General features: G+C 32.0%; 4 protein-coding genes and 2 long non-coding RNA genes across 13 annotated transcripts; 3 read left to right on the forward strand and 3 right to left on the reverse strand.

The window, feature by feature from the left end:
• Positions 1 to 11,669: 11,669 nt before the first annotated feature.
• On the forward strand, positions 11,670 to 15,067 carry LOC121116724 (uncharacterized). Its single transcript, XR_005863926.2, has 2 exons — positions 11,670 to 11,886; positions 11,962 to 15,067. It is a non-coding gene; the product is annotated as an uncharacterized lncRNA (long non-coding RNA).
• A 1,180-nt stretch (positions 15,068 to 16,247) lies between these two features.
• LOC121116693 (tropomyosin) lies at positions 16,248 to 17,831 on the forward strand. Its single transcript, XM_040710987.2, has 3 exons — positions 16,248 to 16,494; positions 16,556 to 16,949; positions 17,431 to 17,831. Exons 1-3 carry the CDS (start codon positions 16,369 to 16,371, stop codon positions 17,769 to 17,771), a joined length of 861 nt encoding a protein of 286 aa, XP_040566921.1. The 5' UTR covers positions 16,248 to 16,368; the 3' UTR covers positions 17,772 to 17,831.
• Positions 17,782 to 19,529, reverse strand: LOC121116694 (uncharacterized). The gene is made up of 2 exons (XR_011779757.1): positions 19,294 to 19,529; positions 17,782 to 19,234 (listed from the first exon to the last, which is right to left on the reverse strand). It is a non-coding gene; the product is annotated as an uncharacterized lncRNA (long non-coding RNA).
• Positions 19,530 to 29,314: 9,785 nt separating this feature from the next.
• LOC121116692 (uncharacterized) lies at positions 29,315 to 36,788 on the reverse strand. 8 transcript variants are annotated; one of them, XM_071887786.1, is made up of 8 exons: positions 34,899 to 36,788; positions 31,117 to 31,163; positions 30,999 to 31,028; positions 30,691 to 30,877; positions 30,367 to 30,628; positions 30,048 to 30,255; positions 29,774 to 29,967; positions 29,315 to 29,715 (listed from the first exon to the last, which is right to left on the reverse strand). In XM_071887786.1, exons 4-8 carry the CDS (start codon positions 30,869 to 30,871, stop codon positions 29,505 to 29,507), a joined length of 1,056 nt encoding a protein of 351 aa, XP_071743887.1. In that variant the 5' UTR covers positions 30,872 to 30,877; positions 30,999 to 31,028; positions 31,117 to 31,163; positions 34,899 to 36,788; the 3' UTR covers positions 29,315 to 29,504. The 8 variants fall into 8 exon arrangements, with proteins under 8 accessions (XP_071743887.1, XP_071743884.1, XP_071743886.1 ...); XM_071887783.1 differs by adding an exon at positions 32,350 to 32,430 and having other exon boundaries at positions 30,999 to 31,163; positions 34,899 to 36,786; XM_071887785.1 differs by lacking the exon at positions 30,999 to 31,028.
• Positions 36,789 to 40,293: 3,505 nt separating this feature from the next.
• On the forward strand, positions 40,294 to 41,678 carry LOC121116691 (ribosome production factor 1). The gene is made up of 3 exons (XM_040710981.2): positions 40,294 to 40,643; positions 40,709 to 41,212; positions 41,264 to 41,678. Exons 1-3 carry the CDS (start codon positions 40,380 to 40,382, stop codon positions 41,618 to 41,620), a joined length of 1,125 nt encoding a protein of 374 aa, XP_040566915.1. The 5' UTR covers positions 40,294 to 40,379; the 3' UTR covers positions 41,621 to 41,678.
• A 934-nt stretch (positions 41,679 to 42,612) lies between these two features.
• CAHbeta (carbonic anhydrase beta) lies at positions 42,613 to 44,377 on the reverse strand. The gene is made up of 7 exons (XM_040710979.2): positions 43,991 to 44,377; positions 43,816 to 43,921; positions 43,624 to 43,739; positions 43,361 to 43,500; positions 43,178 to 43,295; positions 42,973 to 43,113; positions 42,613 to 42,901 (listed from the first exon to the last, which is right to left on the reverse strand). The coding sequence occupies exons 1-7, from the start codon at positions 44,063 to 44,065 to the stop codon at positions 42,842 to 42,844; spliced, it is 756 nt and encodes a 251-aa protein (XP_040566913.1). The 5' UTR covers positions 44,066 to 44,377; the 3' UTR covers positions 42,613 to 42,841.
• Positions 44,378 to 72,089: the final 27,712 nt, after the last annotated feature.

Raw genomic sequence — 72,089 nt, forward strand, 5'->3', positions numbered from 1 at the left:
ACATCGGTTCATTCATCGTCGAGATGAGGGTCAAATGGCAAAGAATATCTGATTTGATTTGTACCCAGCACAGCAACAAGACAAGAAATAATGAACTGTGGACTAATTGAGAAAAACCAAGAACGACTGCTACCTGGTCTACGCGGTCGATGAGATTCTTCCATTCAACCAAACTAAGTTCCCAGATTCGATGATGATGCTGGGAATCGTAGGCATCAGACAGAAAGTGGATGCCACCGTTGTGGTTCCCAAAAAGGCTGAAAATCGAGGCCAAGGACAAACCAGGACGACACCTCAAGGAGGTGGTCCTGCTCTGGGTGAAGTCTACTACCCAGATGGAAACTTTGTGTTCCAGCATGACTCTGCCCCAGGCACAAGGTCAGGACCACGCAGCAATTTTTCCTATTGTTTCGTCTCGGAGAATTCCAAAAGACTTCTGAGATTTAAGAAGAAACTACCCTGTCATTTTTTTGTTGATAACAAAATCCACAGTAAATGTCTTCTTTTCACTGTTTAAGATGATCCTATTACCATTATATTTGAGGTAATTTATTATCCTCTTGTAGTGTTCCACATGAACATTTATTTGATTTTGAGTTATCAGAAGCCTTTCAACATACCTTTTACATCTCCCTCCAGCTTAGTGGACAGATTTAGAGACTGTAGACTTGTTCAGTGCTCACTTTCATCTTCCTGCCCAACTCTGACATGTTCATGGTTGGTTTGACTTCAAGTTCATATTTTGTTGCATCCTCTGAGGTCAATTTTATTAGTCTACCAATGCTAGGCCGATCCTTGAGGCTTCTTCCATGCCTCTACAGTCTTTCTGATCTAGTACACTGAATGACAATTAACTTTCAGGCTGTCCAAGTTATTAGGGCCGGCACCGACCAAATTTGGGAAACTCTAACCTTTTGGCTTCAATTTATATTAAAAATGAATGTATAACAATGTGAATACTACTTTTTTGTTAACTAAGAAGTCCAATTTCAGCTGATATAAATGGAAATATTTGATTGGAATATTACTATACCTCTTAAATAGTTATCATATAGGTGGTCAAAGACTTTCGAACGGCAGATATATTCTTTGAATTCTAGCGGGTCTTTTATTTCTTTTTATCTCATTTGGCTATTCTATTATAATGATCGAAGAAGATTCTTTCAATAATGGGCTTAATAATCCCAACAATGTTAAAATCAAAAAACATAATAATCAATCTTCCCTATAAAAAAAGACATAAATAACAGACAATATAAAATAAATATTCTGTGAAAATATTCGCAACTTGTCTTATTTAATTCTGATGGTCACCCTTATAGTTAAGTAATCAACAAATGGTGTTTTTTTTTCCCCTTTCGATAAGAAAAACATTTTTACTATATTTTCAAAGTTATTAATAAGTAGTAAAAAGTTTGAAGCTCACTGCTTTATAAAAAAATATTTGTGGTTTATTTTTGTCTAGATTCTTTGGAATAAAAAACAATATCACTACTAAGAATAATATGTATATATGATGAACCTTTATGTCTAAAAGCTTGAAAAAAGTAATCAGATTATTACCTACTCTAGAGTCAATTACGAAATAAATATATTCTTTTCCTAAGCCAATTACCAAGAAAACAATTCAGATAAATAAATCCATAGATTCCAATCAATGGATACTATCTTACTGATTCAATATATACAAATCATTTCATAGAAAGTATTCAGTAATTGATTGGATTGCAGATATTATGTTCAATACCAACTTACCGGAGGAAGCATTGTGAGACTCGTGCCATAACAAAATCAAAATTTGGAAATGGGGAAAATATAAAAAAATAAAATCTTTGTAATTTTGGCAATTCATGTTCATTTTTCCCTTGCTCCTTTCATATACCATTAACTTTTTTTTTGGTCTTGAAAGCAATATCAAGGCTTTGAAGGGTTAAAATCAAAGCACTTTAGAACTACATACATCACTTGCAGTTATCTATTTCACAATGGATAGCAAGTGATTTCCAGCTATCATTGTTTTAATTACACCAAAAACGCATATGTGCATTAGTTTGAATCTCACATATGACATATACCAAGTGGTACATTAAAATTTGAACACTTTGAATTTTAAACATCAACAAGATATAATTTATTAGTTACCCATAGAATTTCAACAAAATTAATACTATAAATATATGTGTGTCTGTGTTCTCTTACTCATTAATGTAATCGTCCTTAGCTAGTTGAAGAGTTAAAGAAAACACCCCAGGACTATGCCCTCAAGTCCATGAGGGTCCATGCAAGACATCTGGGGATTTCACACCAGACTAACCAGAGAGTAATCAAAAAGTAGATGGAAAGAAAACTTGTGATAGTAGAGAGGCCACTTTTGACAACAGCAACGAAAAAAACCCATCTCCTCCGTTGTGAGACACTTTTTGAAACTTTTGGCCACTTACAGACATGGGGTAAAGCCCCTCGACTACAACTTTTGGGTGCATGTCGAGAGGAAGGCCTCCAGTGTACATCATCCAAATACTTAGGCCCTCAAAGTCACTGTCTCCCAGTACTGGGACATCATGGTAGAGAATTACATCCGAAGAAGGTGCCAAACATTCATCTGCCGCATGGAAGCCATCATTGCCGCTAAGGATGACTACATTAACGATAAAGAAAGCTCAAACACACTTCTATTTATAGTATTAATTTTGTTGAAATTCCACTGTTAATTAATAAATAATATCTTATCGAAGTTTAAAATTCAAAGTGATTAGATTTTAATGGACCACTTGGTATATGTCATATGTGAGATTCAAACTCAAATACATATGCTTTTTTGGCGTAACTAAAACAAAAATAGCTGGAAATCCCTTGTTATCCATGTTTAAATACAAAGACTAAAACATTTGCATGTTTTGTATGCAGTTCTATAGTTCCTGGATCTTTATTGCATCATGCAACCTTTCCTCCAAAAAGAAACAGAAAAAGGGACCAAATCATCTGCTAGTTTGCCAAATAAGTCAATCATACCAACTGCCTTGTATCTCAAAAGAACTAACAGACAATCATTGTCATATTAATTACCAATAATTTTTTAAATGAATTACATATACTCGTATGTATTAATATCAAGATCCTACATAGTATTTTATTCGACCCTGTATTATAATATTGATTCGTAATATTTTATTAAAAGCGAAGCTATACATTTGTATATTATAGTCAAAATTTCTTCATAGAAATAAAACAGGATAACCGACGAGGGAACAATAAGAAGTTGTATTCCTATCCTTTTGTGAACAGAGCTGAAGTATTGCACTTCGTTTATTTATCAAAGGGAATAAATTATGAAATAGCCATGACTTTGACAGCTGACAACAAAATTCATTGGATGTTTTTGTGTTAGCGAGGGAACGCCGAAGTATTTCAAGGAATACTAAAACTACTGGAAAGGAAAGAAAAATATTGCACTCACACAAAGAGGTTACCCTCTCTTTTTCTGTAACTACAAAAATAAGAAATGACCAAGGTTAGACCATCATGTAATCGGGCTTGCTAGAATATTCAATTTAATGTATTGTACCGACTGCTGGACAAGATAGGCAGATTTGAACAAAACATGCAACCACTCATAGTCTATGACGTCACAATTGTTAGAATTTTCAATTCTATGTATCATACCGCCTGCTGGGCAAAAAAAAACAGATTTTGAGAAAATACACAGTCACTCATACATTATGATGTATATTTTAAAAGCATGGTGTAAGTCAAACATCAGTCGTACATGTGCTATGGTATAATCTTGCATTTTTATTAACCTTAGAAATGGCAAGCATGATTTATGAACATTGATTGATAAATTTATACGGCTCATAGTAATGTCTCATGATCTTAAATTAATCAATTCCTTAAATTATAATTATCTTTTTAACTTAATAATTTATTTTTATCGCAGAGAAAATAAAACTTAATTTATATTACTTCTGACATTCATTTAGCATTTTTTTTTTTTTACATTATTTTAAAAATAGTTTTTATCCAGTATAAAATAAAAATACAATAATGGAAGTACAATCATCTGTTAGGTCGAATCAATTTTAGCAATGCTTCTGTTGTTGTAATGATAATGACAAATATTTTTTCTTCAGAAAGCAACGCAAAATTCTTAATCAAAACGTTGAAAAGTCTTTCGAATTTTTTAGGAATATAGGTAGAGAAGCAATGACCAGATTTGCAATTTTAGATATTATTTCACTGGATATTGGATAACATACTAGGTAAATACTTAATTGCTGTTACTTATCAAAAACCATCATAATACCCTTAACTCAAAGTAAAGTAATTCTAAAATATTACACATTTAATGTAAAGAGATTTGTCGACGTAAAAAGAATCCCTGATCATTGCTAAAAGACATGAACATATCTCACTTCCCCATAAGTTTCTTTTATGTATGAGCAAAATTCATTTCTAGTTGAAGTTATTAGTATAACTTTTGATAACTAACGTTAGTTGAACTTTTAATTTTATTATTTTACTTGATTTAAGGTCATTTCATACTGATATAGTTTGAAAAATGTGCAGACATAGCAAGTTTTTGGATAATTATTGTAATATATATCCAACAGTATAAATACTATTCCTTGGTGGTGTTGAAGATCCTCAAAATTAATTTATTTAACGTAGAGATTTCCATATAATGGTCTCAATTTGCATACCATATTGATGAGGGAATAGATTTTAGAGATTATTATTTTTTTACCTTTGTATAGATCGACTTGAATTGTCTCAAATAAGGAAAATATATACGTTTATGTAGTATCCTTTGGATATTTGTAGAATAAATTGTTTTTCACTGAAGCAACACTAAGTATTTTCACTAAAAAATTTTATGTTTGGAATGGGCATCAGAAGAAATTCACTTATAGACTGCATTTTTTTTTTCTTCTTCTATTTTTTTTTTTTTTTTTTTTGCAATAACTATGTAGAATCATTTTTGATATTTTAGAGGCAGATATCTCCTATTGATGTATGTTCCATGCTAACTATTTCTTGGTAATTAGACCATTCCTGCTACCGTAAATCATACAACCGTTTTAGAAGTTTGACTTTTCTATACGTAGAATTTTCAGTTGGAGTATTAAAAATAATTTTGATATACCTATATCAGGCAATATAAAATACTATGCCTTGCTGTTGTTGAAGATCATCAAACAAAGCTTCATACTTAGTACATTAATTTAATTCCTATTCTTAGTATAGACATCACAGATTGATAAGACAAGAAAAAATCACTTATATTTTATTCTTTTTTGCATTAGTTAGAATCAACTCTAGGTCATTCCTTTTATTTTAAATGATAAAACCGTTTGTGAACTAACATTTCACCATATCAAAGCAACGGGAAGGAGCCAGAAGAATATATTTTACCTTTAGGATGTTAAAAGAGATGGAACATTTGCTCCATTATGAATGACAACTTGGAAGATTGAACCTAATCTATTTCTACTGAGTTGAAGAAATTAAGAAGATGTTTAAAAATGTTGTCAAATGTTTCTTTCCCTGTCCGTGGAGCTCAGAAAAGCTGCAATGCTGATGGCTTCCGTGAAAGGAGTTATTTTTAGTGTCTACATTTATGCAGTACAATACGAAGTTCTTATTTAGTTCAATGTTTTTACAGATGATCCTGAACGATATGTCTTATTTCACCTCCAGGCAAACTGCAATGTATAGCCCTTCCGTATCTGAAGGTATGAATTAGACAAGTACAACTTTTTGAGTTTTAAGTAATTTGAAACTTCAGGGCAATGATTATCAATATAGCTTGGCATAAAAATTTTGTGCGGACAGAACGGTATCTTCTATAAACATTGCATACTCCAGATCTTCTTGTCTTTCAATCTTTAACTACAATCTTTAGGTGCTAGTTGATGCCCGTGTTGTCCTTGGATGTGGTGATGAGAGGTAGTTTGTTAGATTCGGGCATTTTAATGGGATGCCATCACCTTTCAACTGCCTGTGGATTTATATAATTTATAAGTAAAATTGATTACTAAAATTACAAGCTAAGAAATTGGAATACTAAAGAAAATAATTTTGAATTTCAAGGGGATGCATCTGAGCTATGCTAAAATTTCGTTGTCTGGACAAGAATTAGAAAATACTTCCTAAAATATTATTAAGAAAATGAAGGAAAAAAAGAGCGGTCTCGGAGATTCAGAAACAACATTAATAGTATTAGGGAGCATTGATTACCTTAGTCGGAGGGATTTTCCTTTATTGCTTATCTACTGATTCAGTAATAAAATCATTTCCTTTAAAATGGAGACTGTATAGTCTTAAATTCACTGTTGGTATCCAGTCAATCGTATCTATTGGAATGGTACGTTTTCCTTCATTATAATTTATAAAATAAAGAAAGAATGTATCAGCCTCTTCGTGTGGCAAAAAATTGACACGATCTTAAGACGCACATCAAGTTGTTTTAGTATTTTTTGGTTATGTGTACAGTGATGAAAATCTGGTGTATTTTTAAGCTGGCCAATTTTTTTTTTTTTTTTTTTTGAATGAATTTCTTTTCTTTAGCATTTGTCATTATTATTATAAATCATAGCGTAGCTATATATTTGTTATTCCATTCTACCTTAGTTATTTAAGAAAAAAACACCAAATCTTTAAAATAACAATATGGTCACCCTAAATCTCACAACCTCTAGGACATGTGTTACTTCTATTACCTACTCCTCTTTCTGTTTTTACCCTTTAAGAGTCAAGATACACAAATATAAATATGAGTAAAAAATCAGTAGAAATAATGGCGCAGGATAAGGTTCTTATCATCATCCATCGGAACGTTTGACACACACTCAAAATTTAACACAAAATTCAAATCCTCTTTTCATGAATTTTATAAACTAACAGATTCTGTCGATTCAAAACTGGCTATTCCGATGGAAAATCCGGAAATTAAGAACCTGGGGGTAGTGCCACAATTATCGACTCGTAATTGCCATAAAAAAGAATTTCAGATTTTCTTGTATACCCAATATGGGGTCCTCTGAGGAGATAAGTGACATTTGTAGAAAGTTCACTGTGATCCATACCTCGGCCTATCTTTTGGATGAAGCAGTAAGAAAGGAAGGAACAAAGATATTTGCACATATGATTGAAGAAATGGGAGAATTTCCTTTATCCTTGATGGAACATTCCTTTCTTGTGAAGGGCATGTTTTTTACTAGGTGCAATACTGGAGTAGAATGAAAATGTTTTTTAAAGATGCTGGAAAGATATTTTTAGTCTCTTCCTTAAAATAACCCCTTAAAACATCAATTCTAAAGGAGGAATCATAAGGCTCGGATCCAAGCCATATTAAGTTTGGTCCTTCATCAATAAAGACGATGTTGGACAATGATGACAATGATCGAGCATTGTCTTATGTTATATGAAGGGATTCTGGTATCGAAAGAGAACTATATGGTAGACAACGGCTAACATGCCTTCGAACCCTAACCTTTCCTTAGGGCCATCACTCCTCCAGAGAAATTTTTGGAGCCTCCAAGAAGAGGACACGGAATAACACAACTTAGATTCTTACTCATTTAGGAATATTGTTGATTTAGAACTTTAGATAAAGCAATTCAAAACGGAGTTTGACCTCCCGCGTGATAACTTTTTCCATCTACCCACTCTGAGTAGGACTAATATATGTTTAAGTAATTGGGCAATTCTATCTAAGTAAATTTTATACTTATTGAATATGATTATGAATCACAATTTTCCTCTAAAGTACTTTCATGTTCTAATGTGGTGGGCAATCTTCCTTTATGTTCTCAGGATAAACAATCAATAGATAAAAAGGTTACGAAAATGTTGTGTTCTGGAGGTATTGAGACAGCTACAGAGAGTGATTCGTCTTCTTCGTTCATTTCTGGAATATGCGCTGTTCCTAAGAAGGATAACTCTCGATTATACTTGAATGTGACTCCAATATTCATTGCCCCTTTGGAGATCTCCTAGTTCAAATGCTCGAGGGGAGGCTCTTGAGGAGGTGGTTCAGGAATTTAACCTAAGCTTTCAAAATATTGGAATCTCACCTAATTTTCAAACTGAACGTGGCTCAACTCATATTGACATCACTATTACCAACAATATCTTCAACCAAAGTATGCTGGTTAATAATTGGGAGGTGGACATTGAGAATTCCCCTAGTGATCACTCATACCTAAAATACTCCAAAGGTAACTATGAACCAGCCGTGGAGAAATATAGTAGCCTTATTAAAGCCGACAGGCAAAGATTTGACTATTAAATATCTGGAAAATTAAAGGATCTGCCTAACCCCCTAACTAGCAGCCTTGAGATTTCTTCCACAGCTTGGATCGATTTTGATTGCTCCTCTCAAGCCGTCACAGAGGTCTAGACAGGTACCTTGGTGGAACAAAAGACTCGAGTCTCTTAGAACCCGTGTACACAACATCTTACGGCGTTTTCGCAGAGGCAAAGGTGGTCAATGCCTCCGGGATGCTTTAACGAAGAAAACCAGGGAGCAAACTAATCTCTACAAAAATTCGAAACGTCTTAGCTGGCATGAATATTGTAGTCGATATGATAGTATTGGTGGTAGTTTTTAGGGTGGTTCCATCGGTATAGACTAAAACAACTGCCACATTAAGACTTCTCTGTGAATTCAATAGAACGATGGCCGACACCCTTGAAGCTTGTCACTTCCCTGGGGGTGAGTTGGATCCTGATCCTGACCTTGTTTGGGATGCCTTTTGAGTGAGTTCGCATGAAGAGAGTGATGATTTGGATGGTTTTATAACGTTGGAAAAGCTAGAAACGTCTGTGCTCTCCTTTTATAGGTTTAAGGTAGCTGGTACTAATGGAATTTCCCCTTGTGTACTGAAACACCTTCCAATAAAAATACTGGAATAAATTCACCTTATCTTTGTATGCTCTGTACGATTGAATGAGATTCCTTTTGTTTGGCAAGAGATCTTCTTTCCCAAACTAGGAAAAAAATCGTACGCTGATCCAAAGTATTTTTGCCGTATAACTTTGTCATGTTTTGTTCTTAAAACACTTAAACGGATTCTTCAATGGCAATTTTAAGAACAACTGCCTCTATATCTATATTCACAGCGCGCTTTTATAGTTGGTTGATCTACAGACTCAGTAATTGCCGAAGTTAACAGCCTTCTTGAAGAGGCTGTTTATGGCAAGGAATATACTGTTGCTGTCAGTCTTGATTGTAGTGGAGCCTTTGATAACATTTACTCCAAGCTCAAGGTGTGGATACATACTTTACATGCTTTTGGTACGACAATATCCTTAAAGGGAGAATTGTAAGCACCACTCTTCGAGGAACTACGAAGAAAGTCCCCCCCCCGACCAGGGTAGTCCAAAGGGAGGAGTGTTGTCCACTCTTACCCGGAATATTACTATGAATGATCTTTTAGTCAAGTTTTAGGATACCAAGGTCATGGTTGTCGGCTATGCAGATGATGTCCTACACATCGTTGTTGGACTTGATCTTCTATGTATGTTTCACACTATGAATCAAGATCTCGTATCTGTTAATCAATGGGGCATGCAAAGGGTTTAACTTTTAACACCCCCAAAACAGTGGCCACAGTCTTTATATCCATAAAACAAAACATTCACTTTCAACATGGACATGCCTTTCAATGGGAGGTCAACAAATACAATATTCTCAAGAGATGAAATATTTCGGGGTTATATTGGACTCAAAGCTTAGAATCCACACTCGTCACAGAACAAAATCGTCGAAAGCTAAGAAGCTTTTCCATGCAATCAAGAGACTTATTTCACAAACATGGGGTCTTGGCCCACGCCAAGGACACTGGGCTTACTTTATTGTGGTCAACCCTGCCTTATCATATGGAGCTCTTATTTGGGTACACAATATATCGCCAGGGCAACAAACTCTTCTTGATAAAATCCAGAGACTAGGATTACTTGGTGTCAGTCATCCTATGCGTTCGACGCCCACATGGGGATTGGAGCTATTCTTTGGAATTTTCCACCTCTTCTTAGTGGCACAGCGTCTTGCAACGATGGCTCACCTGCACATTGTCAATACCTACGACGAGAGCAGTAATAAATGGCGTCATCTCAAAACGAAAACTGTATCATCTAGTTTTGCTCAGGGCACGATTATTTCCAATCTGCTTCCTAAGCTCCAGAAGGACGAAATAAATCGAACGAAAATATGGAAATGCAACTTTCCTGATAATTAGATTGAAGACCAAACTCATAGGTTCTCAGATGGATCGAGGAGCGACCGAAGCGTTGGTTCGGCATTTGTAATCACTAAAGGTGATCAAGTATTGAGGGAAGCCTCCATAACCCTCACTCCTCAAAACACTGTTTACTAAGCCGATATGCCTGGATAAAAGAGACTCTTTCTTGGATTATAAACAATCTTGAGAAATGGGGGATCTACAGGATTTTGTATCTCGTCAGACTTTCAAGCACCAATTGGAGTATTACAGTCGATAGAGACAAAGAGTTATGTTGTCCGAGATACAAAAATTTTTGAGGTCGTTAGCTACTGAGGTACTCTCCCTTTGCTGGGTAAGAGGTAACAGTAATGTCACTGGAAATGAGGTGGCTGATATGCTAGCCAAAGCTGGAGCTCTGAATTAACCTCCTACGCGAATTTTTGGAATCCCACAATCATCTAATAGGGAAAAGGTATCTGCCCATTACATAGACAAAAGGCAGACACTTTGGTCGAACCTTGATTATTGCCGGCAAAGCCATGCGATGCTCCCAAGAGTTAGACTTGGAAGGTGGAAGCATCTGTTGGAGTTTTGAAAGGCAAAGTGAACTTCTGGGTATTGTCTCTTACGCCGACATTATCATCTCATGCACCATGAAGTTATCCCACTATGTCGTGGGGGTGGCCTGAGAGATGCAGAACCAACTCATTTTGTTTATGAATGCCCTAAATTTATGATTGAGAGGACACAGCTTTTAGACAATATTCAACCTTTTCAAGGACATTCCGTCTCCAGCGTATCCGGTTTTTTAATGAATTTTGATATAGGTGACTAGCTGAACAATGCACCATCCCTACAAACCGGTCTGGACGGACTGCTGTAGGACACTAAATCCGGCAAACTATTGTGAGAGCACCAAAAGTTAAAGTTATTTTTACATGTGCCTGTACTGATTGTATGTTTTATTTGAAATGTAGCAATAAATGTTTTATTATTATTAAAACTCTCGATGTAGTGTAATAATAAATTTCTTTAATAAGTTTATTCTTCATTTAAATTAGAATCCGTTAATTCATTGAGATTTTGGCTTGACCAAGATTATTATTATGCTCTTTAGATCTTTCTGCTGCATTATATTTTTTTTTAACTCTTTCCTGCCCTCTTCGTTTTTTTCAAATTTCGATGGTGAAATAAAGTTTACCAATTTAATGTTTATGCTTCGGTTAGACATCAGGATCGAGGATTTTTACTAAAATATTGTCATCTGTGATTTCATATCTAAGGTACCAACTTCAGATAAGTTGTAAAACCTATTTAGATTACTTAATTTTGCAGGCCTCTGCCTATGTGCAATGTGCTTACTTCACTCTCCTCGTGTTTAGCATTGATGTTATACACAATCCTTGATGTTAAGGTCAATTTTAATAAGAGTTCTTGGATTCCAAGGACGCAACTTAATGATGTAAGATTGTTATGGGACTATTTTTCAATTACTATTACCCTTCTTGAGGAGAAACCGTAAAAGATCTGAGATTTTGTCGCTAAATTCTGTCAAAGGCCTGGAGTACTAATTACATGGAGAGTGCGCCTCTTTTCAGAAAGCATCTTTTGTATATCTACATAGCATTGAAAACTGCCTGATTTTGATGAAAGTTTATGGGTAATAATCTAATTAATTATTCGCCTACACGACTTTTTATGTGTGAATCTATCTCTTATTCATGAACAACGTTAGTTTGCCAAGAAGAATACATATGTATATTCATCACCTTGTCTCTTTATTTCTTAAGGACTTCTAAACGGGGTATAACCTGGGTCTCATCTTCATTTAATATTCTAGATGATGATCGTAAAGAAGTTCAACCCTTGGAGTATGCCCTTTAGTGACCAAGGACTGACTCACGAAAAAATATAAGAGCTCATATCGTTTTGTAGCGTAATCTTTCAAGTCTCACATGAATTAATATAATATAGACTTTAAACATTTCATGAATTACTTCTTGACCTAAGAGTGATATTGAAGGTTGATTCACTCAAGGAATGTTGGATAAAGTCTTAACTAAATAATAATTGTTTCCTCCATTTAAGGATTTGTGTAATGTGTTTACTATTTTTTTTTTAAATATTACCTTTTATAATTTTACAAATCTATTCCATTAGAGAATAATTATCACGTTACATACAAAAAAATTGTAGTTATGTGTATTTTAGAATACTGACCCAAAACATGTTTAAATTATTATTATATTTTTTATTCTACCATATTAACTTTATGTATTTATTTCATATATAAGTAACTGTAAGGAACTAAATAAATATTCACTCCTAATTGGATTAAAGCTATTAATTTTATGGTATATATTTTTCAAAGGGCTCTTTTCTTTTCTTTGACGAATGTACTGGTCTATTAATTTCCAATGATTGATTTTTGGTGAGCAAATTAAACATTTGTAGGAATTATATCGAAGAAGTTCCTGAAATAGTGACTGTTTTCACATTTTGATTTCATTATTCCCGTTACATAGTTAATTCATATTCTGAACATTCCAATTTTTTTAGTGATATAACTAAGATCCTTATCTTTTTCAATATTATACTCCATATCGTGAATCATCCAAATTTTGTGAAGTTTATGGAAATTTACTCTGGAAAAGTACTTCCCTTCGCTTCTCCATCAACAAGTCAATAAAATGTCAAAGTAAAGAAGTGTAACCCAAGATAAAGAAAGATTCAAAGAAATAGAAGGGAAGAGTATATTTCTTGCTTTCGACGAAACTACATACACTTGACAGCGATACATGACAGCAGTGTTGGTTGGTCCTTTAGATGGTTATTTTTGGATATTCCTTATCTCATTAATTTGGTATATGTTACAAACCCGACAATAAAACGATTACATGTGTTCCTGTAAAAAGTATCAGGAACGTTCTTCGTTCCTATTTCAGAGGTTTTCATTACTGATGATGCATCATGTTGAATTAAATCAGCCGAAAACCTTTAAAACATTTTCTAATGTCATTTGTCTAGCTCACGATTGTAGAAAAATAGTGAGAGTAATAATATTAGTAGTATTAATATCAATACATCAAATTGAGGGAATTGGTTCATGAAACCATCAATCACGATAGCGAATTTTTTATATACATAAACACTCCTATAATTAACTGTGATTTTATGAGAGTTTTCAATGCGATGTTGGACATAAAGGTTCAGTTTGACGCAAAATTATGCCAAGAATATTATGATAATGAAGTGGAACATTGAATTATTAAACGTTAGAGATTTACTACGAAGATAATTAAATGATCTAATGTACCATACAAGTATAATTGTTATTATTTATTTAATTCATGACATTTTCAGGTACTTAAATTTGGCTACTGCAACCGTTCTCTACGATGATGGATGACAGTTTGGTAATTATAAACGTTGACAGCTGTAATAGGTATTAAATATTTAAAATTAAAGTAATAATTTATGATTATTTATTAATAATACTACATTTAGAACATATGGGGTCAATCAGCTATTTTCTGTATATTTTATTTTATTATCATATATTTCATCTGAACCTCCGTCAGACGGGACTTTTTTTGGTACATTGATGTCCGACATAAAAACTCTTTTGGAATCAAAGTTAACACTAGGAGTGTTTTTGTATTTAAAAAAAACTCGATATCGTGATTAATGGTCTCAAGTGGCCATTCTCGCAATTTAATGTATCCCTTGTCTTTCTCGATTCCTCCTAACAATTAGTTTTGAAAGGTTCAAAATGAATATCTTGTCATAGACTTTCAACGATAGATACACTTGGGAGTAGCAGCAATCTGTCTTTCAATGATTTAATATTTACCCGGGTTGGATTCAAATTTTGTTGAATAAACATTATTTCTGACACAAGGGGATTATTCTTCAAAATATTTTTTTCTTTTTAGATTGCATCGTTGTTTTCATCTATAAAATTAATTTAATCTTTGGCTGAATTGATGTGCTTAGTGTAATAGTGAATTGTTTTATATCACCTGAATTCTAGAAAAAATATTCACTTCAAAGATGATAGTGCTTGTATTTTAGAAGTAATCAGGACAGAGAATATATATTCTGTTCAGACTATAAGCGTAACAACTAATATATAACATAATTGGAAATTGTTGTTTAAGGTTTTCGGCTAATTTAATGGAATACTCTGCTCCATTGTTAATGAAAACCTTCACTATTTTGTCTCTGAAGTTGGAGGCAAGAACGTTCCAAATTAATAATATAAGGATGACACAACAAATGACCATTTTAAGGAGCAATCACCACTGCAGTCATGGATCACCGTCGAGTCTCTAGTTTCTCTTAATTAAATAAATAGGTCCTTATCCTCAAATGCTTAATGGATCTGGGATAACACTTCTTTAGTTTGAGACTCCATTTATTTGGTAATGCAAAGCGAGAGTAAATTACTTTTATAGTGTTATGTTCTATTAACTAAACAAAATTTGGACAACTCTCAAAATGGAGTGGAATATTTCAGTAGACAATCATCTTGGTTATAGGTATAAGTAGTAAAATTGGAAATGTCAATTGAAATTATTTATGAGACTAGTATACAGTTCAAAATTCCTCTCAAGAATTCGGTTTTTAATGTGCTTCACTACTTTAGACTTATTCAAAACTTTGATCCCATGACCACAAAAACATGTCAAAAACTTAGAAGAATCTTCTGAAATCAATATATTTTTTTTGAAATTATCAGCGATTAAAGAATACTTCACAATTTATATACTCCATAATAGATATTATTTATATATAAAATATTAATGAATTTTGAAATAAAATAATATTACTTCTTTTTACATGTATTTGTATTTTAAACAAATTATACTTTGTTCAATGGAAAAGTGAATATTGGACTTGTAGGTACAATATTAACACAATTCAAAAGTTTGTTTTTTACTAACATTAGATTTATTTTTTACTAATACAGTAAACAATTTCATTTATGTTTTTATCAAACTATGATGAATATAAATTTAAATAACAATGGAATTAATTTTTGGTGTTCTTCATAATATTGAATCACAATTAAGAAGAAATAATTTATGATATTCAACAATTTTACTATATATCAATTAACCCTTGGATTATTAATGATATTAACGAAAATTATTTAATAAAAACGTGTTGATGACTTGGGATTCGATAGATAAACAATAGTTTGCTAATTCATAGGTTCAACTCTCCCCATGCCTTTGTTCAGAGGATTACCATTATAGGACAAAACACCAATGCTTATTCAGATTTCCAACTACAAATAATTCGCCCGCTAGAAAATTATTATAATTTACAACTGTAGTTAAAGAAAATATAGTCTTATACCTACACTATAGAATACTAATTTTTTGCCCCAAACGCCAAGGCATCTATATGGTTAATATTTTCTTAAAAAACATATTTTTACAGAAATGTCGAGAATATAAAATAAAGTGGAACCAAAACTGAGTTTATCGGCTGTTCTAGCACTTGGGAAATAAAAAAAAGTAGCTTGTGATGTATGTGATGTCAAAGATTCGAGAAAAACAGTGCAAGATAGAGAATTTTATTATAAAATAAAAGCTGTATGGTCTTCAAACAGTACATATATATCGGATTTTGGGGTATTGATTTAGCCGATATTTTTTTTAATGTCGTTTTAATATACCATGTTACTTGGAGCTTTTTATATAATCTAAGTGTTTGACAATTTAAATTCGTCATTTAACGTTGGACGAGCGAAGCCGAAAGGTTCATATAATATTTAATAGTCGTATAGAATAATTTAATGCATATAAAATGCTTCAAAAGTTGGCTTGATGATTTTTTTATTTTTTTGCTGGTTCAGCATAATTTTATGTAAGCTTTCACTTGATTAAAAGAATTCGAGTTTTTTCTACCGCTTGTCCATCAGACATACTTTCCTAAACATTTTCGTAAAAGAAAAGAAACAGTACAAGCTCTAAAGTTTCTAACACATTTAATGTCACTCGTTAATAACCCACATACCTGATCTTTCGAGAGAGAAAAAATGAAAAATTATTAATTTTTTCATATTCACTATCACATTGAATCTTTCAGATAGTTCATCGTACCATCACTTCTGATTGCTTCTTGATTCAAAATGGACTCAATTAAGAGTAAAATGTTTTCATTAGCTCAAGCCACAGAAGAGGCTTCCTCACGAACATCCCTCTATGAAGAAGAAATTAGAAGAGTCAATGAAATTGCTGACAAGTTCGAGGAACAGGTATGGTATCCCATGAGTCTAAGAGGTTATCTGCAAACGTTTTATATGTTTTATTTTAAAGGTTCGTAATATTCAAAAGAAAATGCAAACCATGGAGGGGCAATTTGATTCATGTACAGAACAACTATTTGAAGCAACTGTTAAATTAGAAGTGAAGGAAAAGGCACTTAGCAATGCTGAAGGAGATGTTGGGGCCCTAAGTCGTCGAGTGCTACTATTAGAAGAGGAGGTTGAACGCTCCGAAGAAAGATTGGCAAAAGCTGTGACGGATTTGGCACGCCATTCCCAAAGAGCGGATGCTGCAGTAAAAAAGAGACAAGCCCTAGAAAACAATAACTCATCAAATGAAGAACAAGGGGATAAATTGGAGAATCAACTTAAGGAAGATAAGTTTACGATGGCGGAGTCAGAAAGAAAGTATGAGGACATTGCAAGGAAACTGGCCACTATGGAAGGTATGACAATTTCTCTTTTTTTTAACCTCATTAGTGATGAATAAACCATTTTATCAGAAAGTATCAATTGAACAAAAACAAATAACTACCTAATCTACTTAAAGCTAGAAGAAAATTGTCATTAATGAAAAGTAATCATTAATGAAATGTTCGGCTACAATTATTATAAATGGATAAAGATAAAAAAAGTAAACAAACTATGATTGATTTCGTTTGATGAATGACAACGTTATTTTCCAATTACTTAATACATTATTCGCCTTTTAATAAATTTGTATATAAAAAATACAGGATTTAGACTTGTTACTGATTAATAAGCCAATTTACAAATGTATTTTAATACCTTTTTGATTTAAGAGAATTAGAATACAAAAATATTCCATGTAAATTTATGTATTCAAACTGTTAATTTGTAAATAACTCAAACGACAACGCCTCATAAGAAATACTATCTTTAATTTGTTAATATTTGTTCCAACAGGTGAATTGGAGAGATCTGAAGATAGATGTACGCTCTGTGAAAAGAAAATCTTAGATTTGGAGGAAGAACTTCGCGTTGTTGGACAAAATCTTCAGCAGCTGGAAGTATCCGAAGAAAAGGCTCTTGCACGTGAAGAAAATTACCAAAACCAAATTAAGAATCTAACTGACAATCTAAAGGCAGCTGAGAACCGAGAGGAAAATGCGACCATGAATATTCAAAGAATGAATATTAGAATTGATCAAGTAGAAGAAGATCTTTTAAATGAAAAACTCAAAATCAAAAAAATTTCTGACGACCTTGACTCCACCTTTGATGACATGCTTCATATAACTGCATAAATAAAAGACATTTTATTGTGGAATGAATTGACAAAATATATACTATGTATGATAATAAAACTTTAATTGAGTAAAGAATCATTTTTGGTTGTTTTTTTTCCTTTTCAGATACGAAAATTTCAAATGGCAAAATGTAATAAATATCGTTATAATTTCATTAATGAATATATAAAATGTTATAAGCAATTTATCAAATAAGCAATGCAAGCTGAACATCCATTGGTTAGATTAAGAAATAAGCCTTTAGCATTATACATAATTATTAAATAAAAACCTAAATATATATTATATAGAAGTAGTAGCCAAACCTTAGATGAACATTTTAAATGAAGAATTTAGAGTCATTATAATTCTATAAAATAGTAGATATATAAAGGTATATGGCACAAAAGATAATCCAAGGGCTCATAGTTCTTTCACTAAGAAATAAATGAGTCAGTTTAATTGTTCAAAATTAAATGATAACATCAATTAATAGTAGTTGATAATTGAAATGGCTGGACTTTTAATGCAATAAGTCTGAATGAGATGTTGCAAATTATGCTAAATGTCAATTTGTACATAACTTATACACACCAACTTAGCAAAAATACCCAAGTCAATGCTCTATACTTTTGATAGCCCATTCTCTAGTCGACACTTCATTTTTCAAATGTGTATATGTTTCCAGTACAGTATAAAATCGTGGATCCACATCAGCATATTGCTTCAACAATAATGAAACTTGTTCTTTGGATGATTTTAATTCACTAAGAGAGTCTTTGAGATATTTATAAATAGAAATAAGAGCTTTGACAGATTGAGGCTCATATATATCACGTAGAATTCTGTAGTACATCATTTTAACCTTAGCATCAGTACCCTGTAACTTAAGTCTGTGATATTCAACTTCATTTCTTTGATGAGATGTAGCAGTTTGGGAGTGTTTTATGAGTAGGGAGAATGCAGATATAGCTTTTTTAATATCTTTATTGGATAAATCATAGTTTAAATCTAGTTGAGGAGAAAATGTAAGAGGTGGACATGTTGGTTCTTTTAAAAGGTGCTCGTGAGAGCTCAGTATGGGGAAGGATTTATACGAGGATAAAAGGCTACGAGTCATGAAAGGATCGGGTGTCTTAATAAAAGGGATTTTCCCTCCTCCAAACAATATACAATGACTTAAATCCTTGTTTGTATTTTCCTCTTTCGAGAAGAAAAGGATTTCTTCGAGAGAATTCAAATACAGCTTTGCCTGTAGATATTTTCGCCGTACTTCTCGTACGCGCGCCTCGAGAGCATTTAACTCATCAAGTTTCTTCAAAGAAGCTCCGGATTTGGGGCACAATTTGAGTAAAATTTCAGTAGAGACATTTTCCAACTCTGGAATAGAGCACAAACGCTGCTTGAGGGGTGAAAAAGGATCACTCATCATCAGGAGTGTTCAATGACAGCGTAGTATTCCAGAAAAATAGAATCCAATCCTAGATATATAAAGCATTAAAGAAATCTCTATTAATTATAAAACATCTAATATACTTACGATAATTCACTTACGAATTACACTTACGTTAATCATTAATAACATTAATTAATAATTATGTAAAACTAAATGTAAATAAACTTAAAACTCAGAGTGAGTGTTTCGAATTTTGACGTATTTATTAATATAAAAAAAGAGGGAAACTATCAATGTTACCAAATGAAATAATATATTAGGGCCATCATTGCCAAACATAGTCCAAAAATAATCACTAATAAAAAGGAAGGATGAACAACATAATATTATTAATAGCCAATCCAGAATTAATAATGGTGTAAATACAAAATTCATACTAATAAACAGACAAACTAAAAATATATATTTGGTTATAAACAAATAAGTTTATTATAGACCTTCTTTACATCTGGAGTCTCTGGACTTATCCCCAGGGATTAATATTATATTTTTTTAAAAAGAAACCGAAAATTAATGTTCCCACTTTGACAATTAGAAGAATTTTGGTAGAAGAAAAGCTAAGTTGTCATCACATATTATTAGATTAGCTATCTGCAGCTCAGACAGCGTTGGGAAGGAAGTAAACACTAATGTGAGTTGTGATAAATCCAACCCCGTATATAGGAAGAACTTAGGTAAGAGTTACTCCAATGTATATCCTTAATTCAAATCTGAGTCAATCGAGGACTTAGTTACATATATAACTCCCCAGCAAATGCGCAGTGTTATTTAGCTTCTTTGTTAAGCATACACAAATCTTAAATCCGACTCCGTGTCTATCACTGGTATACACTATATAGGTATGAATGGTTTCACCATTGCATTAAATATTCAGTATTGACCCATTATCTTGCTTTGTATTTATCAAGGATGAACATCTTGCCGAATGCTCAAATAAGATGAAAACGACCCAGAGTTCAACATTGGTGTTTTGTTTTATAATGGTAATCCTCTGAAAAAAAGGCATGGGGAGAGTTGAACCTATGAATTAGCAAACTATTGTTTATCTATCGAATCCCAAGTCATCAACACGTTTTTATTAAATAATTTTCGTTAATATCATTAATAATCCAAGGGTTAATTGATAAATAGTAAAATTGTTGAATACCATAAATTATTTCTTCTTAATTGTGATTCAATATTATGAAGAACACCAAAAATTAATTCCATTGTCATCGCCAAGACCATCAAAATTTTAAAAACGTTATTTAAATTTATATTCATCATAGTTTGATAAAAACATAAATGAAATTGTTTACTGTATTAGTAAAAAATAAATCTAATGTTAGTAAAAAACAAACTTTTGAATTGTGTTAATATTGTACCTACAAGTCCAATATTCACTTTTCCATTGAACAAAGTATAATTTGTTTAAAATACAAATACATGTAAAAAGAAGTAATATTATTTTATTTCAAAATTCATTAATATTTTATACATAAATAATATCTATTATGGAGTATATAAATTGTGAAGTATTCTTTAATCGCTGATAATTTCAAAAAAAATATATTGATTTCAGAAGATTCTTCTAAGTTTTTGACATGTTTTTGTGGTCATGGGATCAAAGTTTTGAATAAGTCTAAAGTAGTGAAGCACATTAAAAACCAAATTCTTGAGAGGAATTTTGAACTGTATACTAGTCTCATAAATAATTTCAATTGACATTTCCAATTTTACTACTTATATTACCAAGATGCTGTCTATTATAAATTATTACTTTAATTTTAAATATTTAATACCTATTACAGCTGTCAACGTCTATATTTACCAAACTGTCATCCATCATGGTAGACAACGGTTGCAATAGCCAAATTTAAGTACCTGAAAATGTCATGAATTAAATAAATAATAACAATAATACTTGTATGGTACATTAGATCATTTAATTATCTTCGTAGTAAATCTCCAACGTTTAATAATTGAATGTCCAACATCGCATTGAAAACTCTCAAAAAATCACAGTTAAGGATAGGAGTGTTTTTGTATATAAAAAATTCGCTATCGTGATTGATGGTTTCATGAACCAATTCCCTCAATTTGATGTATTGATATGAATACTACTAATATTATTACTCTCACTATTTTGCTGCAATCGTGAGCTAGACAAGTGACTTTAGAAAATGTTTTAAAGGTTTTCGGCTGATTTAATTCAATATGATGCATCATCAGTAATGAAAACTTTTAGTTCTTCACCTCTGAAATAGGAACGAAGAACGTTCCTGATACTTTTTACAGGAACACATGTAATCGTTTTATTGTCGGGGTTTGTAACATATACCAAATTAATGAGATAAGGAATATCCAAAAATAGCCATCTAAAGGACCAACCAACACTGTTGTCATGTATCGCTGTCAAGTGTATGTAGTTTCGTCGAAAGCAAGAAATATACTCTTTGAATCTTTCTTTATCTTGGATTACACATCTTTACTTTGAGACTCCATTGACTCGTTGATGGAGAAGCGAAGGGAATTACTTTTCCACAGTAAATTTCCATAAACTTCACAAAATTTGGATGATTCACGATATGGAGTAGAATATTGCAAAGGATAAGGATCTTAGTTATATCACGGTATCAAATTGGAATGTTCAGAATATGAATTAATTATGTTACTTGTTTACAATACTAAATTCCTCTCGTAAGTTCGATTTTTAAGTTGATGTTCTAGTTTGAATGTCTTCAGTACTATAGTTCCATAATGAAAAAGACGGCAAAAAACCTCGAATCCTCTTCGTAACTCCATTCCTTTTTACCACTATTATCAGCAATCCAGGATTTAATATCAATAGTCAATAATGTATCTCAAACTTCATCAAGATATAACTTTACACGTTTCTAAAACTTATTAAAATAATAAATACGTAGTTAGAAGTAACAGGTTACTTATTTTTATATGATAATGAATTCTGATATTCTACCTCGAGAATGAAATAATAATGATGATAGCTTCTATTTGTTATTAGTTTCTTGTAATAAATGCAAAAAACCGCTCCCGCTTTAAATGACATATAATTGTAATATTCAGTGAGTACTTTAGTACTCAAGTCCGTATTATATTTTACACGCCATAATAATATTCAAGAAGTTGTGTTATAACTTATAATGTTTTAGTAAGTTTATTAAATATTTTATTGGTATGACAATCATTCTTAATTTATTGTTAGTCAATAAAATTTTGCCAGAAATACTTAAAATAAATAGAATATTACTTTCAACGAGAATCATTTTGACTCATAACTGGGAAGAAAAACTCAATTCCTAACATTCTATGATTGAATATAATAAGCCGTATTCATTATGATTATTAATATATATCTACAGTGTAAAAAAATAAGTATTTGATATCTTGTAGATTTTGTACGTTTGCCCACTTATAAAGATTTTCGATGAAATTGAGGTCCAGAGACTGGGCAGGCCACTCCATGGGCTTAATGTACTTCTTCTTCTTTAGTCACTCCTTTGTTGCCATGGTCGTAAGTTTTGGGTAATTCCCTGCTAGAAGATCCATTTTTAGTTACTTGCCTGAAGTAAGGAGTTCGTGACCCAAGATTTCCATCCTCCCTTCGATGTATCGCCGGATTAATTATTTTCCTATCTACATCTCCCAGTTAATTAATGGATTAACTTTTCTAATAAATATGAAATAAATGGTAAAGTTGTCATCTCCCCGTCGAAGAGAAACACTCCCAAAAACTAATGTTGCCACCTCCTTGCATGACGATGGGGATTTTTCTTCCTCCAAAAACTTTTGTTTTGTTCATATAATCCCTCACTTTTCAAATAAAACTACCATTAAAATTATAAACCGTTCTTTTCTTTGTCAGTGGGTAAACATACAAAATGGCCAAGCCATCAAATAACTATTTTCTCCTCCGTAGGTCGTTTTTCAATTATTATCATAATTTATAATTACTTATGAAATATAATACTTAACAGAGACGGATTAACGTCAATGCTATAGTATTTCACTTTCAAAGGGCATTGGATCATTTTTGAGCTGCGTCCAGATTATGATTATCATCCATGGCAATGTCAATGAATGTAGTATTGTATTACTTTTAGTATTACACTATATTATTTTATACTAATCCTATAGAAACTGTTTTAATTTTAGAACCCAAAATATTAATTAACTATGGATGTGAATATCTCTAGAAATCATTCACAAAGATGTTTTTGAATCATCTTCAACGTTTTGTAAAGATGAGTTTAATAAGAAAATTTCTTTTAATTAACTTATGGACCTAAAGTTCATTTTTAATAAAGACCTAATTCTTTTCCTTTTTTTCACTCTCTAAAAAATGTCTGCAACTAAAAAAGTAATGACCACCACCAAGGAGATTCAATCCGATATAATTGAAATACATTGAATGAACTGGAATAATATTTTTTGTATGACAGGTTGTAAAATATCTAAAAGTGTGCATACTCCTTCTCTAGAGCGCCCCCTGTAATATTCATGAATCCTCATCCCTCAGTCCATCGATTTACTCCAAGTCATTTTTCCAGAATACTCCATAAGAAACAAGCTCACAACCTATTCCAAAGTGATAATTGACCAAATATTTTGAAAAAGTCGACATCCCTCTCCTCTTACTCCAATATTGGCAATAAATATTAATATATTCTTCGCTTCAAAATTATTTCCTTATTATCAAGAGGTTTTAAGGATTGAGTTTCAATCACCCACCTATATAATGCTAATTATAATTTATAATATAGGTAGGTGGTTTCAACTCTCCGCTTACGTTGTCTCCAATTTCGAGATATAAATTGAAAGTATGACGTATGGTCAGGCCAGGGAACACTGAAATAAAAATGGAAAGACATCTTCTTTTGGCGTTTTATTAGAGTGCAAATGGATTTATCATTTATCATATTAATAAAGTAAATGCAGTAAATTTAAACTTTAACAGCTCATAAGTAATAACTTTTTTTTTTATATATGAAGATTGCTGTTTGCCTCAGACACATTGTTTTTTCCAACCATATTAAACATTTTTTATGCAATTTGATGAAAGAAAGTGCTACTGAGAAGATGATTATTACTGAATGAAAATTTTGCATACCATGCTATAGTTTGATTAGAAGTAAAAAAATCTTCGTCCAAATTTTACAAAAACACTTCTTGGAGTAGCCATAGATAAAATAACATTTCGCCTTCCTTTATTTGAAAAAATATTTTTTTAACAGTTCATCGAGATATCCTCCCAGAAGATGGATTACATCACCAGACTTTTTTTAGACCATCTCTATTAATTTTACTAACAAAAGGAGACTAATTCTTGATATTTTCACAATTCATCCATTGAGAAAGTAATATCTCCATCCGAGGATAATAACTTGGTGTAGTACTGCCGATTCCACTTTTTTTAAATAGAATGGGTAACATACAAAATAAATGAGCGGCTGAATTGCAGAATTGGAAGATATAAGACTGATAAATGTAGAAACATCTTCTTTACTTGTGTAATTAGACTCTTTTTGTACCGAATAAAATGATGTAATTGATTTTAAAAGTAGGATAACACCATTTTATTTTTCAGCTTCAAAAAACTATTGACAACTGATATAGTAATTTCCACCAGCAACTTGATTATACCACCCAAAACGCCTTTCTATTGGGTCCGAATTAGTTTTACGAGGAAAATTAAACTTAACTTTATTTTTATCCATTAAATATATAGTTAAATGGGCTTGTTCTATGGATGTTTGATAGGCGGCATGAAATGTCTCGGAAGATCCTCCATGTTTCTTTGAGAGTGTCTCCCATTTTTTAATCCATTCTGCAAACTTAATCAAATCTATTTTTCCTGCTCATTTACAGAAATTGGTTTTAATTAATCGTCTTTTGGACGCACATAGTATTAGAGTTCACATTTATGCAATTCCAAAAGCGCTTAAGAATATCCATAACTTGTCCTGTTTATTTGAAGCTTCTGAATTTATCATCTTTCGGCACATAATGGTTAAGTGCATCCAAGTGGACTCGTAAAAAAACCTTACGGAAAGATCAACATTACACTTTTCAATTGGTTGAGGAGCGATTACTTTATGATTAAGCTTGTGAGCCAATTTCAATCCCTGGCCTAGCTCCATGTAGTAAATTTGGCTCACATACTCAAATTCGGCTTCAAGAATAATCTCCTCATTCTCAAAAGATCGACATGATAATTTTCGTTTCCTAGTAAAGTTGTTATACATTTTTTTTGAAGATATGTACCAAATCGAATAACATAAATATTATTTTTTTCGGAAGTATATATCTAAGGAAAAATTCAATTTCCTAGTTCATCCGTATAGAATTTTCTGTTTGAGGCATAATGGTTGCTACGGGTTCTAACCCAACTTTGGTAGCTACTTCAAGAACTTTCATATAATATTGTTTTATAGTGGAAGATTTAATATTAGTGATTGGTACCATAACTTATGAAGCCAAGTCTAAGTTTCTCAAGAGGATCACTTTCCATAGCAGACTGCAGCGAGGAAAGAAGAATAATGTCTGATTTCTCTCAAATCCATTAGGAAAATGAAATATAAGGCTAATTCTCTTTAGCCTTGTCGTCATCAATTCTATCATTCAATCCAAGACCAAATGTAGTTAATCCATATGTATTATAATTACTAATTTGCATTGACTGTCATTTGATAGAACGTCTATCAATTATCTTACCCCTTCATCATCAATTAGAAGATACTAGATAGAGACTCCCTGGCAAATATGTGGAATTGGAAACTTCGTCACTCCCGAAATTAAAGAACAAGTCAATGTGATAAAGTGGAAAATAACTACAAATAGTTATCATGAATAATTAATTGCAAACATTTTTTTCAATTTCATTCCACTCTGCATATAGTGAGCTTTTTAAGTGACAAGAAGACATAAAAGAATTACAATAACAACTATGTATAAGGATTGCTTTAAGCAAACAACTTTTAGGATTAAATGTAGTTTAAAACTTTCTTAGTATGCATTGTTAAGTAATGAATTAATTAAAATTAAATATCTTAAAACTCATACTTTATTGATATTGAAATACAATCGATAACAAATTTAAGATTATGAATTTCATTTAACAATTGGACCATGCAATTACGATCTTTCTTTTACCAAATGTATAATACTGCTTGCTTCATTCATTAAATTTAAATTTATTTCTACCAATAAATTCGATGCGTCTACAAGAAAATCAAAAAATTATTGTTACTTTTCAATGTTCTGAAGAAAGTGACTATAACTAGGAATTGAGATATGTGCATGTAAAAGACGATATCCCCATATTTGAATTTAAAACTCCAGACAATTTTCTCAATATACGACTTCTATTTTGCTTTTGAAATTGAATTTTTTAAAGGGTTGGCTTCCAAAATGACAAAGGCCACATTACAAAATTCTGGAAGCCTTGCCATAAATCTAGACTTACAAAATCGGCAAGCCATCAAATAATTATTATCTCCTCCGTAGGTAAACAAAATATTATGGATGTAACAAGAAAAAATAAATATAACAATTATATACTTTTTTTTAATAATTAGGATTGATATATTATTTTAACAAACTTTTTAATATATTTAGATATAAACTTTACTGTTTTTGACCGGTTCTAGAACAATTGGCCTATTATTTTTATTTTTCTATTTTTTTTGCAGAATAACAATGACAATTTGCCGAACGGATAATTTGCGAATGTACATTTTGCCGAACAGTCATTTCGTCAAAGGACCATTTGGTCGGAAAATAATATTAAATTTATTAATATTTACGATTGTATATTTTAATACAATTTAAAATAATAGTATAATCTGAGTATAATAATATGTATTGTTGATTTACTATATATATCATATATGTAAATTAATTAGTGTTATTTTACAGGAAAATATATGAATATTAATTTTATTCATTAATGATCATTTTATAAACACAACCCAGTAGTATATACTTCGAATCTACCGCCGACACGTTTCTGAGTACCAATGCCCCTTTTAATATGCTAGAATAAACCCCTGCTCACGGATTCTGCATGCGAACTACTGAGATGACATATGAAAAAGAAATTGGTAATTATTTAAGGATTGTTAACATTGATATCCTTGTTATCACTAATTCCAATCTCCTTTCTTCGCTTACTACATACACATCCTTGATTAGATTGTTTCATCAGATTAAAACATTACTCTTCCTAGATATAAAATAAAACATGGGAAATTTTTCATAATTTAAAATTGACAATTGGTCGTTATTCAGGTATACACATCATAATTCAATTTTTCGTAAGTAAGATTATTTTTATTCCCATGTAATGCTTCATTCTGATATAATGAACACAAAATCCTCAAATGTAGGAAATTTATCATTGGCAGTTAAGACTTTTTCGAACTCTACTTAAGTTAATCATCCGACGCTACGTGTGAAGAAGTAATTTATGAATTGAATATTTTCATATGCTCATGAAAATCCTGATCCAAAACAATATTGGCGAGCTTTATTATCTTCGTGAGTCAGTCCAAGGAATACTAGAGTACATGGAAGGTGTTTAGTTTTGGCACCCTTACATAATATGGGCTAATATTTCATTTAGTCCTGTTTATTTTTTATTTGTGAAGGAGCAACTGCTTAGTCATAAGTTCCCTATTTATTTATTTTTTCCCCCTATATTTTAACCATGCTCTATTTCTGTAAATGGTTTATTTGTTTATCTTATATATATGTAATTATAAGTAATTACTTTTTACTAAAAAATAAAAAGTAAAATAAATACTTGAATATAACAAATGACAGTTTTTACATGTTTTCTTCTGTTGTAACTTGTCTAATCCTATCCTGTACCATGTATCCTCTTGGTGTATCAAGTATCCTATTTTTGGTTAATTTCGAAAACACCAATAAATGGTTATTAATTAATGCACTACATCAAAAATACTTTGGAATTATTGGTTTTAGGTCATGTCGGCCGGGCGTTGAAATATCTTTTAAATTGTAAAACAGAAAATTTAAATTTTTGAAAAAAATTTATTTTTAATTTTTGAAAAAATTTGGTAAATTTTCTAGTAAAAACAAAAATTATTTAATTACGGGGGAAGTTGTTTTTTTTTTGTTTTTTTTTCATAACTTAGAAAAGTAATAAATAGTAAAATTCCAGAAAATAAATAATAATAAAACAGAATCTGAAATGCAGATTAAATATTATTTTTCCGATACCAATTCCAGAAAAGAACACCCAATTATCCGATTCCGATTAATCGTCCCATCACTACTTTAAACCAAAATCTCTCATACCCCTGAGTAAGATGAGAAATTATTGCTTGTGATTAGTTCTTGATCGGGCTAAAATAAAGAAAAAAACTGAAATCCTATCAATACGGTACTAATAAAATTGGATATTCCTAGAACTGGTCCCTATTGGTTAACTACAACAGCTGAAATGACGTAGTTACTAACTAATTTATTTAAGCTCTTGAAGTTTATCATAACACTTTTCAAAGAGACAAAATACCTTAAGTTTAAAGTAGGAAGTGTGGAGTCAGAACGTACTATTATATGTTCTAGCTATCATTTATCAATTATTTTCTTCGTTTTTATATTCTTCAACTATAGCTAGGAGTGGAGAAAGTAAAAAAATAACTAGGAGCGATTAATCAGTAATCGGTCCTTAGCATTGTTGAATGGTCGAAAAGATCGGACCGATAAAAAAAAGACTGAAGGGGGAGGGCGGATTAAAAAATAAGTTTTTCATTAGTTGTGATACATTTGTTAATATATTAATATATATTATAATGTTTGTTTCTTTTTTGACATAAAATAGAAGTTGTTTATAGTACTAAGTTACGCATGTAGGTCTATGTTTCATTCTGATAAGACCAGATTCCTGGGCTCTGGAGGACAAGTTTTTTGTTTTTTTTGGTAATGAGTTGAATTTTTTCCATAAAAGCAATAAGTATGGAAGAGTTCTTACTTTATGCTGAGTAAAGAATAAATACCCTTAAAAGTGATTTTGTACTCTATTTTAAACTGATAAAAAAACTGATGGGGAAGACTGATCAAAAAATAAGTACTACAGTAGTTGTGATACATTTTTTACTAACTGATTTTTAAAAATCAAAAATATGATTTATTATCTTTTTCAATTACCTATTTCAGTCGATACATATTCATTTCTTAAATATATTAAATTTTAACCTTATAAAATAATACTTTTTTCGTGGAATATAAACGTATAAAAATTGAATTTCTTTCGTGCATAATAACAATTTTCAACAATAGGCCCATTCTTTATGATCCTTTGGGCGACAGGCATAAGGACATTCATTCTTTTCTGTAAACACTATTGTATTGTTTATGTCCGCTACTGCTCCAACAAAATTTAGAATCTCATTTCGACGCTGAGTTGGAAATGGAATCGAGTCTTTATACGTTTGGCAAAAATAGCTGTCATGGGATAGTCCATGTACTCCCGCCAGTGGCCTACAGATTAAAATAACAATTATTGATAGACTTTAAAAATAATTATAATTAATTTTACCAGATGTATTTTTTGAGTAGAGTTTGGTCATGTTGCGACTCTGTTCGTGATGAGAACGCTATTGGATCTTTGAGCATATTGTACAAACCTGTTTTGAGTCTTTCGCGTGAGTTCTTATTTTGCAAATTAACGCCCCACATTCCACCCAAGATTTGAGTACCATGGTGCATGTGATCCCTCATAATGTGTAATGACTAATTTGATTAAACAAAAAAAAAAAAGGAACAACTAAGATGCTTCACTCCAATTCTTACATTAAAAAAAAAACAAACACCTTTTTTGAGTTAATAAATTCAAGTAAAGCATGGATTTCGCGGGTTGTGATACGAGAGTCTAAATCTCTTGAAAAAAAATAGTCCACATTAGTATCTCCAATAGGAAAGAATCTCCAGAGCATAGGAAAGAGTTGGTTCGAATTTTTGATTTCACAGATATCCAAGAGAGGTTCATTACAAGCTAATTTACAGAGTTTGTCCTTATTCCTAGATTATATAAAATTAATATTTCTTAAGGCTACAGAAAGGTTCTACTTATTAATAGTCACGATTAAATTGCTAAAATTAATTAAAAAATATGGCCAGAGGAAGAATTACATGGATGAAGGATGTAGTTGAAAGTATAATCTCATGGTGAAAGGCACTTCTTTGTGAATCGTGTGTGGAAGTAAATATTTGTTAAAAAGTTCCTTGATTCCCTCTAAATTTTCATTGATTCCACGAAAAAAATTTCGATTTAATTTGTCCGAAGTATGAGGATCATCATAGAAAGAATACGAGATTACTTTTTGATGTGGTCCTTGGAGTCCTGACATTGCGCATGAAGCTGTTAAGTCATCTTCATTAGTAGTATGAACTACTATAATTAGTATAAATGAATTAATTATAAAATTTATGCATTTTGTAAAAAATGTATTATACCTCTGGGTTTCATATAGCAATCACAGTATGAGTGTTTCATTTTTGAAGCAGTCTCATTTTGAAATTCGGATTTAGATCTGAGCATGAGATATAAAACTCCAAAAAGAGATATGATGGTTATCACACCAACACAAGGGGATGATTTGCACCATTTCGCCATATTATTGAACAACATCGACATCTAAATCTAGGGGGGGAAATCATGAATATTAATATTTGAATTCAAGTTTGTCTAGAGTTCTTGTCCCATTACTCAATATAACGTTAATAAATGCAGTTGCTTAAAAATATTTTTCATATAACCTTACCTATTTACTTTCTTTCTAATGAACAAAGGCCTAATTTTAAAAATAAAGGCCGTATCATTTGGGAAGAGGAGGCTTAACGACTGTGCTTTTAAAGATTTTAAATTTACTTTAGACTCGCGAATTTTAATGAAGTTGTTTCATCTTTGTCATAAGGAAACAATGGAGCTATTATGGATAAATAAAACTGTAATTAAATTCAATTATTAGTTTTTATAAATGGTGAAAATATTAGTAAATATGTTTAGTAACATATTATTTATTAATAATTGCTATTGTTATCAATTATAATTGATAACAATAGTTATAAGTATTGATAACTGATAAGTATTATCTACAATAGGGGTCGGCAACCTTTGAGACATGGAGTGCCAACTTCAACATTTCCAATCAATGCGTATGCCACTATCAACAAAAATTGTAAAAAACACACACAATCTACGGAAATATTTTTTAATTTGCGCGTTCCAGTCAATATGCCTCTGCGAGCTAGCAGTGGCACGCGTGCCATAAGTTACCGATCCCTGATCTACAAATAAATAATAATTTCCAGAGTCGGTGGTTCAATTTCTTGTAAATGAATATGATGTTTTAGTAAATATATTGTTATCATTGATTAATAGTAATTAGTAAAGGCAGGTTACATGGGCGTCGAAGGTGGTGGGCTGGAAGGGTTCCCCAACCCCGAAAAAAAGGAATTTTTATGCTATTTTCTAGAAAATTTGAAATTTAGTTTAATTTTGCAAAAAAAAAAAATCCAAATTAAATTTTCTCTAAATAGCTATAGATTTTTTGAAATTTTTTTCCTAAAAACTTAATTTTTCAATTTTACATAATAAAATTTATATTTGAAATATAACTTTTGAATTTTTTTTCCAAAAAATTTAATTTTTTTGTAAATAGCTGTGGATGTTATAATTATATTTAAAATAATTTGTGAATGACTGTGGATTTTGGAATTTTTATTTCCAAAAATTTGACATAAGAAATTAAATTTTTTTAAATAAACAATGTGAAGTAGAAAGTGAAATTTGCACAATGTACTTGTAAAAAATCCTCGCAGTGAAAATTGTCCAAATCCTTGTGAGCATGCATTTAAAAAGAGCATATGTTGGTAATCTGCAAGATCAGGGGTGTCCGCAAGGAATTCCTTGATTTGGGGAGGGGTGTAGCCCCCTCCCCAAATGATAATATTAGTGTTCTTATTAATTATTTTTTCCTATTTTAAAAAATTCAAACGTGTGAGCGAGTAAGTAGTACTATACTTTATTTTGTGACCTTTTTTAGTAGACAATATGTTATATATATATATAAAAGTTGCCAACATATTCTTGTTTTCTTGATTTATACTCACATTTTAAACAATTTCCCCATCTTAGCTCATAATATACAATATATATATATGTTCAATGTTATTCGTTCTTAGTAACGTTTCCTATTAAAATGGATGGAAAATTCAATTAGGAATATGAGCCTTAACGACATCTGCGGAGTTTACGGGAGGGTTAGGACCCTGACTCACAAGATGGTTTATATGAACATGCATATTTTATGGACTTAGTATACACAATATGAACGGATAGGCTGCTATAAATGGCAAGCCTCGCCTATGCTGAACGATTATTACTTCAATTATTGATTATAGGGTGTCCAGAGAGGGTAGGCTAGAGAGGCTTTAGTTCTCCCCAAATTAAGAAACTTTTTGCTTTTTACAAGAAAATTTAATATTAATTTTTTTTTTCAAAAATTAATATTTAGAAGTTCATTTAATTTTTCAAATTTTTTTTCAAAAAATTTAATTTTATTTTGAAATGAATTTATTGGTTAAAATTTTAATATGTATTCATTCGTATTCGATAAATAATGATAATAAATTGGCTATTAAGAATTTTAATGATGAGGAAAGTAATGGTGAAGTATGTGACTCGAAAAGATCTCTTTATCTTTTCGAATCTCTAGTAGAAATACAAGATTGGGAAATTGTCATCGTTACATATCTTATACCAGTTACTCTGGATTTTAATTCAAATTGTTTCCCATTCTCTATCCAGTTAGAAAATGGGAAAAAGTAAAACTAACATTGTTTATAATTTTTTAATAGATCTAATAAGGATAAAAATACTAGGATTTACAGTCCATGCAGCAAAAATATAAAAGTTCCGGTGTCAACAACACAACCTCAATCAAACGCCATATGGAAAACATCCATGAAGTCGTTTTAAATTATTTTATCAATAATAGTACTTTACAACTATCAGACTATGATAATTTCTCTTAAAAAAATAAGTTAGTTGTCTAGGCCTCAAATAGAAATGCTTGGTCGAAATAACTACTCTGATCAAGGAATAAAAAGAATTATTCATTGTTTCAATAATTCTTTAAAAAATATGATTTTTTTTGAGTGACGAGTTTTTAAGCGAATAAAAAGTGTTAGAGTGAGTAACAAGAATTCAAGCGAGTGACAAGTATAGCTCATAATTCAGGTCGTGGTACATCACTAGTTTTAATCCATAACATTTTGTTATATTATAAGTATGTCCTATTTCAAATTATTCTATTTTTTCCCCCTTTTAAATCTGTTTTATCAAATAGATAATGGTAAGAAAGACGTTTTGATACCAAAATCATGTCTCGAGCTTCAATATTAAGGAAGTTATGAACAGTTTAACATCAAAATTTAACAGTTTTTTTGTACTGTTTATGTTATTAGATCTACAGCAAAATCTGTGATCCAACAAAATATGACACTTTAATAAAACGACACCACTGTCTTAAACATCAAGAGAATTGAATGAAATTTTCATGAATTACAGTACTGTGCAAAAGATGATATCTTTAAATACCTCCAATTGAATTGTATAATATGAAATTTGAGTATATGATATCTTCCCACGCTTTCCAGACAATTAATGATAGTTATTGAAGAAAAAAAAAAGAAAGAAATGTTAAAAATTAAGACTAATTACTTATATTTTGCGCAATAATAAAGATTGAAGGTGCTAATATCAGGTTAAAATGGATGTACGTCGCATCAACAGATTTTAAAAAACTTAGCAAGATACTAGATAAATAACTGTGTTAAAGTCCATTATATATTTTATTTGATTCCATTACACTCTAAAAAATTAGACTGGGGGAAAGATTAAGAACTTATCTACATTAAATATAAATGACGTCAAATTGATTTTTTGAATTTAAGTAATAAACATCCAGCATTTCAACAGGGATCCCTAGAACACTTCTAGACTTCAACACGCACCTCCTGCAAGATTTTTCTCCCGTGAATCGGCATTTTGTAACATACCTATATATTAGTCAAAATTAGTGTTGTGTCAATCCTTATTTATTCGGTCCAGTCCAGTCTTAGAACCGGTCCTTGAGACCGTTGGTCCTTCCGACTGTCAGTAATAGAACTGATTTAAAAAGGAGAAATAAAATGAAATGAAGTCATCAAGGACAGAACTGCATAAGTTTTTGGGCAGAGACTGAACTGGAATTCAGTGCTAAATAAGAACTGACTCAACCCTTGTGAAAATATCAATTCTGTCAAAATGAGTAATTAAATTTCTAGCTTTTTCTTTGATTTAAAAAAGAAAAGAAAAAAGAAATAATGATATTTATAACTATCAAAGAAGAAATTTCCAAAATGTGTATAACAAGAAAAAAATTTGTTTAATCATTTTATTTTATAATACTTAACTATTTAAAACTTCATTTTATATTATAATTAATGGTGGAGCTATCTTTTTTTTTTTTATAAACCGCTTTAATTAAGAAAAACTAAGGATATAAGAAATAAATAAATATTTCTATTAATTAAAGGATATTTATTAGTAAGTTTATTTCACTGATTTTAGCACAAATACTTAATAATTTAAAAATATTTTAGATAAAACATCCTACCTTCTTAGAATTGCAAGGAAAAAAATCCATTTCTACTTGTAGATGTTACACTGTTCAAATATTAAAAATACGTTACTAAGTGAAGGTTCACTTTACGAATGACTAAACAACAGGTAAAGTTTTATTATTATTTTTTTTTTAAAGAAGCACCAAACTGAAAGAGAAACTTGTGTTTTTATTCATGAATGGTGCTGTATGGCTGATCACCATCTACTAAACCTCTGAAGGTCATCTTTTTTATTTAATTATTTAGTCAAAGGGTCAGGGCCCACCCCTGGGTGTGGCAACAGGACTCTGCACGCTGACATATGTCCAACAAGTCTCTTCATTTAATGTTTTATGTCACTTTTAAAAAAAAGAAAATTTGATCGACACTTTGGAAGGAATTATTATATTGAGTGATCGTGCGTATCGGATTTAGTTATTGGTGAATATTTAGCAAATATAATCTCTTCTCGATAAGTTTTTTGGTTACAAAATATAAGATATCAATAACGATATTTAAGTTTTTCTTGAGGTAACTGAGAGAATGTTTCTGCATTGATGATTTCTCTGATACTCAGAATATTGAATTGTTATTTTTTTTTTTGACGCAATTGTTTTTTCCTTCATTCCTCTATGATGTCAATTAGCTGTCTGAAAGTCAATTGTCAACAATTAACCTTTCTCCTATTAATTATCTATAGGATAATTGGCTCGTGTTTTCTTTTCGTTTTAACAATAATGTTTTATGGAACTATCAATTTTAATGTTCAATCGTTGAAGGGGTTTCTCTGGATGAACTCCTTTAACAAGGAGGACAATGTTTCAGAATTAACGTAACATATAGGACATATGTCCTTTCCTTTCCCCATAATTCCTAATTGTGGATACACGGTCTGATAGGGCATCATAAATGTACTTTTACAACAATATCTTTCATAACCAACATCCCAGCACGATTGAACATATCTCTGGTATATGATCTCTTTACTCCAATTACTGTGAAAAGGAAGAACTTGAAGTCCGAATGAGAAAGTAACCTTCCAGAAATTAAAAAAATTTCATTCATGACTTGATACTTTGCTTTGCTCATGAATAGATCTATTGTATAGGTTGTTAGATGGCACCATAGGCAAGTATGGATGGAGCCATACTTATGTGTCTTCAAAGTAAGGCAATTTTCTAGACAATAAGCATGTAAATTAGAGAGAGAGCATTTTTGGACATTCAAGAAAGAAAAAGTGAGTCGTTGCACATTTTTTCAATAAAGAACTTGATCCGATGCTCTTTTTCTTCCCAAGGGGTCTAGTGGCCCAAATTTGCAGTTGCGCATTATCTCACACAAATCACAGAACATTTTTTGTTCTTCTTCGTTCATACAACAAAGTGTCACAGCATGGCGGAAAGATCGAATATCGAAATTTTGGAGAGTAGAATTTTTTTTGCCCATAATAAATAATATCGTTTCTTGGCGAATCTTCTCTTTTTATTGTGTACGATTTTTCACTGACCTATTATTCTGGATATTTAATCCTATTTTAATAATTCAATTTGTATGTAGTAAGGTGAAGGGAATAGAAAAAATGCGAATATTAAGTAGAAGTGAAGTACACACTTCTGAATGTTACGTGTTCACTTCTTTTTTTTTTGCGCTTCTGTTATTGTTCCGGTAATAAGTGAATAAGTATTTACTATTTAAGAGTAATAAGCCACTTATTAATTATAATTCTTGTCACCCAAAGGGCTAGGCCCAAAAAGGCACTCAAGTGACACACGAAGGAGGAGGAGATATTCCCAAAGGGAAACACGGGAATACTGAATCAAGGATAATAGACAATGATTAAAGGTCTTACTACATTAGATTCCCAAATAGAACTGATAACGAATTACTTTATTCATTCATATATATATATATATATATACAGGTGTGGGCGTCTAAAACTGAACACTTTGAAATTTTTAAAAATAGTTAAATAATTCTGTAATTGGGGGGCTTAAAGTGGTCGACGAATTAATTTATTTAATATGAAAGATGAGTCTTCGACACATGTCTATTCAATATGGGCGCCCAGGTTCTCCAATACCAACTCCAGTCTGGACCGGAACTTGATGCATGACTTGGTGATGAAGCTCTGGTCGAGGTTGGCTCAGGCATTATTGAGGGCAAACTTCAGCTGGTCCTTGGACTTGTATTGGACTACCGACAGCATCCCCTTTAAACGCCCAAATACTGCAAAGTCAAGCGGCGAACAATCAGGCGAGTGAGGCTTTTTCGTAAGCTTGTCGAGAAGAATCTTCGACTTTGGGAGGCGTTGTTCTTTGTCTACAGGCTTGAGGGCTACACGAGGGATTTCTCTTGTAGACCTTAAGGCAAAAGATCTTTCTTAACTAGCCGACCCATTGTCGTTCTGCTGACGTTGAACTCCCTGGAGAGGCCGCTGACGGTGACCTTGCCTCTCTTGTCCTCGACATACTTTTTCACGGCAGCAACCATTTCTTCCGACCTTCGAGGCCTTGACTTAGATCTTGTGGTTGCCTCAGGAGTCAGTTTGGTTACCACGCTGTAAACGGTGGTGCGGCTGTAGTCCAGAACTTTGGCAATTTCAGTGGGAGTTTTTCCCCGCGCGGAAAGTTCCAAAATTGCGACTCGACGTCTCCCCATATTATCGGCTGTAGTTTCACTGTTGCATTTTAGATTTTGCTAGAGTGTAGTTTATAACTAGTCAAGACCCTTGCCTCGAAGTATAAACCGGTTTCAACTCAATAAAATCACGAATATGTGCATGGCGTAAAATTTAAAGGAGTGTTCAGTTTTAGACGCGTACACCTGTATATACAATGTACATAAAGGAACCAGTAAATAATTAAGGGTCAGAACTACTACTTAAGTAATAAAATATATAACAATTAGTAAACAGTAGACCCGAACCTATTCTAATTAAAATCCTGCCATTATTAAGCTACATTAAACTAGCAACTTGAAATTACGAATTAAAATAATATAATGATTGAGTAATTTTATTATACTCTGAATTAATAATCATAACATTTTCTTCAACAAAGATATAGCCTCAGAGGAATCTTCCATCCCGGAGTAGGTGGCATTCGTCTGTAACATGTATAGGTAGATAATATGTAGGATATGCATTTGCTTTAGAATTACTATTGTGTTTTTGTCTCTACTATTTTTAGATCGTTTAAAGTAATCAATAAAAACGACATGAGGTGAGGAATTATTTGTATAATTTCCTTATTCTACATAACTAATTACTTAGGTAACGTCAATGTATCTAAAAATATTCCATGGCTGTGGAATAATTTTGCCTTTACGTAAAAATGTTTATTGATCATTTTTGTGATCTCCTGATTAATAATTATGTACATTCTGACACGAAAAAAAAAGTATATCCGGCTGCCCAGACAACAATCACTCCTAACAACCATATAATTCATTTATGACTTTGGCTCCCTATCGTTTGCTAGGTGTACTTCTCAATAGTAATTAATAAAGGGTTAAAGTAAAGTAGCGCAACAAAGCAAATGTAAACAAAAAGTTGTTGGACATAAAATTTTTCTTATGTAGTTATACATCCATCGTATAAACAAATATAGTCATCATTTTATCGCCATAGAAACGAGAAATACATAAATAAGCCATGGGTGGATGCTCTGTAATGGGATGTAGCAACAGATCCGATAGCAAGAATCAAAAGCTTCAAGGACGGATTCAATTCTTCAGATTTTCCCCTCCAAAAAATCCAAAGGAATTAGAAAGAAGAAACAAATGGGTTAGCAATCTTAAGTATCGACTTGATTATTTTGAAACAGCTGTTTCATCAAACACCCTCTAGCGCCTGTAAAAGAACTACATTTGGTCGTTCTTCTTTTTGAAAAAAAGAAGAAGTTTATGTACTTGTAGCGCCACTTCACTTTAACGCTTTAGTAATTAAGAAGGACGGAGGGGGGTAAAGTCAAAAGTAAGCCAAAGGAATCAATAACTAATAAGTAATAAGATTAAAAAAATAACGGAGAACTCTCTAACAGGGAATTTAAATTTTTAAATTGATATTCTACTTCCTTTATTTGTGCAATCAATACTAAAACAATTGTATTTTTTTTTTTTTACATTTTAATATTCGTCTGCAATAAAACATACTATAACTAGTCCGTATGGCAAAAATGTAGTAATTATTTGTAATATATTTATAAATTGTCACAAACAATTTAGTTTTTTAAAAGATATTTCCAAGCTTGTGAGTGATCAGAAATTCACTACAATATAGTGTTATAAGGAGTAGGGCCATTTGCAATCAGCGATTCAATCAATTTATATGCGATCGAATTCAAATATATAATTTCTTTAAACCTATATATGTACTTAAATACCTTTTTAACTTAAATTATCGATTTATATACCTTTTTCAAATGTATTTATTTACAAAATTTTATTATAATTATAGAATATAATGTATGTAGAAAAAAACTAAAAAATAGTTTACCGGGAAATGATAAAATATCTACATGAATTATTTCTCTTCTAGCTTTTTATTTGACATTAACAGCTTTTGTCTCTCAACTTCTGTCTAGTCGTCCTCAGGATATGTAAGGTCTTAGAGAACAAAAATTCGCTGTGGTACTACTGAAAAACACGATACTGTATCTTTGAAATACCTTTTTGGCCCTCCGGTAGGCCAAGATCATTTTCAGACCTTCAAAGTAATCAACCAAGTATCTTAACATTTCTTGCTTGGCCGTATCTATCTTTTTGGGACGTTAGGTGAAGAAATTACTCTTCACTATTTGTAGTGCTAAAAATTCTTATATATATATATCGGCCGAAATCAGTTCCTACGAAATATATAAGGATCGAGACCAAGTCAAGCCCGAGGTTATAAAGTTCGTAACGAAAATCAAGACAATTATTTTTAGTTCGAGACCAAGGCCGAGTGTATTATACTCAATACCGAGACTTTGATGTGTCGCGATTATTAACCTTGGTTCTTACATTTTTATTTTGCTTTTTTCTTCTTATGCACCATGGATTTCTCAACTGTTTAGAAATTCATGAATACATTTTTTAAGTAATAATTATGGAAATGTTTGAATAGAAAATTAAATTTAAAGAATTAAATCCTGGTAAGTATTTTTGTTAGAAGATGTCCCCCATCATTTTGTTAAGCAGTAATTGAATTGCTAAATCCGAATGCTTCGTACAAAAGATCCATCTAAATCAATACGCAGTTCCAACTCTACTCTTTCGCACCTTCCTCTGTCTGATGAGTGCAAAAATGATAAGACTTGTACTACACGCGTACAAGTGTTTCGTGAATTAAAAAGGTTTAAAGCTTTAATGCTGCCGTGGGAAAGACAAGGTTGCGTTAAATATGACGTCATTAAGAAGTAATTTTACTACACAATAATTATTCATGAAGTAAACAAATATTGTGTATTATTTCATAGTGTAATTCATTTCCACGTGTGTAATAATCTTGTGACAGAATGGACGAAAACGAGGATTTTGTTGGAGAAAAGACATCCGTAAAGATGGACGAATCGGAGAGGGAAGTGAAGGAATCAGAGACGGAAGTGGAAGAATCGGAGAGAGGAGTAGACGTTGAAAAAGAAGCCGTTCGTCTTTCCGTAAAGGTAGAGAAATCTGAGAGGGAAGTGGACATCGAAAAACAAGCCATTCGTCTTTCTGGAATGAAAAATAAACTTCGTCGAGTTGAGGCCTACAAAAAACTTAAGCGACTTAAAAAAGCGGTACATTGATTCATCGAGTTTTTCATTTCTGCATGAATTTATCATAATTATTTTTCCCCTTTAAGGAGAGGAAGAAACGACAAGATGAGAGGAAGAAAGAGTCGGAAGCCCTTGGAGAAGAGGCTCCTCCAAAACTTGTACCTCGCACTATCGAAAATACGCGTGAATATGACGAAACTACAGTTAAGGATACTCCGATGGAAGAAACTACCACAAATGATGATGAAAATGCGGAAGTCCAATGGGACATTCTGAATGACGAGTTCAAGACCTATTTTGATAAAAGTTATGTTCCTAAGGTGATCATAACATCGGGTGACAACCCTCACACTCGAACTATAACATTTATGAAAGAGTTATCCCGAATGATTCCTAATGCTGAGCTATTTTGGCGAAATAGAAGCGCAATGAAAAAAATGATAGAAGATGGAAAAGAAAGAGGATACACAGATGTTGTAGTGATAAATGAAAACAATCGAAAACCTAATGGTATGGTTGTTTCACATTTACCCGATGGACCTACAGCTCATTTCAAACTCTCCAATGTCAAAGCCACCAAGGAAATGAAGGTAATTCCTAATAAAATTTAATATCGGCCATTTATAAAGTTTCTTTTTCAGAAAAATTGGCGAAATATAACTTCACACCGTCCGGAAGTTATATTAAATAATTTTACAACACGTCTGGGACATTCAATTGGTCGAATGCTTGCCTCACTATTTCATTATGAGCCAGAGTTTCGTGGTCAAAGGGCCGTCACATTTCATAATCAGAGAGACTATATGTTTTTTAGACATCATCGTTATGAGTTTAAAAATAGTGAAAAAGTTAAATTAAAAGAATTAGGTCCCCGATTTACGCTTAAACTTCGTTCTCTTCAGAAGGGTACTTTTGACTCAAAATTAGGGGAATATGAATGGATGATTACTGGAAGACGACATGAAATGGAGACATCCAGGAGGAGATTTTTCCTATAATTGTATTATTTTGAATTTATTAAAAGCTCTAATTATAATCATCTATTCATTCAAACTATTTAAACATATTTGCTTGACTGAAACGGTTTGAACCACAAGGGATGTGTTTATTCTTATTTATTTTAATCAACCGTTTAGTATCCCAATGTGACAAAAAATAAGAATTAGATTTGGGCACTTAAATTTAAAGCATAAGGTACTTGGACTCTTCTCTATCTTATTCCTTGGACAACTGAACTAGTTCTTTGTGTGTTTTTTATCGCCAATATTTAAATGTGTACTCTTGAAGTTAAGAATTCGTCACTTAAAAGTAACATTTCATAGTTTGGAAGGAAACAAGTAACAGTAACAATTTGAGAGAATATATTGATACACAAACTTTTGTTGAGGAGGTCGTTATCTACTTAAGATGACGTCATCCATTGTTGAGATAGCTTATGCAGTTATAGATTATCAGAGCATAACTTATGCGCCTATGCCAATATAATCAATAACTTTGTTTTATTGATTGTCAAGAAATCAAACAGCAGGGGCACACAGCAGTTGATGTGATCTTACACGACATAAACGCTCTCAAGCGTCTTTACTTAATTATAGATGGGACCGAGATACTAAAGAGTACTTTTAAGTATCTTGACTTAGACTAAATAAAGTTTATATAGTCCTTGTCTACATTGATTAATATTTATTGTTTTTATTTTATTTAAAAGAAGATTTTGAACCTAGCTTTAAAAACCCCTTCATTTTATTTTTAAGTCGATGATCTAGAACTTATTATGCCCGCTGATTTGGGCACTCGTCTCCGCTAAGTCTCACATCCCTTTTAAAACTACCATCGTTAACAAGTGCAGAAAGTTCCAGTCTTTCTTTTATTATTTATATTTCATAAATTAATTAAGAGAAAGGTTTTCCTTGGATTTCTGTTAATACGGGGATTTCCAGGTTTGAGGTTAGTGTTTAATAAGTTTGCTTAATGTAGAGCAAGTAGACAATTTACTTATAAGTGAAAATATATCTATATTTCGACTAAATTTGTTTAAAAAGTACGTTAAATATTCTTCTTTGTATGGAATATAAAAGTAGTAGAAAATATTGGTTTCCAAGGTAAGTTCACTTAACAATTTAGTAACGAAATTGTTTTTATTAACGTTAAAAATAAAAACAAAACTCGATATTAGTTATAGACTGTAGCGGATTATTATATATTGGTAAATTAATAATTTATTCTTCAGATCTCTGAACTAAATTATCAATATTATCCTCTGATACATTAATGAACACCTGAAATTAATTGTGAAACATAGTAGCATTATTTTATTGCAATTCCATTATAACAAAACTATATAACTTGCCTTTTCATTTTTTAAGAAGTAATGTACATCACCCGTAGTTAAAGAGAACCAAAGCCCATGTACAAAGGCTGTTTTATCATCTATACGGTTTTTCATAAAGTCATAAGAGTAAATATTTTCCATTTGAACAAGAGTATTTATCTTAAATTGCAGTAAATATGTTGTAATTACATGCATGTGTATATATTACAGAAGCAATAAGTACCTGAGATAATTGATCTGCTTCATCAAGTTGACTATCTATACGTGCCTCAAATTCATGTTTGGTATTTTTCATAAATATAAGTGAATCCTCCTTCCCCATTTTTTTCATTTCACAAAACCTGTAAGGATTCAAAAACTATATATAACTATTTCGAAACAACAATATTACGATTTTCATTCATGCCTTTTAAATGAAACCATGCCATTTCTTTGAAGCCATGCTTTAAGAGGTGACTGCATAACATCGAATTCACTACAACCCTTCGAATCACCAAATGATTGTAGAGCTATCATTGCTTTACAGTCAGAATGACCGCACACGACCTTGTAAACAAAATGAGTTATGGAATACGAATAAAATTATTGATATGTATAACTTTTCAATTAATAATTCAATAATTATTGATGTATTCAAAGATATATAATTTAAATTGGCCATTCACTTACAACATTTTTAATAGAATTAACAACACATCCCAATTCTAAGCCAGCTGGTTCAGGAGCTGGAGTTCGTGAATTAGCTACATAACTGGCATTGGGTACTATGTTACCTGGGTTACGAACTGTACAACGAAAAATAAAAATGTATATAGATATTTTATACGTTGGCCTTGGATCCACAATCAACAAATCATTCACCTGTAAATACATCTCCGACATTTGAGTTCATTATGACGTTAGGGTGAATCCTAGCATCCATGCATGTAAATAATACTGTAGAAGGTGAAGATCCAGATTCCTTAATCTAATTGAAGTACTTGTTTAACTAATTTGACATAGAAAGGGAATTACTTGTTTAGTATCACGATTATACCTTGGATAACTTTGTAAAGACATCATCCTTATACGCATTCTTATAACGAATTATCCCTCTAAACACTTTTTCCATTTTTCAAATCTTCTTAACTAACAAATTGCTGCTGTTATAGTCATGTGATGAAGTTATAGTGGATCCTGGTTCACATTTAATATTTATACCTGCTCTTGATCTTGGGATCCTCAATCAGAGTATCACATACAATTATATTTTTAATCAAATTACTATTATATAAGAAGATTAAATTTAATGAGAAACATAAAATTTGTACATATATATTATTTCAAATTCTGAGTTATGGGTACATATTGTCACTAATTCTATAAAAAAACTCATCATGTGAATAGGTTTTCTCATGAACTGTCTATACGAACACATGTACGTATGTAAAATTACGAGTTTCTTTATTATTTCCAAGATTAGGTTGCGTTAGTTCTAAAATATTATATCTTGCGTAACTTGGATCCTGTCTCCAATTTTGTGGAAGTATACAGGGATATATTTACAAAAATATAGAAAATATAATTTAATTAGATGAAAATATATCGGGGTATATGTTATACGAGTCGCCGCATTTGATTAAGGTTTCTGAGGCTTAGGGGGAGGTGGCCATTCCGCCGATATATTTTTCAGGCGGGTATTGAAAAAGAAGATGATATTAATAGATAGTTATAAGTTATAACTTAAAAGAAAAAGTAATTCTAGCACTAAGGAATCAAGAAGTTGATAAACTCAACGATCTATGTAAAATATATGGGTGCTTAAAAACATATCAATATGTTAACAAGATTATGGATAGAAATGGTACACCACACTATCCGTCCGAGTTTCTTAATTCTACCCATCTACCTTGAATATCTCCACATAAGTTGTCACTAAAAGTTGGAGTTTCCAGGTGTGTTATTAAGAAATATAGAATTTCCCAAACATTGTGCTGGAACAAGATTGATTATTAAGAACAAAAATATCTTATGTTTTAGAAGCAATTATCATTAAGGGATACTTTGCTGAAGAAGATGTTTGGACTTTTGCAGGCTTCAAATAAAACGAGACTTCAGTTTCCTGTGAAGTTGAGTTTTGTTATGAACATTAAAAAAGCCCAAGGTCAGACATTTCAATATTGTTGGCCTGGATTTGAAGTTTAAATCAGGGTCATTTATAAGTTGGATATTCAAGAATTGGTAGGAAAAATGGTTTATGTATCCATTCGCAAGACGGATTTATTTTAAATATTGTTTATTGGTCTCTGTTCATCTTTATCAGTATCGATTCTGGTCTTCTGTCTCGGTTCTTTTTTATAATCGCTCAGTTTGGTAACAGGCACTTAAAGTAAGGAGCGTCACTAGAAAATGATATAAGATACAAACAGGACAGCAGCTACCTTATACGCAGAGTGTGTAGTACCCCTAGTTCCAGCAGGGTCTCCGAAAACTGATATTGCTTTCCCTAAAACCACTATACTAGATCCATAAGAAGCCCTTACCTATTTGAAACTAAGATACAACTAAATCACCCTTTCGAAGTAAAAAAAAAATCAATGGAAAAGGCTGCAATTGCAAAAAAAAAATCAAAATCAGAAAATAGACTAATTGATTAAAACTAATTTATTTTCTATAATATATATTGCATTTTCTTCATATATTTTATATAGGAACAAAAGCACAAGAACTGAGACTGATAAGCAATATATATCAGTCTCGGTTCGACTTTGTCGATTCCTGTTTTAGCGGTTCAAGAAGAGGAACCACTTGAACCGCTAGACTGATAAGGCCACAACCTTGGTTATAGTTTAACAAATAACTCGGAGCAATGGCGGGTATCCCCGCTAGTTTATTTGTGCACACGCTTGTAAAAACATGAATTTTTTTTTGAAATCGTTCTCAAGACTTTTTAAAGCTGTTCAATTTTTTTGAGGTCTATGTTTGTCGAATTTGAGAGCTCAAAAAAAAAAAAAAATTGTCGGACTGTTTTGGAGGAAATCGATATTTTATGACCAATTTTACACTTTTTTATTGGCTCAAAACAAAAGAAAAAAAGTTTGAGCTTCACTAAGTCGACTTAAAGTTTGAGAAATATTTATAAAATTAAAAATATAGTACTGTATGATCTAAATGATCTTATAATTTAATTAAAATATTCAGAAAACTAAATTTTCTTAAGGTTTTTCTGTGTATTTTCTAAATGCAAATTAGTTAATCTTGTTAAAAAAAAGATAAGTTTTGTAGAAGTATACATAATCTGTCATATATATTATCTATTTTATCCCCCAAAAATGGATCCTGTCTATTTTAAAAAGAATAATAACTATGGAAAAGCTGTACGTGTACCGTGTATAGCGCGTACAGATATGAAAATAACAGCAAAAATCTTCGTATCAACGGTTAAAAACACAATTTTTTTATTAAAAAAAATATTTTCAATTTTCTTGCTTTTATTTAAAATTCACTTATCAATTTCATTTTTTTTTTTCAAAAGTTCCGTCTAAAACTGTTCTTTAAGTTATATTTAATATTAATTGATAATATTTCGTATCAAACCATATTTTTTCGAATATTCTGGGCTTATAGTTTTTTTCAATATTTATATCCCTAACTGTCACTTTATTTTGCAAAACTGTAGAATGACAACCCCATGAAATTATCAGTTGACATTTTAGATTCAAGTAATCAAAGGGGGGACTTATAGAAGTTGACTTTTGCTTTTTTTCATCAATGGGAAAGATTGAAGAGACCAATAAACAGAGGATCATCGATCTCCCCATTGCTCCATTATAATCCTCATCCTTTACTAAGATTGTGGGAGCTCACACAAGGACCGTAGCACAGTATAAGGCCAGATAAAATGTTGGACGACTTCCTAGGGATCCTTCTAAGAACAAGAAGATGACGCAAGACTTCATGGATAAGGGAAGATCATCACTGCAGGAGCCATAATGCTTAGAATTGTCGCATCAGGTGGGAAGAGGATGCTACCTATCTGGTTCCTACTTGGACCAGGGTAGGACTGAGGAGGACATCTTGGTTATGAGGACAAAAATGAAGAACAACAACCCTATCAGCGCCCTATGCCTAGCAGCAAGATGGAAAACCAAGCCTCACAGCGAAGAAGACACAAAAGTGGCTTTCTAAAAACCTGGCTAACTTCTGGGAGATCAAAATATGCCCCATCCTCCCCCAGCTCAACTCTCTTGACTATTACATTTTGGAATACATGAATTATGTAGTCAAACATCACCAAGATTTCTTTTGTAACAGTTTGGATTCACCACTCTGTAGTTAACAAATTGAAGTATAGTCAAGAATTAAATTTGTTTATTATATTTGAATGCATTTTATTGCTTGCACATTAAAGTTAAACCTTAAAGTAATATAATCAAATCATATGCCTAATATTTATAACATTTTCTGTATATGATAGCAAGTTGCCCATACTAATTTTGAGACTAAATATTTATTGTGCATATTTTATTATCATATTGATATATTGGTGGCTTGAGGTCTTGAGTTTATTTATAATTCAGTACCTGCAATATGTATGATTCTTCATAACTCAAGCAAATCTGTTAATACATGGATATATTCCAATGCAGACAATACAGGGTTCTTATCTTGTGGTAAACTTGTTTTAAGTTTGAATAAATTGGAAATTTAGTCGTCAATTGACTTCAAACTCAGTGAAATCTAAGTTATGTGAATCAAGATTCCTATATTAAGTTTCAACTCAATAAAAAGCAAAACAAACCAGAATGATTAAATTGGAGTAATAAAGGAGTGTAATTTTAAAGCCTCTATCATTTGGCCATATCCAAAGAACTCTGGGGTAGATTCAGTGAGGCATGTCTTCAGAACGAAAAATCCAGCCTGAATCATGGTCTTGGGGGTTGTGGCCAGGAAAGGCAATGTCTGCCCTCCTGTTTTTTGTGGAGATGAAGGAACGGCTCAATGGAGATACTTACATAAAACTTCTGAATAAGGAAGTGTAACTTTGGAGAGAGAAAAGTTTGGGACAACTTTGTTTTCACTCAAGACGGAACTCCGTGTTATTACACCGCTAAGACTCAGGCCTTCCTGAGAGACAACTTTCCGTACTTTTGGGACCTCAACATGTAGCTGCCCTCCTCTCCAGACGTGAACATCTTGAAATACTCTATCTAGGCGTTTCTGGAGGAGAGAATGTGTGCTAGTCCTCACTGGAGTGTCCAGTCTGTAGAGTCTTCCATCAAGAAGCAGTGGACCAAGCTCGAGTCTGATTAAATAGTCAATCCATGCAAGAGATTTAGGCCTCGTATTGAGGCAATTATAAGAGATGATGACTCATACGTTGAATAAAAGATGTGCCAAGCACTATTTTTAGATAATTTTGTTTAATAAATATCCTTACAAAACCTTTGGTTTAAATTTTATTCCAGAAAAAAAGAAAAAAAAAGAATTTGTGGACCACTAAATAAGATCAACCCTGTACATGAATAACTACATGATACGAAAGGGTTCATTCGTTTTTATTTTTTGGTAATATTTGTAAATTTATTCAGGAGATCATATTTGCCCTTCCATTGGCAAAAAGACCATTTTTGTCAAAATTGAGTTAAGGTGGGTTACCACATCCCTCATGAGTGTGCAGAGCCGTAATCACCAAGGCTATTTTTCTATTCAGAACTTGTGGTGAATCTTTCATAGAGTCACTCCAACTCCCAAATAATTTCAGCATTGGTGTACTCCCTATTTATTTTCTTTGGGGTCTCTGGACGCAAAACGTGAGAAAGGGATATCTCTTCAGCTCAGGTAATCATTTTTTTTTATTTATTACAATTGGATGCGTACACTTTGAATATTTTAAATTTTTCTTACGTTTGTAAGAGGATGGCATTCCATCAAAGTGGCCTAATCTTCCTACCTACATATCATCACCACCACCTACCCATAGCCCAACGAGAGCCTCAACTACCAGTCAAAGACTCCAATTAAAAAACGAACGGTTCAAAGCTTTAAAGAATGCAAGAGACAGTCCACTCGGCAAAAAATATCTACATGGAGGTCTCTTCTCAAACATTACGTTCAGGATTTGTTTTACTGCAAGTTTCAAATGTTGCATTGGTCAAAATGATTCCTTCAGAGGACAAAAGAAGTGATATTTCTGCCAACCTCGAAGTGGAAGATGACTCATCATTCAAAATATATCATACTCATATTCAACTCAAAAACAGTTGTTTATCCTACTGTGTAAGATTTTCTGAAAGAATCAACACTGTAACGGAAGCCATCAACGTTACAGCTTTTTGGGGATCCAATGAGCTTCAGACAGACACGGACATATATGGTAATATTTGTATTCAATTCCTTCGATTAATTAACTCTACAAACATTAATCATCTAAAATATTCGAACCTATCATTTCTTTTTGTACAAATGATCATCATGTTCATGTCTGCTAAGAATAAGAAATACTCTTCTTCACTTCCCTCTATTGTCTCCATCATCCTCAAACGACACGAACAGGATATTTATCTTAATAGATACAGTGCATAATTTTAAAAATGTATACAAATGCTTTCAACGAAAATACTATTTTGTTTTTCCCAATATTTACATTCCTAGATCTTTTTTTATACATTTTATAAAACTTTGCTCATATGGGAGAAGTGTATTCCTATGGAATCCATTTTTCAAGAGAAATTAGCCCAAAAGCTGTCTCTGAATGCTTAACACCCTTCAACCATCGAGAAGACGAGTGAAAAACTTGCAGATTGAATTTTCAACGAGTCTACGATTGGGACTCTCAAGTTTTTTTCCCTGTCTGAAAACTACTATTATTATCACCAACTGGTCACCTATGGAGTTGGAGACTATCACAACGATTGAAGAGAACAATGCTCGTTATTTCGTCAAGGGATATGCTTATTTTTCTCTCCGTAAAAAGTGCAATGTCCGCCGTGCAGGGCATCCTTATTTGAAAGAGACTCTCCTCCGGATATCATAATTGCAGACTCTAATCAAGAAAATTCTGAACTACAAAAGTTAATTGAAATTGTAAATCGAAGAAGTCTTTCAGCCCTTTCGGACATGCTATTCCTATCATAACTTTATGCATATTCGCTCTTCACTTTTATTTCTAAAGATAACGAGGACAAGCATTGCCTCTTTAACGCTTCAAATCCAAGATAAACATTCGTCTCTACGTTTATCGGGAGGTTGCTCGATAGTTCGGAGACAGCTATTGAGGCAATAATTATGTCAACGGGGAAAGAAGGACATGAGTGGCTTAATATTTTACAAAATTCTTGTATAATTCTCTACAATGTCATGTGCAAAGATACACCTAAAAGTTTAAATGAAGGCATTGTCTTGCAAGGTAAAAAAAAGTAATTCGAGGAGACCATCTAAAATACAAAGAAAGTAGCTAAAGTTCAGTCGTTTTCTATATGAAACAACATTTAAATGATTTTATTTTAACTGTACTATGCCTTTATTTAATATTTATGTAAGATAATTACGATTTTGAACTGTCTAATGGCGTCTCATAGCATAGTGTCTTCTTATATATATAATTATGATGAAAATAAATTAAAAGTTTTCATCACTGATGGAGTGTCCTACTGAAAAAAAGCGGGCGAAGACTTCAAAAGAAGCTACTCCCAATTCAAATATATTATTTGTGTAGTTCATGGACTCCATGACGTGGCTGAACTTGCACGTAAATAATTCCCAAAGACAAACGACCCCCTTTCAGAAATACAAAAATGTATTTGAATGGCGGCCTAAGAAAACGGAACTTTACTGCTTCTTAGCAAATTCCTTACCTCCAGCACCTATCGTCACACGCTATGGAACTTGGTTGAAAGAAGTTGATTACTATTTCAATAACTTCAAAGTAATCAGGGAATATTTAAACAACCTTAATGAAAAAACACAAATGGTCGTTAAGGCTAAGGAAATTATAAATGATAAGTTTATTTATGAAGAATTGTCAATAATTAATTAATCATAATCTCAACCCAATTACCGAGGCCATTACTGCGTTAGAAGGAGGATTCTTTTTACTTATCAGCTTCACTATTGTCGAATATTTACGCGTCGATATCAAGCTAGAACCATTTAAAACAAAATTAAATACATTTATAGATAGCTACTATTAAAATTTATAATTAATATCTTTCGTTATAATTTTTCGTTTTTTATTTGTGTTCTTTTTTTACCCATACTTCTTTAACTTATATCAGAAATATACGTTAAAATACTTTAATTTATAAATTTACTATTAATTAATTTAAAAAAAAATAATAATATTGCTACACTTCATATAAAACATACAATCGGTACGGGCAAATGTGAAAATAAAAATGTAAAAATGAAAATCCAGCGTACAACGATTTACGAGACATAGCAAATTCTGAGGATACAATTTAAAGTAACATCCCTATTGTAAAATGTGACTTCGACAGGATTTTCAACTTATTGAGAGCTATTAATACAAAAATAAGATCCTGTTTATCAGTCAAAAGTGTCAGAAACAATGTAATTATAAAATTGAATATTGAAATATTAAATTCGTAAGAGTAAGTATTTATCAAATAACTTTAAAAAAAAATAAATTACATTTATTCCGAAATACAGTAATATGGTCAACAACAACAGCAAGAATGGTTTCAAAGGGGATATTAGCTTCAAATGGCATGCAAATAGTTTGTCTAACATCAGTTTCTTCGTGTAAAGACTTGCGTAAGTTATTATTGATGTATTAAAATATTCAAAAATTAATTAAACAAATACTTCTTTAAATTTAGGATTAGTATATTGCTAAATGTTCATAATCTTCGATATAAGGTGTTAGAGAACAACAGAAATATGATCAAGAACAACAACATGAATGGTGTCAAAGAGGGTTTTAACTGTTAGCTCCAAATGGCGTGTAAATAGTTTGTCTAACATCAGTTTCTTCGAGTTAATAATAGGTATGTTCCATGGATTCCAACAATTTATTTAAGATAAGTATAAGTCGTTTTAAATACTGAACATGTTGATTTACTTTTTCTTTTCTTAGCTTTACAAATTACTTAGATGACAAAAAATTTGGATTCTAAATGGAATTTGAAGTATAATAGGAAAAAGACAGATTTTATTTCTACTCATAATTAGTATATTTTTTTCTGTATAAAAATGTTTCATTACTTTTGTATGTTTATAATTTACATTTGTGGCTAATAACTTGTTGAATCCATATGTAATATTCAATTTAAATTACTTCAATTTCGTATCATTTGTCCCTAATAATTTGTTGAATCCATTTGGATTATTTAGTGTCGTTTCTTATTATTAATTGGTTTCACTTTTAGTGTATAGCTACTATTAAAATTTCTAATTTATATTTCTCGTTATAACTGATTTTTTTATTTGTGTTCTATTTTACCCATACTTCTTTAACTTATTTCAGAAAAACCTACAATCAATACGGGCAAATGTAAAAATAACTTTAACTTTTGGTACCCTTGCAATAGTTTGCCGGATTAGGTATCCTACTGCAGTCCGTCTGTCCGTACCAGAATTCATTAAAAACTGGAGAGACTGGAGACGGAATGTCTAAATCTACTAGTCATCTACTGCTACGGGTTAAGTGTTTATCAAAAGTTTTTGACTACTAGTTGCATGACATATCATATTAGCGACTTTTATTAATATTTGTTAATAAATCTATAATATAGGAATTTTGAAGTTTTTTCGTGATTTTCACGAAGTAAATCAGGTATTCTTGAATTTGAAAATGTCAACTACTTTTTATTTTCACTCTTCTAGTGAAGTATGAAATATAGAAGATTCTCCTTTTTTATACAAGCATCACGTGATATTCTATTCTCCAAAACCGTAACTTTTAATCAATAGTACCATACGTCTCGCTCCCGCTTTTTACACACACTCGCTCCATGACCAGTCCTGCATATAATTGAAATCGAGAGAAGAGTTTTCTCACAACAATATCATATATATATTAGGGTGTTTCTTATTTTGCATTTTGTTGAAATGTCCTGGTCGCTGGGTCAAAATCGGTTCCTAATAATAAAAAAATACAATTGGTAAAGTTTCAACCAAATTGAGAAATATTTAGAGGTAGCTCAACGACCTCAAAGTTTTGAAAATTGCCATTTTTTTTCAAAAAAAGTGACTTCTTCCTCAATTATCGTAAAAATAGTTCATAATATAGCTTTTTATATTTTATAATTTTCTAAAGATGGTGTAATTTACTTTAAGATATATTGATGCTATTCTGAAAGAAAAAACATATTCGTAATATGAATTACTTTGCAAAATAGTTGAAGAGATGACTAATAAATGTATAACTTCGTGCGTGCAATGTTTTTATATTTTTACTACATATTTTCCTTCTACAAAATAGATTCTTTGTTTTAATTGTATTGGTCTTTAATTTGGAATGTTAAATTTATACCATTTATCGGTTCTACAAAGGTGTCCAAAATATCACAGTGCCTTCTATGAAGCATAATTTCTGATATACACATCTGGAGTACTTTTTCTACAAATGGTTTATATCCATTTGGCATGTATGGGCTACTCGTATTATATTTATAGAACAAAAATATTAAGGAGGAAGAAAATTTTTAATTACTCCATTTTGAATCAGCTCACGATCGTACAAAAGTCAATAAGCTTTTTTTATGTTAGCAGAACCAGTCAAGAATATGGACAAAGAAATGAATGAGTTTGGCCTATCCAAAGTACTATTCGTAGTAAGAGAATTGAATATAGATATACTTTGTGTTTCCAAGCTTTCATCTGGTAGAGCCTAAGTGCAAGCTTAGCTTGCGCTTACAACAAGCTTTAGCACAGTTAGAAAAGCTGGAACTTGTTTTTTATTAGAGAAAATGAGGTTTTACTCTTCAAAAGATTCCAAAAATGTGGCAAATGATTTACAAAACTAACTACGAGCTTGGAAATGTAAATAGTGTAATAGCATGTCACACTGAAGATATACAAGAAGAAATTATCAATTTTTGCCAACGATAATTTTCAACGGAGTCTTCCAAGATATGATTATGAAGAATTTTTGGAACTCGCAATAATATTTCTTGGGTGTACTCAATATATATATATATATATACATATATGTCTCGATCTCCAATACACCACACTCGTTGGCTGTCTAAAGTATTGTATTGTTTAAAATTTTTGTTATTTAAGTCAGAATTTCAAATAACTTCTAAGAGGAACAAGAATTGCGGGATATTCGTATCTTTATTGTGCAAATATATCTGAAAGGATGGGTCTCTGCTCCTACAGCCTCAGATGCTCCATTTAATCATTTGAATTTGATGAACTCACTAAATAATTATTCTGGAATCAATATTCTAATTTAAAAAACGGCATCTCAAAATTTTTAAAACCATTTATGGTATTTATCTGAAGAGCTTGTTGGTTTGCCTCTATTTGATCGTCGAGTGATTTTGGCAAAGGAAAAATAAATTTTTCATTTGGAATGAAAAATATGGAAAAGCAAGACCGAAATTCGACGAAAAAACTATACATAAAAATTTAGAAGACTTTGTTACAAAAAAGAAAAAAAAATCATTGAGATGCTGAAACTTCTAGAAGAGTTTTTAAAAGTTGATCCAAAATGGTGACTAAGTAACGGTGATTATAACAAATAATTGATGCTTTTCAAGCTGTCAATGACCAAGCAGAACGAGGAGTGGCACTTATTAAAGAATATATTGGCTTGTTAACAACTGACGAATCGCAGCTTCAATTCTTATTACAATTTGTTGAAGAGCATCAAAAGATGAATCCGGACTCAAAAAAAAATCTGTTGCTGGTATACCTTAATATTATATATACATATTACTAAAAAAAAAAGGATAACCATTTATTAATTTGCAAATTGTATAATAATGCTTGATAGAAAAGAAACTATTATTTTTATGCCATAAATTATCTTATGTTAATAAAAAGTTATAAACTAATAAGATATATATCACACAAAGCAAAATAAATCATTATTAAGGATAATTGAATATCATTAAAAAAAAAATATCAATCTAAAAACCACTCTAAACCTACACTTTACCAATTGTATTCTTTTTAATTAAAAAAAAAAAAAATGTCACTCTAAATTTCTAATTATTCAACCAAATGAAAATATGTCTTAAAATTTGGATGTATTGTAGTAAAAAAAAGAAAAAAAAAAATATGACACGCAATGAGTTTTATTTGTATTATTTTCTCTTCAACTATTCTTCAATATAATTCACATCAAAAGTATTTTTACCCATACAAAAAACTTTATTATATCTTATATTAAATTAAGTCATCTTTCAAAAATCATAGAATATAAAATCTTCAATTGTTTTAATAATAATTGAAGAAAAAGTCACTTTTTTCGAAACAAATGGCAATTTTCAAAACTACCTCTATATATTTTTCAATTGTATTGAAACTTTGCCAGTTATATTCTTGTATCACTAGGAACGGAGTTTGATCGGCAACCGGGACATGTCAACAAAATAAAAATAAGAAACACTTTACTATATATACTTAGACGTGTACACGCACAACCAATGTGTTGAATTTATCTCAAAAAATTCAATTGACTACATGGCACCATTTCCTTCTATTCTTCACATTTCACTCATAATTATCTTTTAATTCCTATTGTGTTTTCTCACAATAACTAGACTCAAAATAGTCCCTATACTACCATTATTCAGTTGTAGCGAGGAATACTACTAATACATACCATCTATAAATATTTATGTGTATTTCTTATCATAAAGTTTATTTGAATACTAATCGGCTGTAATGTCATTTATATATGTATGTTCATGCACATCTTTAAGGAATAATAAAGATGTCATCTTCTTTTTTATGGTATTAGTATCGATCCTTGAAATATCATCATTATATTGCTCACAAATTAACAAAAATATTATAGTAATACTCTCATTCAAGTTATGTAAAACTGTATTAACTAAGATTAAATGAGGTTTTAATGATGTACACTATATTGTACATTAGAGAGGTTTGATTTCCAATTTTATTTTTTTCAAATTTCGATTACGGCTAGTGCAGAAAAGTTGTCGATTCGTATGAAAATTACTTATAGCAAATTGCATTTATCTACATGTATGAGGTAATATTTAGGTAGGACATCTTGATAAAATTATGAAAAAAAGGTAATAAATATTATTTAGTTAATAAATACACTAAAAATACATTTTTAGATATTTTACATTAAATATTTTTGATATACATTCCTTTAACCTATAAAAAAGGTAATTAAGTTTTTTTCTAAAATTGTTCTATGAAACAAAAAAAAGGGAAAAAAGTTAGGAGAATTTGATGATCTTTGTATAGTGCGCATCCTGTTTTTACATTTTCAGAAAGGAATGATCAATTTTCTATTTAATGCAAATGCAGCAATTCTATGGACCCAAGTACTGGGATTGATCACTTATGTAATGCATATGTATTATACCCCTTATAAACCCCTATTTACTTTGATCAGAAGGATATTTGGTAGTGCATTACTGCGAAAAAATCAACTTCCATACTCCATTAAATTAAACGACAAACAAGGAGAAACACTTAAAGTGCTGGTCGAGTAAAGAGAGTTGATGAAAACCAGAAATTTGCCAATACCCTTAGAAATAAGGATACTGGAAGTGAGGGGAGTGATTCTGTCTCACCATGTAAACATGTAATTAGACTCTTTCAGAAGTTGCTGCTTATGGAAGAGCACGACAGAGAGTTGAAGAGAAAATGGAAGCCTCAACCGCCAGAATAATTAAAGATTGGGACAAGGAAACACTCGTAAGGGTGTAATCAAATACATTACACGTAATAGTAAAAGTTATTATGTGATCTTTTTACGTGATCCTTCTTCCTTCATTTATTTATTTTATAATTTGTGCATATAAAATGAAAACCTCTAGAAAAAAAGTTATCAGAAGACCAGAAAATATCCCATGATTCCTTCCTATGGAAACCATATCAGACCCATACATTTCATTGGGAGAACGAAACAATATATCAAGTCTCATATGTTCGCTCATCTCTATATGACAGGCATGAATCAGGATAAGTCACCTTTTGAATATCGAAGGTGGCTATTCAGAAAGATAAATAGAGTGGATAAAAGTGGCAATAGTTTTCCAATATCATTTAATCCCGAGCAAACTCCAGTAATGGAGCAAGGAAAAGCGGGTATGGGTGAAGGAAGTGGCGAGGTCATAATACCAGAAGATGAGGACAGAAGTGTGAGCAAAGGAAATAATGCAGAAGCATCTCTAGAAAATACAAAAGAAATAAGTCAACCAAATCAGACAATGACGCAAGGAGAAAAATATACAGGAACTAACTTTGATGTCAACGCACCTTCTGAGTCGGGAGAGATAAAACCATACGACAATTCTATTAAAGAGTCAGTGAATGAGCACCAAAGTAACAAAACAAAAAGGAAGCTAAATATATCTCCGAAACAAATTATGAAACTTCCACCTGAGCCCAAGAAAAAGAAGAATTGTCTCTGCATTCGGTTTAATAAACGATTAGTAAGGACTCTTTTTTAACGAAAAAATAGCTCTAATAGCTCAGCTGAACATCTACCCTAAAATATAATATCAATATGGAGTTAAGCAAAATCCTAGCGGCCAGATAATACTACAGCCCCTTTTAAACAGATTTTCGTTAAATAGAAAGAAAATAAAACTATATAAATACTTACATCGACCTATCAGAAGTAGTTTTTTAAATAACACAAGAATACTTAACATCGGTGAGCGCTCTTTCATTCAATCAAAATATAATCATTAGTTTTCCAATGCAATATTAATTGGGTCCAACTACCCTGCAAGGGGAGTCCCAATCCTTGTCAGAAAAGATGTTCCATCATAGTCAGTGATTGTGCATGAAAATTATAACTTTATTTTAGCTAAGGCTTTGTTTCAGAAATCGCATTATAAAATATTAGCGGTATATATACTTTCTGGAGATAAACTTTTCTTCAGAACTAAACTAGTAAAATTTGGATGTGGCCCCAATTCCGGCTGGATACTTTAATACTGCAGAAAAACCAATTAAGAGACTTTTCAAATTCCTAGGAATTAGTTGCGTGGAAGGAAGGAATTGGCAGATATAAATGGAAACTACATGCACACGTTTATTAAACAAAATACAAACAGAAAATCAAAGAGCAGAATTGATCACATTCTTCTTTCCAATGAAGTATTGCACACTAAATTTTAAGCTTAATAGATTGACTTCAAAAGGGCTTTCAGATCACTTCTTCCTAGAAGCTGTAATAGTGGGGTATAGAATCCATAGAAGACCTACTCGTTGGAAGCTGAATTCCAAACTTTTTCAAGCTGAGGACTATAAAATAAAGGATAGATGAGGTTCAGGAACATATCGACGTAGGTTGGACAGTAAATAGGTAATGAATGGTTTATATACCTCGGCTAAAATTATATTAATTAATGCAGGGAGAACAGAGGCCACAAGGCGAAGGCACAGAGAAAAATAATTAAGAAAATTTATTGAAAATAAAGAGGATTGCTTATTGAGCTACGAACTGGATACCTTAATCGAATACAAACTTGAGGGATCCCAAATAATGGGACAAAATTGGAATCGAAATAAAAACTATAAAAATCTAAATCTCCTAAGGCATATAGAGAAAACAAATTAATGATATTAAAAATGAGATACAGACATAAAATATAGATAGAGAAACAACAAAATGGAAAACGGATTACATTTGGAAATTTTATCAAGACCTTTAAATATCCCGAGTAAAACCAATAAAAGATACTTTATCCAACCCAAAAAAAAAAAAAAATCTAACGAAGACAAAACGAACATCTCACGTGGTTTTACATTATCTTAAATCTGGCGATACATTGACACAAAACTAAAATCTGACACATCACTAGGTCTTTCTGAATTTAGAGCCGAATTTTATAACAAATTTATGGAACTAGCTAAATATCTAGCTTCTTTTTAATTGGGCATTTTTTGGGGGAAGGTCTTACAAGAGAGCAAAAATACAGGCTCTGCGCTGATATGTCTCGATTTTGAGAGATCGAGAACAAATTCATCATTGAAGAACTTGCTATGAGGAACTTTGTTGCTGTGTTTCACTCTGCTGTTAATAGACTATTAAAATATGCTGATTCAACTATTGATATCGAAAACAAATCTAATGTAAGGTTAGAACGTGGAGTAAGACAAGGAGATCCACTAAATCCTCTCGTGTTTCTTACATCTGTTGTACAGCTCCAGAATACAATGGATACAGGTCTTGAAGGGATGGAAATGGGAGGAAAGAAGGTGATTAATATTTTCTTTGCAGATGATTGCACTGTCATCCTGAGTGAAAAAAAAAAAAAAAAAAAAAACATCACTTAGAATGCTTCAAATGTTCACACTATACTTGAATTTTTTTGGAAAGAAGGCATGCCTGAAAATAAATAAGTCTAAGTCTCAATTGATTACAAATATGTCTACAAAACCTCATACTTTGAAATCTTTCAAAATAGGAGAGACAGCATCGTGGTAGGAAATCCAATCTCACTTAGGAATACAAGTATTGAAAATATAGACCGCTCAATTCAAGAAAAAAGAAAATATAGACTCACCATTTTACAGCGAATTAAATGTTGTAACATGGTAGTCATTCCAAGAGTGATATGCATCCCGAAACAATATTCAAATATGGAGGCAGCAAGGGAGGGAACTTATTTGTTTACCGAAAACGGTCAAATTGAGAGGACTATTCACTCCAAAGCGTCTAGATGGCATTAATGTGATCGATATTGGATTCAATGGTGCATCTCATTGATTGTTGAGGAAGATTTACTGGCTTGAGGTAGGAAGGAAACCTTGCTCCATAAATATAACCCTACATTGAATTTATCTAATGGAACGGGAATGTTGTCATCCGGATTGTAAATGTTTTTATTGTTGGTTATTTTTTAAACATTTTTTTATTTTGGGCTTCATTTATGATGCGAATTGTGCTGTGTTAGTTCAGGGTTTCCAAAAAATTTCAGGCTAGTGCCCCCTCCTATAAACACATACAAGTTTTTCTTCCAAAATGGAAATAATGGGATGGGTGTATTTGGTGTAGGGATAGTAATATTAGTTCCTCCATCTCAGGATTAAACTTACTAAAAAGAAGACGTACATCCCACGATCGTTGATTCAATGTATGATCATTTGATGGAAAAAAAAAGCAAGACAATTACTCTAAAAGCCTGTTCTACCAAAAATGATGATCGGAAAGCAATAAAATATATTTTCCCCTTATTTCATAATACTGGATAGAGGTCAATACCTTTTTTTAAACCAAAAGTCATTCTATGACATCATGAACTTTGGGCTTAGCTCAATGTAGCTTTTGGCTACATTGTATAAGTTTCCCCGCATATAATTGAATTTCAATTGTCCATTGTCGTTATCTCCAATTTCAAGATTGAAAGAGAAAGTAAAACGTGCGAACAAACTTATACAATGGACAAGTCGTTCTCGATTAAAAATAATTCTTACTTTACTTCTCTTGTTTCCCTCAATGCTGATTTCTAAGAATGGATTGACAATCCAGTCTGGTACTGTTAGCTATATAAATCCTGATATCGTTGAGACATGTATCTTTGCGACTCTTCCATAGATCACAATACACTTGAAGGTGATAATTTGATATGATATTTTCTTAATCTAATTGACAGTGGAGTGGAAACTGGTAAAGTTCATGGGAGGCTAAATTTAGTTTCAGTAACTTACACTTAGATAGGAAGGAGGAGATAACAGATATAACTTTGGAATGATTGGTATAATTTCCTTTTTATATAATCAAAAAGCTCAGTTTAAGATTCGAAAAAAGAATAAAAAAGTTTCAGGATGTTTTTCATTCATAACCATCTAACTTCTGTGTTTAGGAATAGCCATTAAAACTACATCATTATCAAGACCAACCTGCCGAAACAGTTTGGAATTGAGGGAATATGTCAGATCTTATTCACTGCTGTGATAACAGTGTTAATTGATTTGTGATGTTGACCACTAAGAATCTTATGCCACCAGATGTTGCTTATGGATTGCACAAAGAACTGCCGCTACACCAGGTACGGCTTTTCAAGAAACATATGAAGCAACGATGACGACCTATCATGGATAGTGCACTATCTATTTCACCGCAAAAATGTTAGCAAGTGGGTTATTACATTTTTTTCGCTAGATGTCGCTTTTCCTATGAATTATCATTTATTTATTCATTCTTTTGGCTTCTTCCGATGTTTTCATCTGTAAGGTCTGCAACCTGTCCTTCAAGGGAGCAGACAATCTTTTTCATCTTGTGAAGACGCATTTTGAAGGGAATGGAAAAGCTTCGTCGAACTATAATTTCAACTGCAAGCATTGTAAGGCTATATTCTTGATTGTCGGGGACTTAGTCGAACATTCTCAGTTCCATGTTTTGGAGGAGTATGATGTAACAACAACAGGGAAACTCGATCGTACGTACATAAAAAGTCGTTCAAAAAAGCTAACGTATGTGAATAATATACTTATATCTTAGATTCATATGGTTTTATAACTTTAAATGTTAATTAAATTCTAATAAAGAAAGAAATAAGATCCACCCTGTATATTAAGCAAAAAATATATTATACCCTTTTATATTATTGTCGTTGCATAGTAGAGCTGGAACCATGGGGTTCATTTGTCCACCCTTTTTTTAAAATAATTTTTATAGTTTCAGCAATAAACATTTTTGTCTTGCCAAAAAAAAAAAAAAAAAAAAAAAAAAAAAAAAAATCGCAGCTCTAAATAACTTGTAGTTCGTGCAGAATTATAATATACCAACAACTTAGATGGCCAGCACTTTTCCAAATGAGAATTTATTTAGTAGGATCACAGAGCATGTCCTGGCGGGCTTTAAAGAGTCTTTGAATTTTTGGTTTTCTAGTTTCTATTGCCGATTAAATTTGTAAACTCATCCTTATCTTTCTACTGTGGGATAACTTTGTGTTAATATCTGACCCATATGTGGGTCACATATTAACAAAAAAAATATTCAGGGGATTACATTACGTAGTTTTTTTATACCATTGATTAATTTAAACAAAGAAATGTTATTTTTTTTCAATATTACCATAACCCATAAACTAATAAATCTGTCTTGTTCCATGTCAAGAAAACCATATTTGAGTTTAGAAATGGTCAAAAGGATGTTTTGATGATTCAGAAATTGATTAAAACCACCGAATAGGTGTTTCATACCAAATCGGGTGGTCTATTGAAATCTGAACATTTACTAATTCAATAATTAATGAATTAACTCATAAAGCATAAACATGCATAAACAATTAGTTACAAAATAAAATAAACATGACCTCTCTACCTTACGCACAAGTTGAGACGCACGGTATCTCCAAGACCACCGAGTACAACGTCAGCAAGTCTTAAACTTTGGAGAATAAGAAGGGCTCTATCAAAAAAGGACAAACTGGACCCGGAGGAGTTACAGAAAACACCTTAGGCAAGCCCCCTCAAGTCTATGAGGTCCTATGCAAGAGATCTCGGCGTTTCATGTGAGAGATCTATCAAAAAGTGATTGTAAATAGCCTTGTGAGGGTAAAGAGGCCACTTTTGACACCAACAATGAAAGGAACCCATCTTCTCCTTTGCAAAACTCTTTTGAGCTCTTCAGAACTCTTTTTTTACACTTTTGGCCCCTCTACAACCCTGATGCCAACACCTTGATTAGATCTTTTAGGTGTATGTCGAGGGGAAGACATTCAGTGTCTGTCATCCAAATACCGTGGGCGTGTCCCTCAAATCCACTGTCAGCCAGTACTGGAACACCATAACAGAGAACTACATCCACAGCGGATGCGATGCTTTTTTTGCCACCACCTAGAAGCCATCATTCCAACTTAAGGCGTCTACATTAATGATTAAGAGTGCGCCGGACCCACATCTATTTATAATATTAATTTTGTTGAAAGTCTATTATTAATTAATAAATTACATCCTATTGAAAATCGAAGTGCTCAGATTTTAATGGACCACTTCGAATGATTTCCCTCATTCCACTGGACTTTTATATTATTGTCATTTTCGTTTTGTATATATATGTAGAGGCAGCATAAAGAGATCCTGGAATTTTTAAAGAGAAGACTTAGCTTTTTATATTCTAGCTCAGTGGTTCTTAACCTGAGTTTGATTGAATCCCAAGGGTTCGGTGAGACACTCTCAGGGGTTCGGCAAGCCCCCCATGTCCACTTACTAACTAGACTGTAATTACGGAAGATACTATTTTAATGGTTGTTAAACAAGAAGAAATTTGATTAAGCCTCCCTCATATCTAAATGATATTTTTGAATTAAAAATGTGTTTTCGAGTCTCAAAATTTGTACATAGTATATCCCCTTGTTATTTTTCTTATGTATCGTATAAAATAAAAAGAAGTATGGATAAAAAAAAAAGGAAACAATGGCGTCACACTACGTTAAAAATGTCAGTCGCGCCATTTTTTAGCTCTTTCCTATGAATATACCAACAAATATTAATATTAAAAGTACTTCATATCTAAAGTATATAATAATAAGGTATTATTATCTTGATCATCATGAGTGTCCTGGGTAAAAGCAAACGTACAAATAAATTAAATTTTCATAGAGATATTACACTTTCAAATTTGTATAAATAGCCATGTAGAAAAATCTTAACTTTGGACTCAATGGATAATCTTTCAATCCCTTCTTACTATGTCCAGCAAAAAGAAAAAGTGGTTTGAAGAATACACAAAATGTGGATTCACGTGTATAAAGGAACATGATGGACGTCAGCGTCCTCAATACATGATTTACACTGCCAAGTTGAGCAATTCTAATCTAGTACCAGCGAAACTGAAGGAACACTTCTTAAAGCTGTATGGAGATAGGAAATGAAAGAACACAACACTTGCTAAATTCAAGGGGAAGAGATCTAAATTTGATGAAAAGGCTACTTTGCCTGTTCTCCGCTTTATACATCGACAAACCAATCCTCACAGCATCGTACGAAGTTGCCTACCTTATTGCAAAGCAGGGCAAACCACACACCTTTTGTGAAATACTGGTAAAACCAACCGTGTTGAAGATGGCGAATATAATGCTGGGTAAAGCTGCTGAAGATAAGTTATCTCAAATTCCTCTTTCTAATGATACTACCACCAAGTCAATAAACAACATGAGCAATAACATCTTGGCTCAAGTAGTTGCAGATCTTATTTCAAGCCCTGTAAAATTCAGTCTCCAACTCGATGAGACCACTTCCATTTCTAATCTAAGCCAGCTTGTCGTATTTGTGCGCTATATGAAACGTGAGACAAGAAGATTTTCTATTTTGTAAGCCTCTTACAACAACAACCAGGGAAGTCGATGTGTAGAAACTCATGGATGACTTCTTCAGAGGAAACAATCTTTCATGGAATATGGTTTCTGCAGTTTGTTCGGACGGAGCTCCAGCCATGCTGGGACGGCACTTTGGTTTTGAAGCGCTGGTGAAATCTGATGTACCAAGCATCATTATTACGCAATGAGTTCTGGACAGGCATTCGTTGGCAACAAAAACCTTGCCTATAAAAGTAGCGCAAGTATTAAATGTTGCTGTTGAATGTGTGAACTACGTGCTATGAATCACCGTATCTTCAAAGATCTGTGTAAGGAAATGTACCTCGGAATTTGAGATACTTCTGTAGAGCTGAAGCAAGTAATTGCCATGCACTTATAAGATCTTACAAAGTATCTCGAGGGATATTTCCCTACTACAGAGTCATATCCAGCATAAGTGAGCCATCCTTTCACGCTTAGTGTTGCGACAGCAAACGTGAACGATGAATATCTCGATGAAATAATTGAACTTCGACAAAGCCAGCATTAACAGCAACTCTTCATAACAACAACACTGTCAACGCTATGGTGTCAGGAAATCGTACCATACCCTCTTATTGTAAGGAAAGCCCTGGATATACTCATACTCATTTTTTTTTTTGAGAAATCCTTTTCGAGGATGGTGGACATAAAAAAATGAACGGACTCTGTTTCGAAAAACGAAATGAGAGCGGTACTTGCCATGGTGAAGCCATGCATTTCTTAACTTGTGTCTGAAAGGGAACAGCAAAAGCCACATTAATTTGCAACTAATATTCAATGATTTAATTTTTTGTGAAATTCATGTTTTGTTGGTCTTGTTCTTTGAAAATAGGGGTTCATTTTGTGTACTCATAAAATACATAGCTATGTTCTTTGAAGAAGCCATATTTTATTTTTCCAACCATGAAGGGGTTCAGTGAATGCACTGATGAAGCTTGAAGGGTTCAGTACCTCCAATAGAGTTACGAACGCCTCTTCTAGCTATTTCTACTTAATAATAAATCACAATGATAATTTACATAGATAACAAATTACACTTATATATTTTTATTTTGGTAAAGTAATAAGTCCTTACTTATTAGTAAATATTCATACTATTTATGAGTTATTGCTTAAGTGAGAGGAACGTTCCGTCATTTTGCTGAAATAGTAGTATGCAATAGGGGAACAAGTCTGTTGAAGGGGATCCTGTACTATCCTGATTCTTAAATGATTCCTAAAGTCAAGAATAAAAGCAGGAAAAGTCATATGTTTCTTATTTCTTTGTTTGATTACCTGGATATTAATAAATTTAAATCGATTATCATTCAAAATACCCAAGCTATAAAATAGTATATCTAGAAAATCTACTTTTTCGAATCTGCCATTCAGAGCCAATTTTGTATTTAGTGTCTCTATTTTTCAATTATTATAACTATATATTATCACCATTTTCAATAATTAATCAATTATACGGTAGTGTTTGAGTTGTATTATGTGACATAGATAATGAAGAGCTGAAACAGGTTATGGATTTTTGTAAAAGCCTATGTAATTCTTCCCTTGGTACACTGAATAGCAACGGGAACAGATGTCCATCCCGTTAGTGGTTCAATTACGAACATGTCTCTTTTCGTAGGAATTAGTGTAAAAAATATCATCCTTTTCTCCTACAAGCTTTGAAGCTTATGTCAAGACTCATAAGCTTCTTTACCTCTGAAGATAGACTAGACCAGAGAATGAGCTTCAAGATGAGTGCACGAAGAGTGTTCATTTTTATTCTTCCTTGGAATTGTATATCCCCTATATTGTATAATCAACTTCATATTGGAAATGGATCATTTATAGCCTGAATATTAATTTATGAATTTCTATTTTGATGTTGTCCATTAAGAATTTCAATACCTAGGTCTAATCACGGTCGACTCTCACTTTGAAATTGATTTATTTTGCTCTTTTCTTTCTATTCCAACTTCTTCCACAAAAAAGAGTATCCAAAGAAAAATAAAACATACGTACAGTACACAATGCATACACAGGTACCAATAATACATCCATATTTATGTCAAGTATTTAAATATGTACATAAATTATGAATCTTTCCAATACACTTTTGGCACGAGCACAAATCAAGACATAAAATAAGAAACTGCAGATGATTCTCTCGATCAAAAACAAATGTAGTTTATATGATGTATTATGTATTTATTTATATCCTATCCCTACTAGATCAACCATTTCTATATAACTATTATCCACAGTTGAACACTTTGATTTTTTAACAATCTATTTGCATAAAATCCGCGTGAACCATACACTATACTAGGTGAGGACTCAAAATTTAGAATCCTCTTCGAATCTGTCTAGCCTCAGTCCTAAAAGTCTGACATTTTTGTACTTTGCACCATTTGAAAGAACAGACAAAAACCTACAATTTGAGGTTTGTTTTGTTTTTGTGCAACCAAAAATGTTTGAGCAACAAGCAAAACGGCATAGGGTGTGCGATCTTCTCCGTGCAGAAGTCGATCTCCGATAAGAATATCTTCACAGTACACGCGGTTATGAACAGAAGAAATAATCGTTTCATGGCTGAATGAAGAGCTTAGGTCAAGGAAACATTCAGGACCGAACATCCAGTTCAGATCATGGTCCTCGGCGTCGTGGCGTCCTATGGCAGCAAGATGCCTCCCAACTTCTTCAAGGCCAACGAGAAAGTCAATACGGACGTTTACTACAAGTTCCTCAGGTGCCATTTATTTTCATGGTTGAAGTGCACGTTCTCCACGGACACCTATATGTTTACCAAAGACGGCTCCCCGGGACATGCATCGAAGAAGGTGTAGTATCTCTACAGGGAGACCATGGACTGTAGACTTCTTGCCTTCGTCCTCACCCGACGTGAACCCCTCTGCTACAATATAAAGCTCCAGGAAGGTTCGAAACTTACGCGCAACTTTCCTGAGGGTTTTTGCCGGGATATTGACCCATTCCTCTTCCACCTTGGTCTTCATGACCTCCACGCTGCTGTGGTAGCAGGTGTTGGCCTTTCTCTCTACGGTGCGCCACATGTAGTAGTCAAGTGGGGTTAGGTTGGAGGAGTTGGGTGGCCACATCTCCTTGGAATAGAATCCATTCGCCCCTAATTTGTTTTCAAATACTTTTGGGTGACCTTGGTTATGTAGCACGGTGCTTTGTCCTGTATCCCTACCCAATTTCCAATGCCGTAGGTTAGGTTGAGGGTGAGAAACACCTTCTTGGCCAAATAATTGGCCTTCAAGATCTATTTTACGTACACTGGTGGAAACGCCGCACCGTCTGAACCAAGCTCCTAAAAAACTGAACAAATTTTTGTAATCTTCATCACATGAACTCCAGCATCTAGGAGATTAAGGATACGCTGCCTTTTTTCTTGTTGCTCGCTCATGATGATGAAATGACTAATGGTTAGAATAGTTTGTTTACATAAAAGGGACGGCTGAAACAGAATATCAAAAAATAATCACAAAACCTTTTCATGTTAATGAGAAAATAAACATTAATTAACAGTCCACGTTTAGGTGCCCTACCCTGTACTTACATTTTGAACGTTTATATTTTAATTTTTAGCCTTTGTCTAAGGATCATGAGTTTAATAGAAATGTCGTAGGGACGGAAAATGACTGATAGTAATCTTTTTATTGTGATTGAAGTTAAAGACATATTATAGACAAATTATGTTGTAACATTTTGGATGATGATTTCAAAAATTTAGAACCAAGTTTAGTAGGTATTAATCAACCAATAGAATGTCAAAGGTAAGACTACCTTTGTTATTAACTCTCAACCTTGATTGTTAAAAAGGAAAGGAAAAATTTGGACAAACATTTGATACTTTGTCATCTGTTTTTTTCTTGTTGCCCAATGGTAATTATATTTTAATAATAATTTTTAATTATTATAAATATTGAATCGATAATTTTATCAAAATAAGTATCAATGTCAGAATATAAAATGACACACATTCTAAACGGACGGCCTTAGTGAATATATATTATTATTAAAATCAAAGTCCTATGTAATACCTTTTTTTGTCTCCAGGTACTTTGGCAAATATAAAAAAAAAAAGAATATACTTGATGATAATTCATACTGCATAATATGTAATTTTGATTCTCTTTCATGTTACACATATTTAAAAAAATAAAATATTTAATTATTTGTCACGTATTGCAATGATTAAATGTTGATTAATTAATATTTGATTCACTTTGTTATGAGGATGTTTAAAAAGTTGGATCGAACCGCTATTAGAACAAAAATCAGGTCAAACGTCCAATAATGAAATAAATAAATTAGAAAGATAAAAAATGTTTAAGGAAGAGAAGGAGTCAATCAATGATTCAGACTCAATGGATAATGGCAAAACATTATGAGCGGCACTCAAAATTATTGAACGAATGCGCTCATTCTTTAAAAAAAGAGCGAGAGTAGGAATGCGCTCATCCTTTTAGAAGAACGATACCATCAATTGAGTTTACGCTCATTTATATAATTTGTATGACTTTTTCTATTTCTAATTCTTATGAGATATTATCAAAAAATTGAGAAATAAATAATAATTTTAAGGATTGCAGGAATAGACGGTTGAAGTATTTTTTTTAATGTTCCTTTATTATGTATGAGTTAAACCGTTTAGATCAATTGTGTTGGAGCTATTATGTATCTGGTTAAGTAATGATCTATATTCCTCTGCTCCGAGGTCATATTTGAATATAATTATCGCAAATATATTTATTATTTTTGTTCGACAAAGTGTTGATGTAGCAAAGCTTTCGTTCGGCAAAGGGGACATTCGGCAAAGTGTTCGTTCGGCAATGGGATCTTTCGGTAATGTGTTTGTTCAGCAAAAATAGTCTTCAGCAATAGGACGTTTTTATCAAATCCTTCTATAATCTTTTATTGAGTTCATTATACGTGTAGTCAACTGCTTTAAATCATTCAAAAGTCAACTTATGAAAAATAATTTAATCAGCCAAAATAAAAATACATCACATCTTTATTTATAACGTAAACTAGGGATGAGGAGTGGTTTTGGGAGGAAGAGGGTTTGTTATTTATTTAGTACTCAATCAAATCTGTTACAACACCTTCCAAATAGTAAATATTCTTTAGTTTCCTCATACTTTATTGAATTAAGAAATTATAACGTTATATTTTGATCCAATTAATCTTTGTAAAAGTAATTTCTTAATTAATTAAGAATAAAAATGGTGTATATTTGCCAAAAAAAGTGTCAATAACGATTTGAAATTAGGAAATGAAGAAACTAGTGATGAGACAATTTCCAAAAAAAAAAAAAAAAATCCCAATGCACATTTTGATGCAATTTTAGTAAAAATTATCAATGCCGATTCGGATTCTTTAATATTTTAAATCATTGTTAAAAAATATAATTTTGCTATCAAGGGCGTATACAAGATTATATTTTAGGAGGAAGGGGGCTTTATATTTGGAATTTTTTGAATAATATCCAAATATTTTATGTTTAAATTTTTTTTTTTCTCAAAAATCTAACTCATCCAGCCATAGCACCATTGAAGTTGCAAATAAACTCGACCTATAAAAATGAGGAAAGGAATAAAGCCACAAATTATTCTAACCAATTTATGAGGGGTAACAGTTTGGAGGGAAGATGAATTTTTGGCATCTTTTAAAAAGAACTGGAATTGAGACAGGCAATCTGATAAATTTATGTTATGGAATCTATGACAGCGATTTAACTTCGAGTCAAATGCTCAACAGATATAAAATTGTATTAAGATAATTCTATGTTGGAAACCTAGGAACGCAGGAAGGAAATAATTTCAAGTGTTCTGGATGTGGGAAAACAATTGGCTACTTTCTAGGAGAATTTAGACGTATTAATACACAATTGTAGGCATTTAAAGGGGAAAAATTATCAGAGTCTCGAATTAAATATGGGCTAATTGTAGATAATGGGAGGTATGTATTAGCTAATAAATACATAGTTAAATTTCATATAATTGTAGTTGAAGTGATGGCGGAGATAATGAATATAAACAAAGGATTGGGAAGGCGGCGATGAAGGAGCTCCTAGAGATTGCCTCTGATTATTCGATTTCGACTTGATATATAATAATTTTGGTATGATCTACCTACACCATGACCTAGTTTTATTGAATAGGATGGACCAATTTATAACTATACATTTGAAGAACAAGATTTAGTACGTGGAATAAATATATGCCAATAGAGATTGAAATAAAAGAAATTGGGAAAAAATTAAATTTCCTATTTAAAATTCTTTGAAAAAAAATTAAATATTAAATTTTTGTCAGAAAATTTAAAAATACTTGGTTATTCACAGAAAATTAAATTTTTTGGAAATATTTTGTTGAAAAATTGAAAAAAAATATTAAGCTCTCTTGTAAGAAGCAAAAATTCATTTTCAACGATATTAATACTTTAAATAAATGTGTGCCTAAGCTCTCCTAATCATTAATGTATCCTCCCTTAGATGTAATGATGCCTTCCTCTGTCATGGAGTCCCAGTGTTAATTGACAGTGGTTTTGAGGAGCTCTGTGTTTAGATGATAGACACTGCAGGCCTTCCCACGACATGCACTCAAAAGGTCTAGTCGAACGGATTTGCATCTGGACTGTTGATGGTCCAAAAGTGTCAAAAAATAATTCAAAAGAACTGAAAAACTAATTCAAAAGAATCTTGCAACGGAGAAGTTTGGTTTCTTTCATTGGTGGTGTCAAAAGTGGCCTCTCCATCCCCACAAGGCTCTTTCCACTGACTTTGTTTTTTAGCACTCTGGACATTCGGGTGTGAAACTAAGATATCTCTTGCATGGGCCCTCATGGACTTGAGGGGATTTGCCTAGGCTGTTTTATTTAATTTCTCTGTGTCCAGTTTGACCTTTATGGCAGAGCCCTTCTTCCTCTCTTACGGATCAGACTTACTAACGGCGTAGAAGGTGGTGTTGGAGTCGCCCAATTGCTTGGAGTGTGAAAATAGAAATTCGTCGATCGCGTTCAAGTGTCCTTTTCTCGACTTGTACTTAAGGTGGAGAGCTCAGGTTTGTTTATTTAGATAGTTATTTTTACTTTAGTATATCAGAATATGAATTAATTTCAATCACTCAACCTTAATAATGTTTTTAATTATTATGTGTTCAGATTACAAACGGTAAGAGAAAGTTCCCAGCGGCACGTACATCCGGGGTTGCACCTCCAAAAATGGAGAGATTTTGTCGCCGTATTATTAAATACTATTAATACCATTCAATATATATTTAAAAAGTGAACCTATAGTTTGAAGTCCTTAGCCGGGGCTTTCAAGTATTTTTTACCCTCTATCAGTGAATATCCTTTTTATAACGTCAAAAATAAAAAGTATTCAATTACCTCATAAACGGTTCAACGGTTATAATAATTATATTATATATTTTTTTAACTATTCCATTCATTTTGGAGTCGTAAGTATCAAATAAACTGCAAAAATACTTTTATGGATATAAGACATCAAGAAATAATAAATTTTAACAACGTGAGCTTCGGGTTTCAACAAGTTATAATTTGTTATGGTAATAAAAAAACCAATTATTATTTATATTTTTATAGAAATTTCTATAAACTATTGGTTACTGAATTATTACTCATATTTTTTGATAAGGTGGCGTGTATTATATTAAT

Source organism: Lepeophtheirus salmonis, chromosome 4, assembly GCF_016086655.4.
Source record: "Lepeophtheirus salmonis chromosome 4, UVic_Lsal_1.4, whole genome shotgun sequence".
Taxonomy (NCBI): domain Eukaryota; kingdom Metazoa; phylum Arthropoda; class Copepoda; order Siphonostomatoida; family Caligidae; genus Lepeophtheirus; species Lepeophtheirus salmonis.

Coding starts and splice junctions, on each gene's coding strand:
- LOC121116692 (XM_040710986.2), bottom strand. CDS start 30,871: ATGTCGATGTTGTTCAATAATATGGCGAAATGGTGCAAATCATCCCCT. Junction 30,256..30,366: donor CAACTACATCCTTCATCCAT/GTAATTCTTCCT, acceptor TATATAATCTAG/GAATAAGGACAAACTCTGTA. Junction 29,716..29,773: donor CTACTCAAAAAATACATCTG/GTAAAATTAATT, acceptor TTTAATCTGTAG/GCCACTGGCGGGAGTACATG.
- CAHbeta (XM_040710979.2), bottom strand. CDS start 44,065: ATGGAAAAAGTGTTTAGAGGGATAATTCGTTATAAGAATGCGTATAAG. Junction 43,922..43,990: donor TCTTTACAAAGTTATCCAAG/GTATAATCGTGA, acceptor TACTTCAATTAG/ATTAAGGAATCTGGATCTTC. Junction 43,296..43,360: donor GGCATGGTTTCATTTAAAAG/GCATGAATGAAA, acceptor GAATCCTTACAG/GTTTTGTGAAATGAAAAAAA.
- LOC121116693 (XM_040710987.2), top strand. CDS start 16,369: ATGGACTCAATTAAGAGTAAAATGTTTTCATTAGCTCAAGCCACAGAA. Junction 16,495..16,555: donor CTGACAAGTTCGAGGAACAG/GTATGGTATCCC, acceptor TTTATTTTAAAG/GTTCGTAATATTCAAAAGAA. Junction 16,950..17,430: donor GAAACTGGCCACTATGGAAG/GTATGACAATTT, acceptor TTGTTCCAACAG/GTGAATTGGAGAGATCTGAA.
- LOC121116691 (XM_040710981.2), top strand. CDS start 40,380: ATGGACGAAAACGAGGATTTTGTTGGAGAAAAGACATCCGTAAAGATG. Junction 40,644..40,708: donor TTAAGCGACTTAAAAAAGCG/GTACATTGATTC, acceptor TTCCCCTTTAAG/GAGAGGAAGAAACGACAAGA. Junction 41,213..41,263: donor AAGCCACCAAGGAAATGAAG/GTAATTCCTAAT, acceptor TTTCTTTTTCAG/AAAAATTGGCGAAATATAAC.